The following is a 72,089-nucleotide window of genomic DNA, read 5'->3' as shown; positions in this document are numbered from 1 at the left end:
GGGGAGCTTAGTTTTTTTTTTTTTTTTTGGTTTTGATGGCCATGTGTGATTTTGGTAGTTTGGTTGATTGGTTATGATTGGGTTGTGTTTTGCTGGTTGAATGGCTTTATTTGTTTGCTTTCTATTGTAAAGATTTTTGCACTTTTAGTTGTTACTGTTGTTATTTATACTTTATTTCTGACAACTCTTTTTTGTTGATTGGTTGTTGCATGATTATTCTGCCTTAAAAAATCTCAGCCAAATGGGGAGCTTGTTGGAGATTTGTTGGTTAGCTATATGTATTTTCTAAGGCAGCTTGTGGTGGTTCTTGGTGTTGTCACAAATGAAGCCTTAACATTTGTTTCAGACAATACTATTTCCTGCAGAACATTTTTTTTCCTAATTTGGAAATTATATGTGAAATATTTTTCTTTCCTACTTTGAAAAATCTCAGAAGATGTATATTTCCTGATATTTTTCTTATTTATGGTGTAACTTATTTTGACTGAAGGGAAAATATTTTCCGAAAATTCTTTCCTTAATTGGCCATGATTTTTATTTAGGGTTGTCGCATTTGTTCATAGTGAGAGAGTCTTTATTCTTGGTGGCGAAATTGTGCAACATGGTGTTTTTTTTTTTATCTTTGCTCACTATATTGCATTGTGCAAATTCATTGCTTGAATAGTTGAAGAACTTGAAGACAACTTCTGTCTTAGGGGGAGCTTAAGGCATCACTGAAGAGACGTTATTCTCAGTCTTAGGGGCAGTATAAGACTTCATTCTCTAGAAGGATTCTCCATCTTAGAGAGGACCTAAAATTCGTAAGTGAACCATTCACTGAATTACAAGAAAGATAATCAAGCGAAGAGGAGTCCCACAGACTGTTAGAAGTAGAAGTGTTCAGCACTAATATTATCACACTTACGGGAGCCTAAGTGCAATCAAGGAGGAGACTCACATCTAAGGGGAGCCTGAGTGACTTATGAGTCATTGTAGTAATCGTTGAATTATGGATAAGGTGGATTTCACCGAACTAGGTTTGAGCTTTCTATTTAACATATGTGTTTTGAGTGACGAATCATCTTATAACTTTTTCACTTTCAATGTTCTGATTTGGTTTCTCCATAACACTGTAATAACTATTTTTCTGATTTATATTTGTGAATTTCTAGTTATTATTTGCCTGATCTTTAATCGTATGACCAATGCAACCACATTTGAAACAAGAAACTGGTAGTCTTTCGTAACGAATATTGATCCATCTACCATTCAGATTAGTAGCCGTCTGATAGGGACAACGACCCTCCAACTATCTCCACAATGGTATGATATTGTCCACTTTGGGCATAACTCTCATAGCTTTGCTTTTGGTACCACCCTAAAAAGCCTCATACCAATGGAGATAATCACCCTCACTTATATACCCATATTCGTCTCCTTATCTAACCAATGTGAGGCTTTGGTCGCATTCCTAACAACCCTCCCCTCGAACAAAAGACCGTCGAGCCTCCCCTTAAATAGTCATCCATCCATCGTCAATCTAGGCTAACTTCTACCACCTATCCAATAGAGTTCAACCACGGATCACACCATGACTACTTTCAGGGCTCCACTATACATCTTTGTTCAGCACCGAGGATTCTGTCGAGCACGGTTAAGTCAGGGGTAGGCTCTGATACCACTTGTGAAAGTTTAACCGAACTTATGAATGCCCAAGCTGAATGCACAATCAACCAACAGAATAAATCGAAAGCGATAAATCAGAATGAACACAATGATATATAATGGTTCGACCAATTTAGTCTACATCCACTTTGAGAACCAGCTTAAGATAATTTTTTTAAAAGCAATGAGGAATTACAAATTATAGAAAATCAACAAATAATCATCAATCTTTAATTTTGGTCACTAATCGTACTGCCGAACACCCACTGATACCAAGATAATCAAGTGTTGAACTAAGCCTCTGAAACCAAGACTCGCAATTCGAATGAAGTAGTCCCTGAAACCGGAACCAATCTGTCCAAAAACCTTCAAACCAGAAATCTACTCACCGAAAAACACCTCTTGTTAGGGTTGATACCCTAAATCTCATAAGGTCCTGTAGTTTGTAAACACCTGTATGAACAAACTCTTTGTGATGTAATAATATGAGATATTTTATTCACTACAGTCTATGAAATATAAGTTATTTTAGTTGCATTAACCACAAACCAATAAACTAAGATCCCTGGTCGTCGTTGTAACTTAAGTATATATATAGAGATATACAAGTGGATCGTGCTTTAAGTGATAACCTAAATGGTCTGTAGTATATGGATAAAGGAAGGAAACCTTAACTTGGTGACGCTACGAGTATGGCCTGCTTTCTAGATGTTACAACATTTGTAAAGTACTACAAATGATCTGATCCTGACCATTCATGTATTAGACATTTGAGCGGGGATGCTTTATACAAAGGAGTTTGTATAAGATCGAACCACGAAATGTTTAGTCTCGTCATATAACGTCATTCATGACAGAGACTTTCATTTCACTAGGATGACCACATGTAACATGACCTTAATCCTAAGTGAGTTATGAAGTCCTGCCTATGAGGGCGATCCTTTGATTTGCATGGGTGCGAGTAGCCAAATCACCAACTCAAACCTACCACTTTGGGGATTTTTCTGATTAGAGAGCTGAGAACTCAACTACACAAGATGGAATTCACTTCTTCCCTGAAGCAGGGGTAAGTAAATAAATTGCTCCCATAAGGGTTTATTCCAGGGCTTGAACAATGTGGCGCCATGCTGTCTCATGGCTTGAGAAGGGTTTACTCATAGTACGACTATGATGTATTATTCATTAGAGGAATCGGTGGTACTTAAGGAGTTAGATGTAATTACAGGAGCAAAATGGTAAATTGGCCCAATTGTACTTACGAGTGGTTATTGAAAGGTCTTCGTACTGTTGATTGGTTATATCCAATGGACACAGAAATATATCTGTAGTGCAAAGAGTGCAGTTGTCGGTCTTTAGTGGAGTGCTCGATAGTTAACGGATGGTGGATATCGTGATTAAAGAGGTTAGTTAGTTATTCACGTACCATTGGAGCTTCAAGCTACAGGTCCATAAGGTCCCCTTGGTAGCTCAATGGATTCATATTAAGAATCTATTTTTGGGTTAGTTTCAAGTGTTCAAATTAACAAGAGGGAATTTGATTATATATGATATAATTAAATTGCTTCAATTATATGTGATATAATTGATTTGATTTATTAGATACATTAGTTGGAGGAATTAATATTAAATGCCATAAAGGAGAAAAGAACTATGGTTTATATATTACTTGAGATGTGATATTAAAACTATAGGTTATGAATAATATTATTTATTTATAATTAAATCAATTATGGGATAATTGGTTTCGGTTTTTTCTCCTAATGACCATCTTAGTGGAAAATTGTGATCAGTTATGGTAACTGATGGACAAATGAAAATCGGTTTCATTTTTTCAGAATCGAACGATAATAGAATGCGCATTAACCAAAAAGCTATACAATAGCTTGATAGAGTAAACGATCGTGTATCAAGTTGTTCTATACCATAGTCGCTTATTTCTAAACGATCGAGTACCCAAGATAGAGTTCCATTTTCTCCCACTTACTCGATCATCTACATGATCATTTAATTCCTCTTTCTAGAGCCCACATAGAGCTCGTGGTTGTGGGTGTCCTATACAAAGGAGTTTATATAAGACCACAACTCCATATAGAGTCTACAACTCCTGGATTCTCACTCCAAGAATACCAAGGTAGCCTCGTGGTGGTGTCTTCTTGCTGTTCGAGGGTCAAGGGTTGAGTGTTACTCGTTGCTATTCGAGGACATTGCTGAGGTGTGCATTAGTGCTGTTGAGCATTCGTGCTCTTCAACATTTATGTTGTTTGATCGAGGGATACAAGAAGAAAAGTTCTTCAAGGGTATGTTCACTCGATCTTTAGTGTTATTTTTATGAAGCATACTATAATTTAAAGTTTATGTATAACTGGTGTTGTTTGATTGTAAATGTGTATGTTCTTTCACAGTGGGTTTGGAACGATCTTGCTTCCACTCACTGGTTCTCTTTGTTAAGAGTTCATTCACCTCTTACCGAATCGGGACCCACACTCCTAAGACACCTACACAAAACCATAAAAAAATGACTGAAAACTAGAACCACCTCATGTTGGAAACCCATGTTGCTGAAGCATTCTGATAAACGGACTGCACGCGTTGAACGAGCACCTACACAGCTGAGAACTCTCCCCGGTTTCGAGCTTACATCTTCCTTTTTGTGCCAGAAAATTTTCCCTCTCTAGTGGTGTGTTTTTGGCAAAAAACGGCAACTCTATCTCTTTTTATTTTTGGATGGTTCACAGTTGAACCCTAAAGAGGAGGAAGACAAGATTAATTACAAAAATGCCATTGGCTCATAATTACAAGTTTGTTATTGGGCCTTTAGTTCCACCAAAATCCTAGTAAAGCCCACTTAAATAACTTGTTATTTTCTACAAATCTCCCTCATAACAAGAATATTTAAGTGCCAAGTTGATTCTCCAATCTCCCTATCATCCAGATTTAATATTCAGCCCATCTAACAAGTATTTAAACCTATGAGCTGGAAGAACCTTAGTTAACATATCTGAGAATTTCTCGACTGTATGAACCTTGACCAGTTCAACATCTTTTTGAGCAACAACTTCTCTGATAAAATGAAATTTGACATCAATATACTTAGACTGTTCGTGATGAGATGGATTTTTTGCAAGATGAATAGCACTTTGGCTATCACAACGGACTATAGGGATAAACTCCTGCGACAACAACTCACCAACTATTCTTTTCAAATACACTGCATCTTTAATAGCTTCACCCACTAAAATATACTCTGACTCAGTAATAGACAAAGCAACAACTGAATGTAGAGCAACCTTCCAACTGACCACATTACCAAACAAACGAAAATTATGACCTGATAGAGACCTTCTTTTGTCAAGGTCTGCAGCATAATCTGCATCTGTGAAGCCTTCCAACAATTTTGATTTATCACAATCCCTACTAAAATACAGTGATACACTGGCACTACCTTTCAAATATCGAAGCACCCATTTAACTGCATTCCAATGCTTCTTCCCAAGATTTGACATAAATCTACCGTTCATACTCATAGTATATCCCAAGTCAGGCCTAGTACAAATCATCAAATATATAATAGTTTCAACAGCATTACAATAGGGAATATCTCTAACCTTTCTTGTTCAGTAATATGACACTGAGATGAAGAAAGCCTAAAATGAGTTGCTAAGGGTGTTAAAACTTCCTTACAACCAGAAATATTATACTTATCAAGCAGTTTATGCACATAATGTTGGAGATGTCCTAAAACTTGTAGTTCGTAATTCATGTTAAACATTTTATAAATTGTTATTGAGTATTTTATTCAATAAAGTTATTGATTTTGCATTCCATTCAGAAAATTCAATAAACATATCCTTGGCTATTATATGAATACCTTAACTTTATGTGGTGACATAAACAACATCAAGTTATAGTATATAGCTTAAATGGTCTATAAGTATATGGATGAAATTGGGTATCTCATCCTGGTAACACTATTGGATACAGCCTATTTTGTATAACTAATACAAATTATGTGATCCACTAATCATTCATGTAGAGACATGTGAGTAGAAGCATCCTATGCAATGAGTTTGCATAAGACTAGACCTCGAAATAGTCACTTTTCTTTATAACAACCGTTTATTGTTAAAACTGACTATTTCAACCTATATGACCTAAGGTAACTCGATCTTAATTCTGAGCTACCTCAGCACCACTTAATAAGCCTCTCATTTTGGGGATAAGACCGGATAGATATCTAGGGACATAGTTATGCAATATGAAATTCACTCCTACCCGACTTAGGATTAGCAGATAGGTTGTTCTCTTAAGTGTTGATGCTTAGTCTTGAAAACTGGGGCACTGCCTATTGGGGTTGATGCCCTAAACTCTAATAGGGTCCTGTAGTTTGTAAACACCTTTATGAACAAACGCTTGTGATGTAATAATATGAGATATTTTATTCACTATTGTCTATGAAACACGAGATATTTTATTTGCATTTACCACAAACCAATAAACTAAGATCCCTGGTTGTCGTTGTAACTTAAGCATGTATGTGGAGACATACAAGTGGATCAGGCCTTAAGTGATAACCAAAATAGTTTGTAGTATATGGATATGGGAGGGAAACCTTATCCGTTTGATACTACGGATGCGGCCCGCTTTGTAGATAGTTACAAGTTTTGTGACGTGCTACAGATGGACTAATCTTGATCATTCATGTGGAGAATGTGAGTAGGTGTCCTATACAAAGGAGTTTGTATAAGACCGTACCACGAAGTTTATAGTCTCGTTATATAACGTCGTTCATGACAGAGACTTCACTTCACTAGTGGGAGGTTTTATTCAGTTTCATAACTGAAGGATAAAATGAAAAACATTTTCATTTTGTTAAGAATTGCTTCATTAATACACTGCTAATCGTTTAGCTCATGAGAGAATACATGACAGCTTCAAGTGTTTGTCTAAACAATCATGTGCACGCTCCATTTTCTAAATGATAGTGTAGTTTTTTACTAAGCAATCTTGTGGCAAGCGATCTTCACTAAACGATCGTGTAAACGATCACACCTGATTTCCTAAATGATCATGTACCTACTGAAATTTTACTAAATGATCAAGCACAAAGTCTATACAATAGACACTATACTCTCCCACTTGCTTGGTCATTGAGTTCAATCATTGTTTCCTCTAAACCTCTACCAAATCCAACAGAGCCCACACTTCCTGGATTCTCACTCCGAGAATACCAAGGTTACTAAGTGGTGGTGTCCGAGAGGTTATTTGTTCATGACTACTGGATAGACGATCTCATAGAGACAACGAGAGGTTGTTGTTCTAGACTCCACGAAAGCGAAAGAAAGTTAGAAGAAAAGTTCTTCAAAGGTAAGTTTCTCGTTCCCTTTGTATTTATTTATGAAAGCATGTCGTAATTTGTTAGAAGATGCATAACTAGTTTGTATGTTTGTGAATGCTTGTAATTCTATCACAATGAATTTGGATCGATCGTGCTTCCGCTCATGGGTTCTCTTTGATAAGATTTCCTTCAAATCGTGTTAAAGCAAGGTTTTTATATTCCAAATCCATTGTTGTATAGAAAAGCATTTACATTATTGGTGGGTGAAAGCATGTCTACATTCTATTTAAGTGTTAAATATGTTTATGGATGTGGATTAATGGAGTTTTCTGGGATGATTGCCTCTTGATTGTTAAATTCTTTTACATTCAAAGTTAATTGTAAGGGTCTCTATGTTTTTGGGCATATTAACTTGCTATCGAGTTTGTAATTCAAAGTGTTTGAGTTAGTGTGAGTCGCTCGTGATGAAGCTTCAAGGCAAGGAGTTGCACTGTGCTTCGAGGAAGAAGAAGATCAAGTGTTGGTCAGATCGTGTAAACGATGGGGTGAGCGATCGTTGAGTATGGGATACTTGGTAGCAAGGTTAATGCGCGCGCACTGAATGATTTTGTAGCTCAACAAGTTCTATGATCGTCTAAATGATCGTGTTTCACAACAACGTAGTCATCTATACGATCGTTTAAACTTGCGTTGTTTTAATTGGTACGCTAAATGATTGAGTGGGCTCATGCTTCATCGCATTATAAATGGTACTCGATCATAGCTAAGTGATTGTGGTTACTCGCCCGATTCACTAAACGATCAGGGAAGACTTCGCACGGGCGGTTCAAGACTCAGTTTTCTTGTGAACCGATTTGCTCGATGGATTTATGTAATAGATAGAATGTAATTTCCGATTTTTTAGGCTAACCACCCTGGTCCATTAATTGTAATGAATGTACATGAGATGTATGCTTTATTATATGTCATATGGTATGCCATATAGTTGAAATCCCACCTTGGGTTATGCATTGGTCATGCATCATCTCTATATTGTAAACGTTATGATATAGCAGTTTGCATGATTTAAATTACTTTAAGAGCATGCTCATGCATCATATATATAAGAGTTATATTTATGTGTGCATTAAGCATATTCATGCATCATCTTTATATTTTAAGTGTTATAGTATAAGGGTGTATGGAAGCATATATGATTAGTTCATTACCAAGTATATAAGAGTTATATATAGTAATGAATGGACATTGGATGAAGCACGACACATAGGTTAAATTTATAAGAGTTATAAATACCTAATTATGCATAGCAATGTGGAATGGTTTTGGTGTTTATTTTATAAGTATAATAAGGGAAATTAGAAATAAAATAGATAAAAAAAAAAAAAAGACATGCATGCAAACTTAGGCTTGAATCATGGTTTTAAAAGAGTTTTAAAACTTGGTGGAGATAGACTTAGGATCACGGTTCTAATGAGATTAGCAACCTAAGGTTTAATCTTTTGATCAGTTTAATATGATTAAATTCACTAATAAAAGAATAAATATGTAGCAAATCTATCTATAAGGGACCTTTTGTCTAAGGGGGGTTCTGTCTAGGTTAAGGTACTTAAGTTGATGGAAATGGAACATCCCTACCTGGGAACCTACCTGGAAAGGTGAATTAGATAGATTTGATGCATGCATGCAAATTTTAGGATAGTCCATTAAAGAGTTTAATGGGACTTAACCTGAACTTGTTTAATTTCAAAGACAAGAGTTGTTTTTTTAGCAAATTAAACTAACTTAGATAAAATCAGTAGACGGATGGTCTAAGTTAATGAACCCCTAGGTAGAACATTCAGTGGGAGGTACTTGGGGTATATAATACTTCACTTAAACCTTTTCACGTTTCTCCCTTTATATTCACACCGTGAGATCTATCCTCAGCCTCGAGGCACCCTGGGAGTGTCCCCCTAAAGGATGGTGTTTGGGTAGGTCAATACCAAGGTGAATGGAGAGAATGTTCATAGTAAGTGGGAGCGGGACGTGTGACAACATATCCCTCTCTCTCATTAGGCTGGATAACGTTTCTGTACATCGCCTCGAGGCATCCTGGGAGTGTCCCCCTATAGGATGGTAGTTTTGCACGAATTTTTATTTGATCTTCTGTATAGGATAAGGTTGCTTTAGTCTCTTGTCCTAATATGCTTTTTCTCTACAGTGGGCACATTAGGGTGGGACTCTAAGGCCGAAAATGAGGGGTTACACTTACACATAATAGTTAAAGATTAATAGTTTTGGACCGAAAAATGGTGACTGTTAGTGTCAGCTACAAGAGTTGTTTCTGCTTAATGGTTGAGAATGTCTCATCCCACTGAAAGGGCATCTGATCACCCCACCCGTGACTTTTGTCCTACCTCGCTAGGGCATCATTGCTAAAACTAAAATTTGTATTAAAAGTGGTAATACATAGACTCATTAAGTTTGTTCGTTTTTCAGCAACGTTAGAATGGCTACTTCCACATTAGCTCTATTAATCGCCGATAAGTTGACTGCCGAGAATTACGTTAGTTGGAAACACATGATAACTACAATTTTGATCATCGATGATTTAAGTTTCGTCCTTATGAAGAAGTGTATTGTTCCGTCTCAGAATGCCACTCAAAATGTTTGAGAGGCTTATGAACGTTGGACACGGGCAAACGAGAAGGCCCGAGCTTACATCTTGGCCAGTCTGAATGATGTTTTGGCCAATAAGCATGAGCTTATGGTCTCGGCACGTGAAATCATGGAGTCCCTGCGGAGAATGTTCGGACAATCGTCTGGACAGCTTAAGCACGAAGCTTTCAAATGCATCTTCAACTCTAAAATGGATGAAGGCACATCTATTCATGAACATGTTCTGAACATGATGGTCCACTTCAATCTGGCAGAGATGAATGGGTCACGCATCGATGAAAGCAGCCAGGTTAGCATAATTCTGTTGGATTTTATGTCCTAAAACTCGTAGTTTGTAAATTAATAAACATATTATGTTTTGTTTTCTGATAAAGTTGTTATTGAAATTTTAATCTTGAATCCAATAAACTAAGGTCCTAGGGCTATTTAATGTAGTTTGAACTTTATGTAGTGACATAAATATGGATCAAGTTCAAATATATAGCCAAAATGGTCTATAGTATATGAATAAGGTTGGGCGCCTTATTCTGGGGACACTATGGATGCGGCCCACTTTGTAGTTACTACAAACGATGTGATCCTGAATCGTTCATATAGAGATATGTGAGTGGGGGCATCCTATGTAAAGAGTTTACATAAGACTGAACCATGAAATAGTTACTTTTTACGTTCTAAATGCCGTTTTATGTATAAAACTGACTATTTCGTTAATTGATGACCTAGGTAACTTAATCTTAATCCTGAGCTAACTATGAACTCCTATCCACTCGAAATTATCCTTAGATCTGCATAGGTGAGGGCAATTCAATATCGCTGGCCAAAAAAGCTTCCCATTTCAGGGGTAAGATCGGGTGGATAGCTGGGAACATAGGGTACAAGACGAAATTCACTCCTACCCATTATAGGGATAGTAGATAGATTGTTGCCTTTAGTACTGAATCCAGGTCTTTAACAAGGGGCCCCACCCTCTCCTTGGCCCGAGCGGGATTCGGTTTATAGGTTGGACCTTAAACCAATTGTTCATTAGAGGATCAGTGGAACTTAAGGTACAAGATGTAGTAAAACGGTTTTTATGACCCAACCGAGATTAGGAACAACCTGTGAAGGATTAGAATCATGGTTATATCAAATAGACACAAATATATCTATAGTGAGGGGAGTGCAACTACAGGACTATAGTTGAATGACCCGTTAGTTAACGAATGTTGATTAGCTTCGTCTAAAGAGTTTAGCCAGCTAATCTCGGATCGTTGGAGCCCATGATCTATAGGTCTATTAGGTTCCCCTACTAGCTCATATGGAACAAACTTAGAACAGTATGATAGAATAATTCGAATTATTCGAATTAGGTGAATAGAGAGAGTCCGATAAGTATATGTGATATAGTGGTAAGGTTTTTCAGTTTAGAGATACAACTATCAAGAATATGAATACGTTCATATTCGGAAGCTCGGAAATAATGGAAATGGTCAAAGATGTAAAAAGTCAAAGAGTTGACTTTTGACTTTGAAAAGTCAAACTTTGACCGACCTTATATTCGAATGTGATTTGAATTTTGAGAAAATGAATGTGGATTCATGCTCGGGAGGCCAAAATTAGTCAACACGGAAAAAATCATAAAAAGTCAAAATGTTGACTTTTTGGTCAAAGTTTAATTTTGACCAAATAACTATTTTGCCCTTTGGCTAAAGTTAGTGGGAAAATCCAAACTTTTGTTGGATAATTCCACAAACAAAATAGTGGACTAAGTGTTGGCTTATAGTGGAGACATTAAGCCCACTAAAATAGTGGATTATAGGTGTTGGGTTTTTATGGATTTGGTTCATGCAATTGTTGCATTGTTTTTTTCTATAAAATGGGCTTTCATTTTGAATGAAAAAAGGTTTTTCCATTTTGTCAAAAAATTTTTGTAAATTTGGGCTAGAAAAATCACATTTTTTTAGAGAAAAATTTAAAACCCAAACCTAATCCAAAATTCCATTTCTTTTTTCCATCTCTTTCTCTCTCGATTTTCTTCATGCACCGGGTCTCACAACCCGATTCTGAGTCCAGAGGATAGTAGGTCAACTCTAGTGGTTGTTCGAAAGAGTTCGGGTCGAGATTCAGCAATTAGAGTGTAATTAGGCTGTAATTTCTTGATTCCGGGAGAGAGAACAGCAGCTAATTGAAGAAAAATGCATCACAGACCCGAATTTGGCCACTAGGCCCAAGAGAAGGCTCCAAGACCTGACCCGACCCGGTTCGTCGCTTGGATTGCTCGCACGTGCGCCTGGCTTCGCACGCTTGCCCGACCGAATCCGACTCGAGTGCCCGCCACTCCGCTTCGCTCGCTCGCGACCCGCAACCCAATCCGGTCTGATCCGTCCGAAACTACCTCGCGTGCGTCGTTCGCCCGCGACTCGCTTTTCGTTCGCCCGATCCGCCCACACTTTCTTTGACGCGCCAGCAAACGTTGACCAGTCGGTCCAGATGGTCTGGAGCGGTTCGTTCGACTTGGTTGAGCCGGTTTGACCGATTCAACTTAGTTTTGGACTTTTTGGGCCAATTCGGGAGTTTTTGGGACGGTTCGGGAGTTTTTTGGCCGGTTTAATATGGTTCAAAGTTTTTGAAGCCGATTCCGGGAAGCTGGTTGCTGAATTTTGTAATAAATTAGTTATTTGTTTGTTTTTAATGCCAAAATCGATCCACTTTAGTGTAATTTACCTATTATATATGTGATGTATAATGTCTTTTGATTATGTGTGCATATAGTATGCCGTATAGTTTTAAAACCCCACCATAGGAAAAGCATGTGACATGCATTTGTTATATCTTATAAGTGTTATAAAATATATACTATGCATGCTTAGTTTTAATAATATAAGTGTTATATTAAAGCATGTTTGATTGAAGGAAGCATGTTATAGATGAATGCTCTAGGGTTATAATTGTTATAAAATAACCTAGACTTCTAAAATCTATAACAAAGATAAGATGCATGCTCATTTAGGGTTAACCATCGAGCAATCCCAATTTTCATAGAAAATAGGTCGATATATTGTAAAGCTGAAATTACAAGAAAACTCACCCGGCAAGATCTTGGCAAAAAGTCAGATAAGATGACTAAGGTTGAAGGTTTTTAAGTTGACGGTTCACGGAACACCTACTACCTAGAGATCGAGTTGGCATCTGAGTTAGGTTAAACTTGTTTTATGAGCATGCGTGATCGGTGTGAGGTAATAAAATTTGTTAATCACCTAGACATCGTAGGTTAAAAATCCAGTATAGAAGTTATACTTGGATGAATCACCTAGACTTAGGATATGTTTAGTTAGCCGAAATGTATCGCTAAGTATTTTATACCCTAACCGTCTAGAACACTTCAGTTGGAGAGAAGTAATGTACTTTTAGCTCTAGCATCCCTAAAAGTTCACACCGTGAGATTCATGCTTGGCTTTGGGCTGCCCTGGGAGCAGACTCCATTCAGAGAGTGTTTGCATGAGTCAATACCAAGGTGAATAGGGGAAGTTGTTCATAGTAAGTGGGAGAAGGAAGTGTGTCAACACATCCTACGGTTTCTTCCATTAGGTCACACCGTGAGATTCCTATAATGCGCCTGCATGTTTACCCTGGAGCAACCTTACCAATCGGAGGATTGTATTATAGGATTCGGAACTCCGCGAACTCTAGAAATTGATAGGGTCTCTCAGGTTCGTTTTCATTCTTGTCTTTCCAACTTCGGGAGCATAATGATTCCGATCTTTGAGGTCTGAAAATGGAGGGTCACACTTACGGGAATTACTAAGTGTTAGTAAATTCTTGACCAAAGTAGCGATAACTGAGTTACTATAGGAATAAGAGTTATTTTGGTGATAGTATCTAGTCAAGATAGTCTTGGTTCAACGGAGGAATAGTCGATCACCCCTCGGTGAAGGTTATTCTAAACTGTTGAAATATCGTTGCAAAATATAATAATGAAGGGTACATTATTAGTTTTTTTTTTTTTGTGCTAAACTTGAATGGATTTAAAAGATTAATGTTTTTTACTAAAAAGGATATGTTTTTCTTTTCAGCATGACTAGCTCTTTAGATCAACTCTTAGCTTCCGAGAAACTAAACGGCAATAATTACTCAACATGGAAAAACAATATGAATTGAACACTAGTAATAGATGGCTTGAGATTTGTCTTAACTGAGGAATGTCCTCAGGCCACTGCCTCGAAAGTAGCACAAGGTAAATATGATTTACTAGTTGCTGAAACATGTTTAGTGGAGTATGATACCTCAACCTGGATATTGGATTCAGGAGCCACTAATCATATTTGCTTCTCTTTTCAGGAAACTAGTTCCTGGAAAAAGTTTGAAGAAGGCGAGATCACCCTCAAGGTTGGAATAGGAGAGGTTGTCTCGGCCGAAGCAGTGGGAGACTTGAAGTTATTTTTCAATGATAGAGATATCACTTAAAGATGTTTTGTATGCACCTCTTATGAAGAGGAATTTAATATCTATTGCTTGTATTATGGAACAAATGTATATAATATCTTTTGAAGTTAATGAAGTGTTCATTTTCAGAAAAGGTATTCAAATTTGTTTTGCTATACTTGAAAACAACTTATATAAGTTAAGACCAACTAAAAAAAAAATTGTCTTAAATACTAAGATGTTTAGAACAGCCGAAACTCAGAATAAAAGGTAAAAAGCTTCTTCTAATGCCTATCTATGGCACTTAAGACTTGGTCACATAAATCTCAATAGGATTGAGAGATTAGAATGGACTTCTAAATCAGTTAGAAGACAATTCTTTACCTCTATGTGAGTCTTGTCTTGAAGGAAAAATGACTAAGAGATCTTTTACTGGAAAAGGTCTCAAAGCCACAATACCCTTAGAACTCGTACATTAGGACCTCTGTGGACCAATGAATGTCAAAGCTCGAGGTGGGTATGAATATTTCATCAGTTTTATTGATGATTATTCAAGGTATGGTCATATTTACCTAATGCATCACAAGTCTAATTCTTTTGAAAAGTTCAAGGAATATAAGCCTGAGGTTGAGAACCAGTTAGGTAAAACAATTAAGACACTACGATCAGATCGAGGTGGGGAGTACATAGGCTTAAGATTCCAGGACTATATAATAGAACATGGAATCAAGTCACAACTCCCTGCACCTAATATTCCTCAGCAAAACGGTGTATCTGAAAGAAGAAACAGAACCTTGTTGGACATGGTTCGCTCAATGATGAGCTTTGCTGAGTTACCTGATTCCTTTTGGGGACATGCATTAGAGACTGTTGTCTATATTTTGAATAATGTTCCCTCTAAAATTGTTTCAGAAACACCTTATGAGCTATGGAAAGTGCGTAAAGGAAGTTTACATCACTTTAGGATTTGGGCATACCCGACACACGTATTGGTGCAAAATCCTAAAAAATTGGAACGTCGTTCAAAACTATTCCTATTTGTAGGTTATCCAAAAGAAACAAAAGGTGGTCTATTTTACGATCCTCAAGAGAATAAGGTATTTATATCGACAAATGTAACATTCTTAGAGGAAGACCACATAAGAAGTCATCAACCTCGCAGTAGACTAGTATTGAATGAAATTTCCAAAAACGCTATAGATAGAGCTAGTTCATCTATTAAAGTAGTAGATAAAACTAGTACATCTGGTCAGTCACATCCTCTTCAAGAGTTGAGAATGCCTCGACATAGTAGGAGGGTTGTTCATCAGCCTGACTGTTACTTGGGTTTAACAGAAACACAAGTTATCATACCTGATGACGACATAGAGGATCTATCGACCTATAAACAGGGATAAAAGATGTGGACTGTGATCAGTGGGTCAAAGCCATGACCTCGAAATGGAGTCTATGTACTTCAATTCCATTTGGGAACTTGTAGATCAACATAATGATGTAAAACCAATTGGCTGTAAGTGGATCTACAAGAGAAAACGAGACCAAGCCGGTAAAGTACAGACTTTTAAGGCTCGACTTGTGGCAAAGGGTTATACCAAGAGACAAGGAGTGGACTATGAAGAAACTTTCTCTCTCGATTAGAATACTCTTATCCATTGCCATCTTTTATGACTATGAAATTTGGCAAATGGATGTCAAGACAGCCTTTCTAAACGACGATCTTGAGGAGAGTATCTATATGGATCAACCCGAGGGTTTATTGCATAGGGTCAAGAACAAAAGGTTTGTAAGCTTTAAAAATCCATTTATGGGTTGAAACAAGCTTCTAGATCTTGGAATATAAGATTTGATACTACGATCAAATCTTATGGCTTTGTACAGAATGTTGGATTTTATGTTCTAAAACTCATAGTTTGTAAATTAATAAACATATTATGTTTTGTTTTCTGATAAAGTCGTTATTGAAATTGTAATCTTGAATCCAATAAACTAAGGTCCTGGGGCTATTTAATGTAGTTTGAACTTTATGTAGTGACATAAATGTGGATCAAGTTCAAATATATAGCCAAAATGGTCTATAGTATATGAATAAGGTTGGGCGCCTTATTTTGGGGACACTATGGATGCGGCCCACTTTGTAGTTACTACAAATGATGTGATCCTGAATCATTCATATAGAGATATGTGAGTGGGGGCATCCTATGTAAAGAGTTTACATAAGACTGAACCATGAAATAGTCACTTTTTACGTTCTAAATGTCGTTTTATATATAAAACTGACTATTTCATTAATCGATGACCTAGGTAACTTAATCTTAATCCTGAGCTAATTATGAACTCCTGTTCACTCAGAATTATCCTTAGATCTGCATAGGTGAGGGCAGTTCAATATCGCTGGCCCAATAAGCCTCCCATTTTATGGGTAAGATCGGGTGGATAGCTGGGAACATAGGGTACAAAACGGAATTCACTCCTACCTGTTATAGGGATAGTAGATAGGTTGTTCCCTTTAGTACTGAATCCAGGTCTTGAACAAAGGGCCCCACCCTCTCCTTGGCTCGAGAGGGATTCGGTTTATAGGTTGGACCTTAAACCAATTATTCATTAGAGGATCAGTGGAACTTAAGGAACAAGATGTAATCTTGGGGGTAAAACGATTTTTATGACCCAGCCAAGATTACGAACAACCTGTGAAGGATTAGCTTACTAATCAGGGTTATATCAAATGGTCACAAATATATGTATAGTGAGTGGAGTGCAACTACGGGACTGTAGTGGAATGACTCGTTAGTTAACGAATGTTGATTAGCTCCATCTAAAGAGTTTTGCCAGTTAATCTCGGATCGTTAGAGCCCATGATCGATAGATCCATTAGGTTCCCTTACTAGCTCATATGGAACAAACTTAGAACAATATGATAGAATGATTCGAATTGTTCGAATTAGGTGAAGAGAAAGAGACCGATAAGTATATGTGATATAGTGGTAAGGTTTTTCAGTTTAGAGATACAGCTTTAATATTTAAATGTGATTTAAATATCAACTGACCTTATATTCGAATGTGACTTGAATTTTGAGAAAATGAATGTGGATTCATGCTCGAGAGGTCAAAATTAGTCATTACGGAAAAAATAAAAAAAAGTCAAAATGTTGACTTTTTGGTCAAAGTTTGATTTTGACCAAATGACTATTTTGCCCTTTGACTAAAGTTAGTGGGAAAATCCAAACTTTTGTTGGATAATTACACTAACAAAATAGTGGGCTAGGTGTTGGCTTATAGTGGAGACATTAAGCCCACTAAGATAGTGGATTATAGATGTTGGGTTTTTATGGATTTGGTTCATGCAATTATTGTATGGTTTTTTCATAAAATGGGCTTTCATTTTGAATGAAAAAAGGTTTTGCCATTTTTCCAAAATTGTTTTGTAAATTTGGGCTAGAAAAATCACATTTTTTTGGAGAAAAATTTAAAACCCAAACCTAATCCAAAATTCCATTTTTTTTTCCATCTCTTTCTCTCTTTCGGTTTTCTTCATCCACCAGGTCCCACAACTCGGTTCTGAGTCCAGAGGATAGTAGGTCAACTCTAGTGGTGATCCGAAAGATTTCAAGTCGAGATTCAGCAAGGAAAAGCGGTTTTCGGGAGCTTCAAAGGTAAGTTAATTACTGTTTTTTTCCCTTCAAATTGCATGTTTTTTCCTTTAAATTAAAAGCAATTAGAGTGTAATTAGGTCTTTTTTCCGCTGCGTATGTCTTGAGTTCCATCAAATTCTACACTCATTGCCAGATAGCTTCCTGCATTTTGTTGGTAACGCTATACTGAACAAAGTTGACTATACCCTTACAACTCTCCTCAACGAGTTGCAGACATTCCAATCCTTGCTGAAAAGTAAGGAGAAGATGGTAGATAAGGCAAATGTTGCTTCATCTTCGAAGAAGTTCCATCGAGGTTCGACCTGAGAGACTAAATTTGCACCTTCTACTTCGAACACTACCAAGTGGAAGAGGAAGAAGGGTGGTAAGGGGAAGGGAAAGGCACCTGCTAACCCACAGCCTGTCGCCCAACGGGATAGGCGACCAGTGTCAGTTGACAAAGGAAAGCGTTTCCATTGCAACCATGATGGGCACTGGAAGCGGAATTACTCTCACTAGATAAAGGAGAAGAAGAAGGCTAAGGTCAAAGCAAAACAGGGTAAATATGATTTACTAGTTTTGGAAACTTGTTTAGTGGAGAATAATGATTCTTCCTGGATTATTGACTATGGGGCCACTAATAATATTTGTTCTTCTTTTCAGGGGATTAGATCCTAGATGCAACTTGAGGCTAGAGAGATGACGATGCGAGTAGGCACCGGACACATCTCTCAGCTGTGGCAGTGGGAGGACTTCAGTTGACTTTACAGAAGAAGTCTATCATTTTGAATTATGTTTATGTAGTTTCCGAGTTAAAGCAGAATTTAATTTCTGTAAAGTGTCTGATTCAATGTAAATATACTCTTCACTTTAATTTGAATAAAGTGTTTAATGAAAAATATGGTGTTGAGATTTGTTCAGCAAAACTAGAAAATAATTTGTATGTGCTAAGGCCGTTAGCAACAAGTTCCCCCCATAATGTAGAGTTGTTTAAAACTACCCTAAGTTTATGTGGTTTATCCAAGTATAACGCTTATAAATTAATTTTAAACCTACGATATCTAAGTGGTAAATCGTTTTATTACCTCACAACGCTCACGTATGCTTATAAAACTAGTTAACAATGCTCAATTATTCGGCTATAATCCCCAGGTGGGAGGTGTTTCGTAGACCGTCAACTTAAGTACCCCCATCCTTAGATAGGATTATCTATCGGTTAAGTTTGTAACCAAGTTTTACAAGATGTCAACCTATTTTAACTTATTAAGGTGATTAATTTACGTGAGCATGTAGCTTATCTTTGTTATGGATTTTAATGTCTAACTCAATTCTATAACAACTTATAAAACTAGACATGCTCTTACATCCACAACATGCATCAAAAGCATTCAAATTTAATATAGCAGTTATATTAAATGACAGAAACCCTAAACATGCATTCTATACATTATAACAGATTATAACATATACATAATGCATGTAACATGTTTCCTATGATGGGTGTTCAAATCTAAATGGCATACAATATGCACAAACATGATTAAATTTAAATACAACATACATCACATGCATAATTATTTAAATAATACAGATATGTTCAGTTTTGGAATCGAAGGCAAGCATAATAACTAAATTATTACAAAATCGATCCAGAATCAGCTTAAAAAAGGTGTAGAATAGCTCAAATCGACCCAAAACAGACCCAAATCGCTTGAACCGGACCTTCAAGACATCAAAATGGGTGGACCCGGTCTAAAGATGGTTGAATTGGACCAAAACTGAAGAAAATCGGTCAAACCAGCCTTCCTCGGTCATCCTCGCTCAATGGGTCAAACTCATCAAACCGGTTCAAGATCTCGCTGCTGAACCAAAATCTCGTTGGTTGAATAGGCTCTCGCTCGAAGCTTGAAATCTCGCTGGAACTCGATATCTCACTTGTAAAGGAAATCTCGCTCGAAGCTTGAACAAAATCTCGCTCATGGTGGAAATCCCACTTAATCTTTAATCAAAATCTCGCTTGGAAAAATCTCACTCTCGCTCGAATTTGGTCAAATCTCCCTCACTCAAAATCTGAAAAACAAGATTTGAGCAGAAGCTGAAGAAATTCTTCCTGCTGCTCGACCTTCTTCACTTCTTTCTTCAATTACAACTTAATTTCAACTCAAATGATTCCAAATAAATTACAGACTCTTGAGCACACATATAAGCTCATCAAAGAAGAGCCAATTACAATTTTAATTTGGAAATCAAAGAGAAATCTAATGCCAAATTTGAATAACATCTATATCAGTCCATAAACATGCAATATAAGAAATTCACCCACCAAAACTCAAATTAACATTAATTGAGTGCTGAAATCACGCTCTGATACCAATTGATGAAATATGCAAGTATGCAACGGAAGCAAACAGACTCAATAATCACTCTAATTACATTTAATTTGAGTTCTAAAGCATGTTATTTCATAAATTCAAAAGAGGGTTTCAAGAAGAACATACCTTTGATGATTTCTCCCAAATCCAAGCTGTTCTTGACTTCAAATCGACAATGAACCACCAAGAGATCTTCTCTACTATTCTTAACCTTGAATTTGAGTGATGGAACTCGAATTTGAGGGAATTTGGTGAAGGATATTAAGGGTTCTTGTGAAGAAGAAGATGAAATAGCAGAAACTATTTTCAGCTGAAGCTACACACTGATCTTCTCTAAAACTAAGAGTTTTATATTACTTCAGCATGCAAGCATTCCTCAACCATCAAATGGCCAACACCTACTTCTCAATTCAAGTTGGATTTGTGTATGCTTGTAGAAAGAACACCTCCTACTCAAGGTGTTTTGTGGTTGAAACCCATATTATCCGGTTTTTCCAATTTTTTCATTTTAATAATCAATTAATTCAAAATTAATCAAAAATTGATTTAAGTAATTCATAATTAATTAGATATCAATATTCAATTTCTTAAATTTAATTTAAAAATTGGAAATTAATTTAAATTTTAATTAATTAAACATATTTAATTAATTAATTAATTTAATATAAAAAATATCAAATTAATCACACATTAAATTTAAACATGAATCTAATTCATGTAAATGATATTTAAATCAATATTAAATATCATAAACTCTCCAATTTTGTTTAATTTCAATAAATTAAACATTAAATAATTATATTTGTACAAACCCTAATTTCAATTTGAGCATTTCAAATTGATATCATTCCAAATTCACTCAATTTAATAACTCAAGGTGTTCATGTTTTACGAGCTAGTAGAGGGACCTTATGGACCTACAGACCATGAGTTCCAATGATTAAGATTAATTGGCTAAAACTCTTTAGACCAAATTAATCAATATTCGTTAACTATCAAGTCACACCACTATAGCTCGATAGTTGAACTCTTCTCACTGTAGATATATTTGTATCCATATGATTTAACCAAAACTAGTAAGTCGACCTTTCACAGATTGTTCGTGATAACGGCTGGGTTAATATGTTGTTTTACCCCCGATATTACGTCTTGTTCCTTAAGTTTCTACTGATCCTCTAATGAACAATTGGTTTGTGATCTAGTACTAAACCAGATCCCTTTCAGCCCAGTGAGAGGGTGAGGCCCCTTGTTCAAGACTTGGATTCAATACTTAAGAGAACAACCTTTCTTCTATCCTTAAATCGGGTAGGCGTGACTTCCATCTTGCACTCTATGTCTCCAACTATCTACCTGGTCTTACCCCTAAAATGGGAAGTTTATTGAGTCGGCGTCGTTGAGCCAACCCTCACCTATGCAAATCTAAGGATAATCCCGAATAAATAAGAGTTCATAGTTAGCTCAGGATTGAGATCGAGTTACCTAGGTCATCTAAGTGAAATAATCAGTCTTATACAGTAAACAACGTTATAAAGTAAGATTGACTTATTTCTTGGTCCAATCTTATGCAAACTCATTGCATAGGACGCCCCCACTCCTTATGTCACTTCATGAACGAATCTGGATCACTTCATTTGTAGTATCTTTACAACAACTTGTAACAGTTACAGAGTAGGCCGCATCCAATAGTGTTACCCGAATAAAGCACCCAACCTTTATCATGTACTATAGACCTTTTTGGCTTTTTACTCGAACTTGATCCATCTCTATGTCTATTCATAAAGTTCAAGTATTCATATGATAGCCATGGATCTTAGTTTATTGGATTTAGACTTTATGAATGAAATTAATAGATTCAATACCTTTATTGAAGAAATGTTGAATGACATCTTTATTGATAATAGAATATGTTTAATTTTTATAAACTGCGAGTTTTAGGACAAAAGAACCCATCAATACTCCCACTTGGACTAAAACTCTAGTGGATCAATATACACAAATATATAAAATGTTGAGTTTACACGAAGAGAACAAAAAATATAAATACAATAAACTAGGGCATTAGATACCCATAAATTCTCCCACTTGCCATAGTGATAAATATCTCGTAGACCTAGTCCTACTAGGTAAACCTCGAACACTTTAGCCAAGACAGCCTTTGTAAATGGATCAATTAAGTTATCTTTTGAGGCTATCTGCGTGACAATCACGTCTCCTCTGTGTACAATCTCCTTGATGAGATGGTACTTCCAGTCGATGTGCTTTCCTGGTTTATGGCTTCGAGGTTCCTTTGAATTGGCAACTACTCCACTGTTGTCACAATAGAGGGTGATAGGCAGGTACATATTAGGAACTACTTCTAGTTCAGTCAGGAACTTTCTAAGCCATACTGTTTCTTTTGCTGCTTCACTTACAGCTACATACTCAGCTTCCATTGTGGAGTCTACAATATAACTTTGATTGATGCTTCTCCACACAACTGCTCCTTCACACAGAGTGAATACTGACCCCGAAGTCGATTTCCTAGAATCAATATCGGTTTGGAAGTCAGAATTAGTGTATCCATTAAGGATCGGATCCTTAGTACTAATCACGAGCATATAATCTCTTGTTCTCTAAAGATACTTGAGAATGTTCTTAACGGCAGTCCAATGATCATATCCAGGATTGGACTGAAATCTACTGACTACTCCAATGAATAGCATATATCGGGACGAGTGCACAACATTGTATACATTAAACTCCCTACTGCTGATGCATATGGAATTCATTCCATATCCTCAACCTCTCGAGGTGTCTTAGGACCTTGTTCCTTAGACATATGAATTCCATGTCTGAAAGGCAACGTTCCTTTCTTAGAATTTTGTATTTTATATCTAGACAACATCTTGTCTATATAAGATGCTTGAGATAATGCTAATGTTCTGTTCTTACGATTCCGAACTATTTGGATCCCAATAACATATTGTGCTTCTCCCAAATATTTCATTTGAAATTACATAGCCAGTCAGCTCTTAACGTCGGCTAGAAATTCTACTTCATTTCCTATGAGTAGAATATCATCAATATACAACACCAGAAAGGTGACAGTTTTGTTAACGAATTTCTTGTAAACACAAGGTTTGTCAACATTTTGTTCAAAGTCATAAGATTTGATTGCAGTGTCAAATACATATTCCAGGATCTAGATGAAGGAAATCGGAATCGAGATTTCCATGAGCAGCAGAACAAGACTATTCTAAATTACAATCATGAATCAACAAATCATTTATAGTCGACTTGAATACAAATGGTTATACAATTAGAATGCAGAAATTACAGCATGTACAATATAAGTGCATAGAAAGAAAACTCTACGCACATAGGCAGAAGCGTCTCCATGCTCCGTTGTACGACTCTGATCAAACAACAGCAACCACGAGCGCTCGATCTACACGACCGCAACACCACATGAACACAGCATGAACACTTCGCGCTCGTCCTCAACGATCTCCTCGGTCACAAACTCCTCCGCAACACGAACGACCTCCATAAAGCCTCGACGGTGTGGAGTTGAGTCTGACACCACCAACAAGACGACCTTGGTATTCTTGGTGTGAGAATCCAGAGGGTGGGCTCTGTTCTGACTTGGTATGAGGCAGACGAACAGAGGAAATACGATCGCGTACACGACTGGGCAAATGGGAGATGGCTAAGACCTATCGTATAGGTCGATGCCCAATCTTTTAGATAAAGCTATGCGATCGTAGCTCTATCGTTTAGTTTGGTATGTCGCGTACAGACTCTACACGATCGTTTACCTTGAGCCAACGATCTTTTAGTAAACACTGCATGATCGTTTAGCTCGCCCAGTCGTCGTTTAGTAAATCTTTATTTACTTGACGACTACGTGAATTTTTTTTCGCGGAGAGAAAACTTAAAAATCCTTTTAAAACTTTGGTAAAACCCTATTTTCAAAGGGAAACCACTTTCCTTTTAAACTCACAGTTACCATGATCCAATAACCACCCACTACTTTGGTTATTTAAAAAAAATATATTAATTATCTAATAATTAATATTATTATAAACATAAATGATAATCAACTTATCATACTATGTTTATAACCTATAGTTTTAATATTTCATCTCATGAAACATATAAACTATATTTCTTTTTCTATTTCATGGTACTTAATGTAAATCTCATTTACATCAATCCTCCACTAGATGTATCTTATACATCATACCGATTATGTCATATATAATGAAAATACCTCATGTCAATTTGAACATTTCAAATCAACACCAAGAACTGATCTTCAACAGGATCCAAGCTACTAAGGGGACCTCATGGACCTGTAGATCCGAAGCTCCAACGGTACGTGAATAACTTACTAAACTCTTTAGTCACGGGATCCACCATCCGTTAACTGCTAGGCACCCCACTAAAGATCGACAACTGGACTCTTCTCACTACAGATATATTATGTGTCCACCTTAATCAATCAGCAGTGCGACAACCCTTCACAGATCGCTCGTAAGTACAGCTGGGCCAATAACCATTATGCCCTTGTAGTTACATATGTCTCTTTAAGTACCAGTGATCCCTCTAATGAACATAAGTCATAGTACTACTATGACTGAGTCTTCTCTTCCAAAGAGAAGTTGTGGCCACTATGTTCAAACCCCGGAATCAGCCCTTAAGGGAGCAATCTCTCTACTTATCCCTGCTTCAGCAAAGGAATGAATTCCATCTTGTGGATTGAGTTCCCAGCTCCTAGATCAGACAAGTCCCCAAAAAGGTAGGCATGTTGAGTTGGCAATCTGGCCACTCTCACCCATACTAATCAAAGAACTGCCCTCAAAGGTAGAAGTTCACAAAACACTCAAGATTGAGGTCGTGTCACCTATGGTCGTTCAGGTGAGATGCAAGTCTCTAGTATCAATGGCATTATATATTGAGTCTAGTCATCTCGTGGTCCAGGTCTCTTGTATCAATGTAGCTATGGATAAGAGTATTCTAATTGACTCTATCATGGCAATAGGAGAGAAGGTTTATTCATAATTACCCCTTTTCTTTGGGTAAACCCTTTTGCCATAAGTCTTACTTTGTAGGTCTGTACCTTACCAGCTTGTTCTCTTTTTCTCTTATAGATCCATTTGCAATCGATGGGTTTTACCCCTTCAGATTGATCTATAAGATCACAGACAAAATTGAAATAAATAGATTATATTTCAAGGTCCATGACTTTAATCCATTGGTCTTTATCCACATCATCCATTGCTTGTTTGAAAGTCAATGGATCCTCTAAGCCATCATCTGGTATGATGACTTGAGTTTCAATTGAACCCATGTACTAGTCAGGCTGTTGCACAACCCTCCCAATACAACGAGGCATTCTCAACTCTTGAGAAGGATGTGAAGTACCAATTTCATCAATAATTCTTGTTGATGGACCTGCTCTGTCAACAACTCTTGTTGATGCATTTGTCGTTTCTTTGGACATTTTCTCTATTACTAGCTTACTACGAGGTTGATGATTCTTCATGTGGTCTTCCTCCAAGAAGGTTGCATTTGTCGATACAAATATCTTGTCTTCCTGAGGATCGTCAAAGGAACCACCTTTCGTTCTTTTGGGTAGCCTACAAATAGGCATACTTTTGAACGATATTCCAACTTTTTAGGACTTTGCACCAACACATGTGCTGGGCAACCCCAAATTCTGAAGTGACATAAATTTTCTTTACATCCTCTCTAGAGCTCATAAGGAGTTTTAGAAAAACTTTTCGAAGGAACCATGTTCAAAATATACACAGCAGTTCCAACTACGTGTCCCCAGAAAGAATTTGATAACTGAGCATAACTCATCATGGAACGAACCATGTCCAACAAGGTTCTGTTTCTTCTTTCTGCCACACCGTTTTATTGAGGTGTGTCAGGGGCTGTGAGTTGAGACTAGATTCCTTGTTCTACCAAATAGTTCTGGAATTCTAAATCCATATACTAAGCACCTCGATCTGATCAAAGTGTTTTAATCTTTTTACCTAATTGGTTTTCAACCTCAACCTTATATTCTTTGAACTTTTCAAAGGTTTCAGACTTTTGGTGCATCAGTTAAATATGGCCATACTTAGAATATTCATCAACGAAGCTGATGAAATATTCAGACTCTCCTCTAGCTCTAATATTCATAGGACGATAAAGGTCTGAGTGTACGAGTTCTAAGGTTTCTTTGGCTCTGAGACCTTTTTCAGAAAAAGATCTATAGGTCATTTTACCCTTAAGACAAGATTCACAAGGTTGTAATGAATTGTCTTCTAACTTATTTAGATGATCGTTCTTAACCAGTCTCTCAATCCTTTTGAGATTTACGTGACCCAGTCTCAAGTGTCAAAGATAGGCATTTGGAGAAACTTACCTTTTCTTATGAATCTTAGCAGTTTTAAACATCTCTATGTTCAAAATGACTCTAACCTGGGTCGGTTTTAACAAATACAAGTTATTTTCTAATTTTGCAGAAAAAATTTGGTTATTTCTTGTATTGATGAAAACTTCATTTTCGAAAGAAACTTTATAATTTTGTTCTAGCAAACAAGAGATATATATTAGAGTCCTTTTCATATAAGGAATGTAATAAGCATTTTTTAGATAAATGTACTTATCTCCTATAAATAACTTTATATCTCCCACTGCTTTAGCTGAAACAACCTCTCTGGTCCCTACCTTAAAAATTGTTTCGCTTTCTATCAACTATCTCCAGAAACTTGTTTCCTGTGAGAAAGTACAAATATGATTAGCGGCACCTGAATCAATTATCCAGGTTTTATCGTTTTCTACTAAACATGCTTCGATAACAAGTAAATTATATTTATCTTGTTATTCAAATTTTGCATTCTCATCTATATTATTCAAAATTTTATATGAGTTCAGAGATAGAGGAAAATACTCTGTTAAAACTCTTTTGGTGTTATCAACTGCTGGTAATTTATTTGTTGATTCGATTTTTCCGTTAACTAATTCGGAAGTGGGAATTCTAGAAGAATTCGACATGCTAAAAAATTTAAACAAATTCTAATTAGCAAATTGCAACTAATCAAAAATCAAGTTTTTAGCAAAACAAGTAATAATATCTATAACCATTATTTATTTGCAACGATACTATAGTGAGTCAGAATACGTGCTACCAAGGGGTAGTTAGATACTCATTCACTAAAGCAAACAATTTTTACCAAACACTATCTCCAGAATAACTCTTATTCCTATAATCGTTTAGTTACCGTTTTTGGTCAGAAATTACTAACACTTTAGTAATTCTGTAAGTGTAACTCTCTGTTTTCAGACATCAAAGGTCAGCCCCAACTATGCTACCGAAATGGAGAGTCAAGGTTAGGAATGGATCTAATAAATCCTATCCATTTCTAGAGTTTGAGTTGTTCCGAATCCTATGTTACAACCCTCCCTGGGGATAGTCGTCATTAACTGACTAATAGGGGCCACCTAATGCAAACCAGTAGGCGCAACATAGGAATCTCACGGTCCAAACTAACAAAAGAGACCGCGGGATATGTTGACACATATCCTTCACCCACTTATTATGAACTACTTCCCCCATTCACCTTGTTATTGAATCATACAAACACTTTCCGAATGGAGGTCACTTCCAAGGTGACACGAAGCATCATATGAATCTCATAGTATGAACTATGTGGAGATGTGGAAGTTAAAATCTATGTATCATATATTTGATTTGTGTTCGAACGACTTCCCCTTATTCACTAGAATCTTGATTTATGTAAATACTTTCGGAATGGAGATCACTTCCAGGGTGACATGAAGCAACGCTTAAATCTTGTGAATTTTTAGGGACATGAGAGCTAAAAATAATGTATCGTATATGTTATTAATCTCCCACTGAAGTGTTCTAGTAACTTTATCATACAAGTTATTAAACTCCCACTGAAGTGCTCTACTATTTGGGTAAATTTATACTTAGGGTTCATTTCGGCTAAGTAAACTACTCTAAGTCTATGTGGTTTGTCCAAGTATAACGATTATAAATGGATTTTAAACCTATGATATCTAGGTGATAAATTGTTTTATTACCCCGCGTATGCTTATAAAACCGATTAACAATGCTGAATTATTAGGCCATAATCCCCAGGTAAGAGGTGTTTCATAGACCATTTTAACTTATTAAAACGGGTGATTAACTTACGTGAGCATGCAACTTATCTTTGTTATGGATTTTAATGTCTAACTCGATCTTATAACAACTTATACAATTGGACATGCTCTTACATCTACAACTTGCATCAAAAGCATTCAAATTTAATATAGCAGTTATATTAAATGACAGAAACCCTAAACATGCATTCTATACATTATAATAGATTATAACATATACATAATGCATGTAACATGTTTCCTATGATGGGTGTTCAAATCTAAATGGCATACAATATGCACAAACATGATTAAATTTAAATACAACATACATCACATGCATAATTATTTAAATAATACAGATATGTTCAGTTTTTGCATTGAAGGCAAGCATAATAACTAAATTATTACAAAACCGGTCCAGAATCAGCTTCAAAAAGGTGTAGAATAGCTCGAACCGACCCAAAATGGACCCGAATCGCTTGAATCGGATCTCCAAGACATCAAAATAGGTGGAATCGATCTAAAGATGGTTGAACCTTTTGGGATTGGTGTTCTAATTCTCCCGGAGTCTCGTTATTTGTAAAGATACACATTGTTCAATGAATAAAATAAGTGTTATTTAATTATGGCATTTACTTATATCCAATAAAAAAGCTCCTTGGTTATCTTATGTGAACTTAAGCATGTATATGTGATATACAAATGGATCATGCCTTAAGTGATAATCTAAATCGGTCTGTAGTATAAAGATTAAAGTGGGATACCTGATCCTGGTGACACTACGGATACGACCGCTTTATAGAGGTTTACAAGTGTTGTAAACTACTACAGATGGTAGATCCTGACCATTCATATGGAGACGTGGAGCAGGGGTGTCCTATACAAAGAGTTTGTATAAGACCTGGACCACGAGATGACTAAACTCTATATATAAAACCGTTGATACTAGAGACTTGCATCTCACCTAAACGACCGTAGATGACACGACCTCAATCCTGAGTGTTTTGGGAACTCCTGCCTTTGAGGGCAGCTCTTTGATTAGTATGGGTGAGAGTGGCCAGATTGCCAACTCAACATGCCTATCTTTTTGGGGACTTGTCTGATCTAGGAGCTGGAAACTCAATCCACAAGATGGAATTCACTCCTTTCCCAAAGCAGTGATAAGTAGAGAGATCGCTCCCTTAAGGGCTGATTCCGGGGCTTGAACATAGTGATCACAGCTTCTCTTTGGAAGAGAAGACTGAGTCATAGTAGGACTATGACTTATGTTCATTAGAGGGATCAGTGGTACTTAAGGAGACAGGTGTAACTACAGGGTCATAACGGTTATTGCCCCAGCTGTACTTACAAGCGATCTGTGAATGGTTGTTGCACTACTGATTGGTTAAGATGGACACATAATATATCTGGGGTAAGGAGAGTTCAGCTGTCAGTCTTTAGTGGAATGCCTAACAGTTAACGGATGGTGGATCCCGTGACTAAAGAGTTTAGTCAGTTATTCACGTAACGTTGGAGCTTCAGAGCTATAGGTCCATGAAGTCCCCTTGGTAGGTTAGAATTTTTTAGGATCAGTTCTTGGTGTTGATTTGAAATGTTCAAATAGACAAGAGGTATTTTGATTATATATGATATAATCGGTATGATGTATAAGATACATCTAGTGGAGGATTGATGTAAATGAGATTTACATTAAGTACCATGGAATAGAAAAAGAACTATGGTTTATAAGTTTCATGAGATGAAATATTAAAACTATAGGTTATAAATATAGTATGATAAGTTGGTTATCATTTATATTTATAATAATATTAATTATTGGATAATTAATTCTTTTTCTTTTAAATAACCAAAGTAATGGATCATGGTAACCGTGAGTTTAAAAGAAAAGTGGTTTCCTATTTTGAAAAGAAGTTTTTACAAACATTTAAAAAGGTTTTTGAGTTTTCTCTCTCGGAAAAAGAAACTCACAAAGTCGTCAAGTAAATAAAGATTTACTAAACGACGGCTGGGCAAGCTAAATGATCGTGCAGGTGCGAGCTAAACCATCGTACAGTATTTACTAAACGATCGGATAGCTTTGCTAGACGATTGCTGGCCCAAGGTAAATGATCATGTAGTGTCTATAAGTGACAGATTGAGCTAAACGATAGGCTAAAAGATCGCATAGGTTTATCTAAACGATTGGGCATTGACCTATACGATAGGTCTTCGCCATCTCCCACTTGCCCAGTCGTGTACGCAATCGTTATTTCCTCCATTCGTCTGCCTCATACCAAGTCGGAACAGAGCCCACCCTCTGGATTCTCACACCGAGAATACCAAGGTCGCCTTGTTGGTGGTGTCAGACTCAACTCTACACCATCAAGATTTTCTAGAGGCCGTTTGTGGTGCTGTGGAGGCCGTTCGCTGTTGTGGAGGAGTTCGTGACCGAGGAGATTGTTGAGGACGAGCACGAACTGTTCGTGTTATTTTCGTGCAATGTTGCGGTCGTGTAGGTCGAGCGTTCGTGGTTGTTGTTGTTCGATCAGAGTCGCGCATCGGAGCGTGTAGACACTTCTGCATTTGTGCGTTAAGTTTTTCTCATTGTTCATTTGAGATTTTCATGCTGTAATTTTTGCATTGTAATTGTATAACCGTTTATATTCAAGTCGACTGTAAATGATATGTTCATTCATGATTGTAATTTGGAATAGTCTTGTTCCGTTGCTCATGGAAATCTCGAGTTTTGATTTTCTTTAGAACTGAACTGAAATAGGGCTAAACCGAACTAGAACTGAAGAAAATCGGCCCTCCTCGATCGTCCTCGCTCAGTCAACGGGTCAAACTTGTCAAATCGATTCAAGATCTCGCTGTTGGACCAAAATCTCGCTAGGTTGAACAAGATCTCGCTCAAACTTGAAATCTCGCTGGAACTCGATATCTCGCTTGTAAGGGAAATCTCATTCCAATCTTGAACAAAATCTCGCTCATGGTGGAAATCTCGCTTGATCTTTATTCAGAATCTCGATCGAAACAAAATCTCGCATGGAAAAATCTCGCTCTCGCTCGAAATCTGAATACAAGATTTGAGCAGAATCTGAAGAAATTGTTCCTGCTGCTCGACCTTCTTCACTTCTTTCTTCAATTACAACTTAATTTTCAACTCTAATGATTCCAAATAAATTACAGACTCTTGAACACACATATAAGCTCATCAAAGAAGAGCCAATTACAAATTTAATTTGGAAATCAAAAAGAAATCTAATGTCAAAGTTGAATAATATCCATATCAGTCCATAAACATGCAATATAAGAAATTCACCCACTAAAACTCAAATTAACGTTAATTGAGTACTTAAATCACACTCTGATACCAATTGATGGAATACACAAGTATGCAACAGAAGCAAACAGAATCAATAATAACTCTAATTACATTCAATTTGAGTTCTAAAGCATGCTATTTCATAAATTCAAAAGAGGGTTTCAAGAAGAACATACCTTTGATGATTTCTCCCAAATCTAAGTTGCTCTTCACTCCAAATCAGCTCCAAATCGACAGTGAACTACCAAGAGATCTTCTCTACTATTTTCAGCCTTAAATTTGAGTGGTAGACCTCGAATTTGAGTGAATTTGGTGAAGAATATTAAAGGTTCTTGTGAGGAAGAAGATGAAGTAGCAAAAACTATTTTCAGCTGAAGCACCACACCGATCTTCTCTAAAATTGAGAGTTTTATATTACTTCAATATGCAAGTATTCCTCAACCATCAAATGGCCAACACCTATTTATCAATTTAAGTGGGATTTGTGTATGCTTGTGGGAAGAACACCTCCTACTTAAGGTATTTTGTGAGCAAAACCCATATTATCCAGTTTTTTCAATTTTTTCATTTCAATAATCAATTAATTCAAAATTAATCAAAAATTGATTTAAGTAATTCATAATTAATCAAATATCAATATTCAATTTCTTAAATTGAATTTAAAAATTGGAAATTAATTTGAATTTTAATTAATTAAACATATTTACTTAATTTATGTATTTATTATAAAAAAAATATCAAATTAATCACACATTAAATTTAAACATGAATCTAATCCATGTAATTGATATTTAAATCAATATTTAAATATCATAAAGTCTCCAACTTTGTTTAATTTCTATAAATTAAACGTTAAATAATTATATTTATACAAACCCTAATTTCAATTTGAGCATTTTAAATTGATATCATTCCAAATTCACTCAATTTTATAATTCAAGGTGTTCATGTTTTACGAGCTAGTAGAGGGACCTTATGGACCTACAGATCATGAGCTCCAACAATTAAGATTAATTGGCTAAAACTCTTTAGATCAAATTAATCAGTATTCGTTAACTATCAAGTCACACCACTATAGCTCATAGTTGTACCCTCCTCGCTGTAGATATATTTGTGTCCACATGATTTAACCATAACTTGTAAGTTGACTCTTCACAGGTTGTTTGTGATAACGGTTGGGTCAATATGCTATTTTACCCCCGATATTACATCTTGTTCCTTAAGTTCCTACTGATCCTCTAATGAATAAATTGTTTATGATCTAGTCACTAAACCAGATCCTTCTCAGCCCAGTGAGAGGGTGGGGCCCCTTGTTCAAGACTTGGATTCAGTACTTAAGAGAACAACCTTTCTTCTATCCCTAAATCGGATAGGTGTGAATTCCATCTTGCACCCTATGTCTCCAACTATCTACCCGATCTTACCTCTGAAATAGGAGGTTTATTGAGCCAGCGTTATTGAGCCAACCCTCACCTATGAAAATATAAGGATAATCTCGAATAAATAAGAGTTCATAGTTAGCTCAGGATTAAGATCGAGTTACCTAGGTCATCTAAGTGAAATAGTCAGTCTTATACAGTAAATAGCGTTATAAAGTAAGAGTGACTTATTTCTTGGTCCGATCTTATGGAAGCTCATTGCATAGGACGCCCCCACCCCTCATGTCACTACATGAACGAATCTGGATCACTTCGTTTGTAGTATCTTTACAACAACTTGTAACACCTACAAAGTAGGCCGTATCCAATAGTGTTATCAGAATAAAGCACCTGATCTTAATCATGTACTATAGATCATTTTGGCTTTTTACTCAAACTTGATCTATCTATATGTCTCTACATAAAGTTCAAGTATTCATATAATAGCCATGGATCTTAGTTTATTGGATTTACACTTTATGAATGCAATTAATAGATTCAATACATTTACTGAAGAAATGTTGAATATCATCTTGATTGATAATAGAATATGTTTAATCTTAGTTTATTGGTTTGTGGTTAATGCAACTAAAATATCTCATATTTTATAGACTGAAGTGAATAAAATGTCTTATATTATAAATCACCAAATGTTTGTTCATACACGTGTTTACAAATTACAGGACTCTACGAGATTTAGGGCATCAACCCCAACAACATCCACACCTTCCTTGAAAAATCGTCGATGATCGACATGAAGTATCTTGAACCTCCCATAGAAGGTACCTTTGTAGGAACCCACAAATTTGAATGAACAAAATCCAAAATTCCTTTGGTAGAATGCTTCCCTTTCCTAAACTTCACTCTGGTAGACTTTTCCATTTTGCAATGTTCACAAAATGGGAGTTCAATGTTTTTAACTCCTCCAAGCAAACTTTGTTGTGAAAGAGCTTGAAGACCTTTTTCACTCACATGAGCCAATCTTTTATGCCATAACATAGACGTGTCTGTCTCTTTGCTCGATGCAACAGCAGCACTACCTGAAACTATAGTACCCTCCAACACATAAAGGTCATTCCTCAAGGTCCCTTTCAGCTTAACCAAAGAACCCTTGATAACCTTCAGAACTCCATTCTCATATTTATAGGAATAACCTACTCTATCTAATTTGCCCAGAGAAATTAGATTTCGTTTGAGTTTCAGAGCATACCTTACGTTTGTAAGAATTCTGATCATTCCATCATGTGTTACAATTCAAACTGGCCAAATTTCTTTTGCATCACAAGCACTATTATCACCAAGCAAAACTGACCCCATCATTTTTCAAAAATCAATCAAGAAATCTTGATTAGGAGTCATGTAAAACGTGCACCCTGAATCCATGATCCAAGCATCCTGAATATCCCTGTTGGATACCATCAAGACCTCTGTTCAATCATACCCATCAGTAACATTTGCTGCACTAGATCCCCTGAATACTTGTTACTTGATGCTTCCTTGCTCTTATTCAAAGGGCAATTTTTCTTAAAGTATCCTTCTTTATGACATAGGAAACACTTTCTGACTTTCCCCTTTGATTTTGACCTGGATCTTGACTCTTTTCCTTTTCCATTCTTTTTCTTACTTCCGCCTCTCACCATGAGTAACTCTCCATCCTTGAGTTCCTTTTTAATCTCTAGGTTTCTAGTTCTCAAGGCATCCAACACTATATCCATGGACAATGAATCTTGTCCATATTTAATAGTTGCTTTAACTTCTCGATACGATTCAGGTAATGAATCCCAAAGAATAACAACTTTATTTTCATCCGACATCTTCTCACCGATGTTATTAAGATCAACTATAATCTTTTGGAATTCATCCAAGTTCTCTTCTAAGCCTTTACTAGAGTCTATCTTATATAAAAAAAAAAAAAAAAAAAAACTCTTTTAGATATAATTTATTTGGCAAGGACTTAGTCAAATAAAGGCTTTCTAATTTTTTTCATAACTCCGTTATAGTAGTAGCCTCATCTACTAGCCTAAGCACTCCATCTGAAAGATACAGAATTATCGTGGAATAGGTCATCTCATCCATATCCCTTTTCTCAGCTTCTGTAATTGTTGGCGGGAGGTCATTTTCGTCTAAGATTTTGGCAACTTTTTGTTGTACCAAAATAGCTCTAATATTTTTTCTCCATAACTCGAAATCACCCTTCCCATCAAATTTAACAACTTTGAACCGTGTAGGCAATGAAGTCATCTATCAAATTAATCCCAACAAAAAAAGTTCTGAACAGATAATATGTCAACACACTACCACACACCCTCTTTGGATCGAAAGGGGCTCTTATACCACTTGATAGGGAAAATGACCCTCCAACTATCTCCACAATTATTTTCCATCACGACACTTGATAGTTGAGAATACGACCAAAGCCCCACATTGGTTAGATAAGGGGGGATCAGGGTATATAAGTGATGATGATTATCTCCACTGTAGAGATAGTTGGAGGGTCGTTGTCCCGATCACCATACTTATTTTGATGCCACACCTAAGAGGTTTTGAAATGTCTAAAACTACACGAAGTCTCATATTTTCTTCCCAACAGAATCTTTCTTGAACAGAGTCGACATCAATGAACTCTCCAATTATATTCCCCAACTTTTTTGCCATTACCGATGTCAATCTTTGGAACTTCCATAGCTAATAGTTGTTTGTCAAAAATTCAAGGGCCAGATCTGAAAACCCAATCCCTATCTTTGGTTGAATGATATCTTGAAAAGAAAAAAGTTCTTGCCCATGACTTCAACAGAAAAAACCCATCTTTACTTTCCACGTATTGGACATTGCACTCCTAATCATGTTTGCATGTATCAACCTCCCTGGAAAGACCTTCCCAATTAGATAAAATTCCAAATCAATGTTGATTTTCCGAAATGCATCATTGTCAAGATTTTTATTTGGAGTATTTTCCTCATTTGTTAATTTCATTTTTTTCCAGTTGTTTAACATGTCTTCAGTCTCTATCTTGGTGACACCTTCACCAAAATCCTATACCTCTCTAAAACAGGACAATCTAAAGATGTCCGATGAAGCTTCACCCAAGGAAGGATCTTCAAGGGAAATTAAAAAAATTTCTCACTCTATGTCTGTTAAACCTCATATCTAATGCACCACTTAATATTAGATAATTATGAATTTAATTTAATAAATTCTATTTGAGTACCTCTCAAAGTTTTATTCTTGTCAAACTATTTTCAATATTTGTTTCGTTTTAATATCAAACTTTTGAAAGGTTCATTTTAATCCTTTTTAATACAACAATGGTAGGAATTAGAAATCTAAACTCATTTTAATCACTTCAGTCATTGAACTTCCAAAAAATAACTATTTAGTCCTTAATTTTATTATAATTTTAGTTAACTAATTAGGTAACTTTGAGTATGTGTATTGTTGAGTTAAAAAAATAAGGATGTTAAGTTAAATAAGCTAGAGACAAACATTGGATAAAACGGATTTAAGGTAGAAAGGTAACTCAACAAGGGATTAAAATGATTGTCGATATCTAACTAAATAAAACATCAATTTCCATCTTAAAGACCAACGGTTTAATCTTCTACCCTTGCAAGTGTTCAAATAAAATGACCAATTTTTTTTTTTTTTTTTTTTTTTTGAAGTTTCAATACTAGAATAAATATTTTGAAAGTTTCTTAACTAAATAGGACAAACCTGAAACTTCAAAAACCAAGACAAACATTCCGCTATTGCCACATCATTTTTTCTAATGGTCAAATGTAGCTCAAAGGACCCATTTAAACTATTTTCTGGACTTTCAAAAGTTTCAATAATGTGCTTAAACTTTTTTAAAAAATTAAAAAAATATCCTTATCTTTAGTTCTGAATGGAGCTCATTTGTATTTCCTAAACTTTTAAGAATTTAAAAAATAAATCAAAATTTAAAAAAAAAAATAAATTAAAGAAAAAAACATGCTTATCTAGATAAACATAAGTTTGATAAAGGATTTAAAAAAAGGAATGAGTTCAATTAATTGTAGCAACATACCTATCATTTAAGGGGTTGTTTGGAGTGCTGAGTTAAGATAGAATATCTGGAGTTCATATGTTTGTCGAGTTCATATGTCTGTGTTTGGGGTGCAGAATATCTGTGTTTGGGTACAGAATTGAGTTTCATATGTTTGGGATATCTGATGTAGTTTTTTGAACTCTAAATAATATGCTTTTACTATTTTTGTTTTGTAACTTTTTAATTCATAATTCTACCTATCTTGTTTGAATAAAATATGGATTGCAATTTTTTTTCTTTTAATTGTTAAAACTTTTCTTTCTTTCTTTCTTTCTTTCTTTCTTTCTTTCTTTCTTTCTTTCTTTCCTTTTCTTTTCTTTCTTTTTTTTCCTTTCTTTCTTTTTTACCCATTACATTTCTTGTAGAAATATGGTTAAATAAAATGAGAAACCAAAGAGAAATCGAAATTTTTCTCCATGAATTTTGTTATCATCTTTTTATTTTTTTTTCTTCTTCCTATTGTTGCTCAATATTTTTACTATGTAATGATTTTTTTTAATTAAATCTCTCCCATCATCTTAGCAGCCAAAGGAATGTCACCACATTTCTTCAACAATTTCACTTTCAATTCATCTAAATTTGGAGGATTATCAAAGAACAAATCTCTATTTTTCACTAATTCTTGCTGGAAAATATTCCAGGAAAAAAAAATTCATTTTATGTTTTCTTTTATATGCTACATACTTTTCAACTGCATACTTACTTTTCATCTAAATATTCTTAACACTCATTTGAAATGTAAACTCATTGAAATAAAAATATTTTTTACAATTTTTTACGTATAAATATTGCATTTAATGTAGACAAAATAATTTTTTTATACAATCAACAACCCCATAACATATTTTAACGATCATCAGTCTTATAATAGTCGAAAGTGGTTGTCAACGTTGATCATCGAAGATACTTTCGTTAGAGTTTGTAGCCGGAGGTGGCTGTCTGAGCCTGAAGTTGGTCGCATGAAAGGTGGTATTGGAATTGGTTGTTGAAGTTTTCATCGAAGGTGGTTTTCAAATTCCAGAGTTGGTTGGGCAAAGTGGTCGTCAAAGTTGACCATGAAGATGATTTTTACTGGAGATTGTAGTCAGAGGTGGCTATCGGAGCTCGAGTGTTAATCACATGAAGGTAGTATTAGAATTGGTTTTCGGGGTTTGTCGTCAGAGGTGGTTGTCAAAGCCCTGAGTTGGTCTCCGAAGTTGTTCGCTCAAAGGTGGTCATTGAAGGTATTTTTCATCGGAGTTTGTAGTCGAAGGTGGTTGTCAGAGCCTACGAAGGTGGTTATCGGATTTTGTTGTCGGAGCTTGCAATTGATCATCGGAGTTGGTAGCACGAAGGTGGTCGTCGGAGTTGAGTCACCGGAGGTGGTTGTTAGAGCGCAGAATTGGTTGTCGAGGTGGTTGTTGGGGCCTGGATTTGGTCGTTGGAGTTGTTATCGAAAGTGGTTATCGGAGCCCAAAGTTAGTTTCCAGAGTGTGACAGTGGCCGATGGGTGAAGTCATTAAAAACATTGGAAGAAAGAGAGTTAGGGTGAGTTGATAAAATATACCAACTCAAAAGTTGGTGGGCCAAACAATGAGTTAATATATTATACCAACTCAACTCATCATGTTGGTTAGCCAAACACCCCCCAATATCCTATAAGTTTCCTTAACACTCAAATGTATTGTAGGGTCAGGTAAGTTGTCAAGATTAGTTGAGGTGTGCCTAAACTGACTTGGGCACTCACAAATATATAAAAAGTATATATATTTAAGTCATAACGTTCCTTGATGATTCAATTATTCTTTTCTTTTTATTCTTGCTACATTCTATATACCTTCATTTAAAGTCTTTAAATTAAGGTAGATCAATGAAAAAGTTTTTTTTCTTCTTAAATTTGAGAATATTAATATAACTTTTATAAGTTCATACGTATATTTGAAATGAGTTATTGATGTTTTTTTAAGAAATATTAATGATTTTCCTTCAAAACTTATTGTACAAGTTTTTTTTTTTACCACCTTGTGAAAGTATTGACGATTTTTTGAAGGGAAATTTTAAAAATAAAAAAATAAGGAAAACTATTTACACAAAACAGCAAAATTTAATCTTATTTGATAGAGGCTAATGAAAGTCAATCAGTGTCTATCAATGATAGAAATCGATAGAAGTCTATCATATATATTATGTATAGACACGGATAGAAGTCTATCAATATTTTTTTTTATTATTTCTGTAAATAGTTTTGATATATTTCTATTAGTGAAAATTTCACATTTTTAAATTTATATTTTGTAGGAGCAATAAGGAAAAGGCTTCCACAATTTTTGTTTCTTTGTATAAAAACCCTCAACTAGGGAACCTGGACTTTAGCGCCCTTTAGTTATAGATAAGAAAAAAAATAAAAAAAAATCTGCATGATGTACGCTGCTAGATATTTTCGTTTAATCTTTAATTAACATATTGATTAAGCTACAATTTAAAATTAAAAAAACCTTAAGTCAAGGGTTAGAGAGATGCTTTTTCAATTTTAAATAATTTTTTGGTAGTTGTAATGTAATTAACAATCGTCACTTGTTTAATAAATCCTTTCTTGCTTTGTACCTTTTTTAATTTCTTTTATTAAAAAAATTTGGCTTTTGCTTTTCTACTTGATAGGTCGTTTTCCAAATTAATTTTCATATTGGAATCGACTCTACATTATGACTTAGCTGTTGATTTAAAAAGTATGACTCATTATTTTTTTAAAAAAAAAATATTTTGTTTTGAAAAGAAAGTACTGGCATTTAGTAAATTCTAAAGTGTAAAAATATTAAAGAGACGTTTGGGGTAAAGAATTGGTTATCATAGTCTTAGGTTATTAAAGTTAGGTTATAATAGTTTGTGTTTGAGGTGTAGACTATTTTAGTTTAGTTATAATAGTATGTGTTTGAGGTGTAAACTATTTTAGTTTGAGAAAGAAATAATAAACATTATAGTAAAGAATAAAAAAATGATGAATGTAAAATAGTAAAAACAGTCGTAGCAAATTAGGGTTTTATAATAGTGTTAGCCCTAACTAATTGAAATAGTAATTATTATAATAAGAGGTGATTATTATAGTATTAGGATAATCTTAAGACTATAATAAAAATAAATTGTAACATTATAATTATTTATTGGATCCAACAGTTTTTCTTATATTAAAATACATGGGAAGCTGGATTGTCTCTATTTTTTTTATCAAGGCTAGACTGGACCTGTCAACTTGTACGGTGTGGGTGTGCTCTCTTCAATAATTATTCATGAATATTAAGATGCTCAAGTTAATTAATTAATTATTTATTTTTAAGTTCAAGTAAAGTCAATTAAATTAAGTCCTAAATTCCAGTACCATTTTCAACTCTTCATCATAGGAAATAAATATATATTGTAATACAAATCAAACATGGATGGTTGTGGAGATATTATTGAAACAAAAATTTAAGATTAAATGTTCAATCTATACATTCAACGGGTCAGAAAGAGGAGAGCCGCCAAGTTGAGCTGATTTACGTCATTTTCTTCGAGGTTGTAGGTTTGTTTAAATGTTCATTTTTCTTTTTCTTTTTTCTATCTTTTTATTTTTTATTTTTCAAATTAAACTTATTAACACTACTTTTATTTAGACATTTTAAATAAAATGAAAAAAAAATTTAACACAAATTTAAAAGTTTCCTTATGATAAATATTTGGTTCCTTATTTTAATTAGTTTTTGAAAATCAAGTTTATAAACATTACTTGTACTCATAAGTTTATTTGTTTTGTTATCTAACTTTCAACTAGGTATCTAAGAATCAAACCAAAATTTAAAAACTAAGGTTCCGTTTAGCAACTATTTGATTTTTTGTTTTAGTTTTTTAAAATTAAGCATATTTTATCCCCATTTTTTTATCTTGATATGCATATTTATTAAGTATAATTGTTGAATTCTTAGCCAAATTTCAAAAATAAAAACAAATTTTTGAAAGCTACTTTTTTAATTCTCAAAATTTGGCTTGGTTTTTAAAACATTGACGAAAAATAGATAACAAATGAAGAAATTTGGAGATAAATGTAGCATCTATAGACTTAATTTTAAAAAACAAAAACAAAAAATAAAACAGATACCAAAAGGGACCTAAGATTTTTTTGGATAACAATTTCATTTTAATCATTTTGTTTTGAGATTAAGGTTTTTTTCCCCATAATTTTCGTACTATTCATATTTCTTAAGAGAGTCACTTGAATTTTTATTTAAATTCTAAAAATAAAAAGTTGACCACTACTTTTAAACTAATATAAATAAATGGTTAAATTATCAAGAATACTCATGAATTATGAAGTTGGTTTCAATTATACCCTCAAACTTTTAATTTTTTTCATTTTTAACCCAAGTTTGAAGTATGTTTTAGGCTATCCCTAAACTTTGTACTTTGTGTCAAAAAATACCTTTAAACTTCTATAATGAGTTTTAAAAAATATTCTTGCTGTTAGTTTTGGATGAAAAACATTAGTGTCTGGTGTAAGAAACCGTTAGTTTTGGATGAAAATCATTTAGTGTTTGGTGTAAAAAAAATACCCCTGAACTTTTAAAAGTTTCAAAAATATTCTTCAACTAAAAAAAAAAAAAAATCCAAAAATACCCTTAATTTTATATGAACAAAAACCATTAATATCATCTTATTTCTCTATTAGCTTTGTCTTTTCTCCCCTCTCTTATTTAATACCCTTTTACTCCCTATTTGGTCAATTGTTTGACATTTTTATTTACAAAGATATAAATAAGTAAAACTACACACTTCATTTAAGGTACATGGATTATAATAAGAATAAAATGAATAATATTAATGGAAGCACTAAGAGATTTTTTATTTTTAGGACTTTAATATTTTAACAAAGTAGTACATTAGTTTAAGTTTCTGTTAATAGTTAAATACATTTTTGTGTTAATAGCCAAATGCATTTTTTTTATCTAAATATTTATCATTTTGGTATGTTTTAAGGAGAGATTTTGATTTTGGAAATTTGTTAGATTTTATGTTTTAATTTATTTTTGTGCTAATAATATTGATGTAAGAATTGGAAAAATAGGAGAAAACTGAGAATATCTATGGAAAAAAACTGATAGATATCTATATAATTTGTTTTAAAGTGAGTTCTTTTCTAATTCAATAAATCTTCAAACAAATTTATCATCATACTAACGATAGTGCATTTTAAAACCTTTTTAATATTTTTAACCCTTCTTTTTATGTTTTTGGGTATTTTGAAATGTTTGAAAGTTTATGAGTATTTTTTAAACAAAACCTTAACAGTTTCCATCTAAAACCAATGAAATAATGATGTTTTTTGAACTATTTTTGAAAGTTCAAGGTATTTTTTAAACAAACCTTTAATGGTTTCCATCCAAAACTGATTGTAAGGGTATTTTTTAAACATTTTTTAAAGTTTAAATGTATTTTTAAACTTTGGAAAGTTTAAAGTTATTTTTTACCCAAACTACAAAGTTGGGTGACATTTGTTATAATTTATTCTATGTTTTATAACATAAATAGTATAAATATTATTTTGAATAAAAGTACATATATTATATTGTGTTGTAAATTTGAGGAGTACAATGGCGTACAACGAGAACACGGATATGGAGAAAACATAATATAGTAATAAATATAATAAAATGTAAATAAAATAACAAAGAATGGATTTTTCCACTTTATCCCATCTTTTTGGATTGGTCACCAATATGTGTGTCTTTCAAAACCCACCAAATATCACTATTTATAACAATTTGACAAGTAGGAGGTGGATTACATGGACACTAATAGTGTGTAATCTTGAGACACATGGACAACACATGAGGTAATAGATAACTAACACATGGCCAATAGATATTGATAATGGGTATCTACATCACACATAATTTAACATATTTATAATACTTCTCCTTAGATGCTCATTATATATGAAATATACCTCATTAAAACTTTATTATGAAAAAATCCACTTGGAAAAAAGTCTTAGTGAGTCGTCGCGTTCCATTGTTGTGCACAAGTTTTTCAGAGGTTGTGGTAGGTAATACTTTTGTAAATAAGTCTGTCAAGTTATCTTTCGAACAAACTTGTTGTACAGTGATGTCGTCATTTTCTTCAAGATCATGAGTGTAGAAGCTTCGGTGAAATATGTTGTTCTATCTCATTTAATATATCTTCCTTTGATTTGGGATATACATGTTGTGTTGTGTTGTCTTCGTATAATATCGTTGGAAGATTTTTACTAAAAGATAAACCACATGTTCCACGAATGTGTTGAATCATTGATCTTAATCATACACATTCTCGACTAGCCTCGTGAATTGTAAGGATTTGTGCATGATTTGAGGAAGTGATTGTTATAGTCTATTTCATCGATCACTATGATACAATAGTTCCTCCACATGTGAACAGATAATCTATTTGAGATCTAGGTTTATGTAGATCAGATAAATATCTAGAATATGTATAACCAACTAGATCAAAATTTGACTTATTTGAATAAAACAAACACATGTCAATCGTTCCTCGGAGATAACCATTCTAATGTATTTTTGTTGGAGAATAACTATATCTTGCTAATAAATTTACTGAAAATGCAATATCTGGTCTTGTATTATTAGTAAAATACATTAGTGCACCAATTGTATTAAGATATGGTATTTCAGGACCAAAAAGTTCTTCATTATCATCTCGAGGTTGAAATATATCTTTTTTTCACATCTAGTGAACGAACTTCCATTGGAATGTTCAATGGATGTGCTTTGTCTATATAAAATCTTTTCAAAATTTTTCTTGTATAAGTTGACTGATGAACAAATATCTCATCTGCTAAATGCTCAATTTGCAAGCCAAGGAAAAATTTTATTTTTCCAAGATCTTTCATTTCAAATTCTTTCTTAAGATATTCTATTCCCTTTGAAAGATCTTCAGGAGTCCCAATTATATTTAAGTCATCAACATATACAGTTATAATAGCAAATCCTAACTGTGATTTCTTTATAAATACACATGGACATACAGATTGTTTTGATATCATTCTTTCAACAAATATCCACTCTGACGATTATACCACATTCGTCCTGATTTTTTTAATCCATATAGCGACCTCTGTAATTTTATTGAATACAATTCCTGGGAATTTGATTTATATGTTTCAGATACCTTAAATCCTTATGGGATTCTCATATGAATGTCATTGTCAAGAGATCCATATAAATATGTTGTGACTACATCCATAAGATGCATATCCAGACTTGCATATATAGTCAGACCAATTAAATATCTTAGTGTAATTGCATCCACCACCGGAGAATACATCTCCTCGTAATCAATACTAGGTATTTGTGAAAAACCTGCGCAATTAGTCTTGCTTTATATCTTGTGACCTCATTATTTTCATTTCTTTTTCCTCACAAATATCCATTTTACGTTTTGAAAGTAGGTTTAATTCTGCCTCGATTGCTTCTTTCCACTAAAGCCAGTCTTATCTATGTCAACATTCTTCAACAGACTTTGGTTCAGAATACTCATTTTCAGATATAATATCAAGAACAACATTATATGCAAAAATGCTATCAATAACTACATGAGTCTCGTTCCATATTTTTCCTATCATGACATAGTTTATTGAAATTTCATTATTATTTTTAGGTATTACACCTTCCTCATTTATCATGTCAAGGATTTCTTCATGGGTATTTACATCTTCAACCAAGTCATTTTTTACTATGAATCATTTTTCATTTTTAAGAATTTTTATCTTTGGAGCCCACTGGTCTACCACGCTTTTGGCGTGTTCCAGACTCATTAGTGACAACTTACTGTATTAGGATATCAATTTTTTTATAGAACATTTGCAGGTGGTATATATGACTTAGTTACTTTCTTTGCATCTATAAATGCATCTGGTAACTAATTTGCTATATTATGCAAATGAATTATCTTCTGAACTTCAAGTTCATATTGATCTCTATGGAGATCTAAATGAGACAATAATGATGCATTCCATGTAATTTTTTTCCAACTTCTTAATTCCTCCCCCTAATGTTGAAAATTTTGTCTCATTAAAATGACAATCAGCAAATCGTGTAGTAAATACATCATCCGTTAGGGGTTCAAGATATTTAATAATTGATGAGCAATCATATCCAACATATATTCCTAACCTCCTTTGAGAACTCGTCTTAGTATGTTGTGGGGAAGTAATTGGAACATATACTGCACATCCAAAAGTTCACAAATGAGAAATATCTAACTTATGACCATAAGTTAATTGTAATGGCGATTACTTATGATAAGCTACTGGCCTAATATGTACAAGTGACACTGCACACAAACTAGCATGTCCTCATACAGATGTAGGAATGTTAGCTCTCAATAAGTAATAGTCTAGTAATTAACTGCAAACATTCTATGAATGATTCTGCCAAACCATTCTGTGTATGAACATAAGTTATAGGATGTTCAACACTTATCCCAATTGACTTACAATAATTATTAAAAGCTTGGGATGTAAATTCACTAGCATTATCAAGGTGAATGGTCTTGAGTGTATAATCAGGAAATTGTGCTCTTAACTTAATTATTTGAGCAAGTAATTTTGCAAATGCAAGATTTCTACTTGATAATAAGCCCACGTGTGACCATCTACTAGATGCGTCTATTAATACCATAAAAGATTTAAATGGTCCATTTGGTGGATTAATAGGTCCACATTATCACCTTGAATTTGTTCTAAAAATCCAAATGATTCAATTCCCACTTTGGCTAGTGTTAACTTGTCTTGAGAGCAAGCATCATATGATAAATCATTAGATTGAAGAATCTTCTCGCACTTCAACGGATGTCTGTTTGAATTCTCAATAACTTTTTTCATCATTATAGACCTTGGATGACCTAATTTGTCATGCCAAATTATAAATATATCTAGATTCATGAACTTTAGGTTCATTGGTGCCTATGCTTCAATTACTCGTATATGAATACAATATAATCCAGAAGATTAACAAGTAACTCTTCCAGTATACATTTTTCGTATGAGATAGTAGATATGATATAAAGATACTCCATATTTTTCTTTCTATTAGTCTCAATATGATAAACATTGCAACTTATATCTTTAAGACTAAGTAGATTTCTTTTTGATTGACTAGAGAACCATTGTCAATTGTAAATTTTGTTTCTCTTAACAAAATAATATTTTTTTTTCCAAACCCTTCAATTGGTTTGCAGAATCTGATATTTTGTATTAACTTTTGTTTTCAGCATTGTCAGTTTGGAAAAATATTTTCTACTTGTAATTATTGTATGTATAGTTGTACTATCTGTTAGACATGGATCTTCTTTACTCATTTTTTTTTATCACCCAACATATGAAAATGATTCAGGTTTCTTCAATTAAAGAATAATTACAATAAGAAAAATAACACTTGGAATATACAAAGGTTTAACATCTACTAAAAGGAAAAGAAACAAACATGGAGATGGATAAAAAAAATAACATTAAGCCTATATATTTTCAAAGTCAAAGGAAACACTTGATGTTCCATCAATTTTGCTGATTTTCTCTTCAGAAGATTCAAAGAAGTTTACAACATCCAAATTTTTCGTATAGGATGGGTCATATATGTCATTATCCTAGTATGCCGAATTTGCTTCCACATTTTTCTCTTTTTCCTTTAGGGATGCTTGATAGAGATCAATTAATGTTTTGACGTACAACATGTATGTGACTAATGCCCAGTCATTCCGCATCGGAAATATTTATTTTCCACACTTTTTGAACTCTTATCTTATGGAGTTTTTTCTTTGTGATAATCATTTTGTGTTGTTCTTTTGAAATTTGAATGATTAGAATGACCACCATGAAAATAATAATTATTTCTTCCTCTATCATGGTCACGACCTCAACCTTGACCACAATTATTATTAAAATTCACAGCATTCACTTCAGGGAATGGTGTCGTTCCGGTTGGTCGAGATTTCTGATTTTTCATTAATAATTTGTTATTTTGTTAGACCACGAGAAGACATGAAATTAGTTCAGAATATTGTTTAAAACCTTTCTTTCAATATTACTGTTGTGGGAGCATATTCGAGATATGAGATGTAGAAATATCTTCTCTAACATATCAACATCAGTAGTTTTTTCTCTGCATAACAACAATTTCGAACTGATTTTAAATAATGTGGAATTGTAATCACTTACTGAGTTGAAATCTTGTAGCCTCATGTGCATCCACTCATAATGAGCTTTAGGAAGAATAACTATTTTTTTTTAAGATCAGACCTCTCTTTCAAATTTTTCCACAAGATACAAGGATATTTTATTGTAAGATACTCTATTTTCAATCCCTCGTGGAGGTGATGACGAAGGAAAATCATAGCTTTTTCTTTGTCCTGATTGGATGTCGTATTTTCTTTTTTAATAGTCTCTCCAAGAAACATAGCATCCAGGTGGATTTCGACATTATGTATCCATGACAAAACCGTTAATATCAAGGGTGGCAAATTCTAATTTTGTGAGATTTATCATTGCAGCACTATCATAAAATATTGTATTTATATTGAAAATTTAATAGTTATTAAATATGCGAAATAACATTAAATTTATTATTTATAACAAAGAGGGAAAAACCGACATACTTTTAGGACCTACCTTTAGCGAGGAAAATGATAGAAGTTCGTGTTGATAATGTGATGAATTTGATGAGCACAACGATGCACAACGAGAATACAAATATGGAGAAAATATAATATAATAATAATATATAATAAAATAAAAAATTATATTAATATGAAAAATTATAATAAACAAATATATAAAGTAAATAAAATAACAAAGAATGAATTTCTCCACTTTCTCCAATCATTTTGGATTGATCACCAATATATATGTATCTTTCAAAACCCACCAAATGCCCCTATGTATAGGCAATTTGGCAAATAAGAGTTAGATTACATGGATAGGAATAGTATGTAATCTTGAGACACATGGAGAACACATGGAGTAATGAATAAGTAACACATGACCAATGAACATCTACATTACATCTAATTTAACATATTTATAATATATTGATCATTTTGAAGTTCTTCCTACTAAAATAGCATGAGTATATGATATTTTATTTTTAACTTTGATTATTTATATTTTGTAACTTTATTATTTAAAAAAATTAGGTTAAATTTAGTTAAAGTTATTTTGAAAAAATTTAAATTAAGGAAAATTTTCACAAATAGAAAAAATATCAAACTATTTACAGAAATAACAAAAAAAAATGCTGAAAACACTGATAGACTTCTATCATTGTCTCTATCAAAGTTGATTAAAATTTTGTTATTTTGGATAAACAGATTCTTTTATTTTTTATTTTTAAAAATCCTTTAAATTAAAGCATATTATTGAAAATGGCCTCAATCTCTCCCCTTTTTTTTCTCTTATTTCCAAATTTACCCACTTTAAACTAAAACTTCAAAAATAAGAATCAATTCAAGATACTATTCATAAGTGATAACGTCAATTCTATTTTTTTTTTTTAATTCTGTCAAATTTGCTTACAATTACGTCAATTATATTTTTTTAATTCTGTCAAATTTGCTTACAATTACATCAATTATATTTTTTTTATTCTGTCAAATTTGCTTACAATTATTAGAAGATGATTAAATTAAAACATATTATTGAAAATTATCTCAACATATTATTAATAAACACATTTTTCCCTTTCATTTCACAATTTACCAAATATAATTCACATTTTAAAGCTAACAAAAGAAAATTAACTCAATACATATTAATAAACTCTAAATGGCAACTTAACAACAAAATTTTTAAAATGAAAAAGAAGTATAACTTAGACCCATTTGGTAATCATTTGGGTTTTTTTTGTTTTTTATTTTTTAAAATTAAGTCTATTTCATCCAAATTTTTTTCAATGATTTGCTACATCTTTCTTAAGTACAATGATTGAATTCTTAGTCAAATTCCAAAAACAAAATAACTTTTTGAAAACTGTCGTTTTTTGCTCGATTTTTTAAACCATTGTTAAAAAATATATAACAAATAAAGAAATTTAGAGGTAGAAGTAATGTTCATAGATTTAATTTTTAAAAATAGAAATATAAAAACAAAATTATTACTAAAAGGCCTTAATTTCTCAATTTCAAGATTAATTGTACAAATTAGAATTTGAAAAAAAAAAACAAATCATTGGAATGTAACTTTAATTTTATAGCACAACGAAAAAATGTGAGAAAAAGTAACAGACAACATACCACTTCTTGACTAAATAACCATGCACCCCATAAATTTTAGACTCAAACTAAACTACACTTTACTTCAAAAAAGCCCCCAAAATTAAAATGAAAATTTTCAAAATTTAGAATAATAATTAAAACCAACGTCACACTTCAAGAGTAATTTTGAAAATTTAACAAATATATAAAAAAGAACCAGGACAATTATGCGATTCCATTATCATAATCATTAATTTGCAAAATCCAAAAATGAAAAATTAAATAGAAATAAAATGGGACTTTAGAGGCTAGTGATTTCACCTTTTTTTTTTCCCTTGTCTATCAACAAATATTTGGGTAGATTTTAAGATGTAATTTATTGTGCATCCACTCTAACTACACTCAAACTAAAAATTCAAAAATATTTTAAGTAATACATTTAATTATGCAAACACTGTTATTTTCAATACACATTCCGATTAATTTAAACGGAAATCGTTATATGAACATATTTCACAGCACAAACTAAGGGAAGGAAAAAATCCAAAAATCTACCATCTTAAACAATGACACTTGGCTTATACAGTTCCCCACGGAAGCTAAAACACCAACAACGAATTAGTAGTGTCGTAGTTCATCTTCTCCAAATTGGGTTGCACTGCAAACTTAATCATCGGCGGAGGTCCACAAGCCAATGCCAACGTTTCCGGCGAAGCTTCTGGGAGATGCTCCCTCATGATACTCTCCGTCACCATTCCCACACTGTATTTCCACCCTTCCCTTACACTCTCATTCACAACGTACCACACTTTGAACCTCTTATCGCTCTTAGTCCACTCATCCAACTCTTCCTTTAACAGAATATCATCTTCTGTCCTGTTCGCATACACCAAAAACATCTCTGTTTCATCCTCAGGATCCTTCAGAATCGCCTGAGCCACCTGATATATCGGCGTTATCCCCGTTCCGCCGGCTAACATGGCTAGCTTCTTCGCCTTCTTTACTTTACCGTCCACCAGAAAATTGCCGCGCCCGGTGTATTCGATGTGGCCTAATGGGCCTTTTATTTCTAGTTCGGAACCAATTGGCAAGGACTCCAAATGCTGCGACATGAGTCCGCCATTGGGGAATTTTGGGTGCACGTTTTTTAAATAGATTTTAACCACTAAGTCGAAATGGCCCACTTGATGGATGCCGCTCGTTGGTGTGTAGGCCCTCATACAGAGTTTACCGTCTATGTTTGCACACAGGAATATGTGTTTCCCAACTGGTAATCCAAGGATTTGATCTTCTAAAGGTAACGCGAATCTGAACCGTATGACGTCGTGTGAGATTGACGTTTTGGAGATTAGTTTGCAGGGGATTTTCTCACGCGCGATTAGAGCCACGCGCCTTGTTTCTGTTATTGGAGCCAAATGAGGGAGGAGATTAAGATTATGGTTAGAAGGCCCATGGATGGAGTTGTTAGGCGATGAATCCGAGGTGTAACCGGTGGTGATCAACTCGCCAATTCTGTATTCCTCTAGCATTTTTTTGGCTTTGTCGGAGTGGATGGCGTCGAATTCTTCGGTGCAGTCGGTACCGGCATTGATGAGAATGCTGTCAGTGCCGCCGGGATGGTCTTTGAGGAAGTGGGTGCAGTCGTAAACATGGCCGTGGACGACGATCCAGGCGGATTGATCTGAGTTGTGTTTTTTGACATCAGACATGGAGTATGTCTTTGAGGCGGTGTTGATGAAGGGAGACGACAAACTCTTCTTCATGGTTTGATTGGTTTCTGTTGATATCTCAAGATGCTTCTCTTTAGCCATCCACCCGCCGGATTGGTTGCCGGGGACAGTTGGGTGTTCGAAAACGATTCCGATCTCTCCTTTGTGTGGCTTGCACATGTTGGATTTCACCCGAAACCAGCAATTGTTCATCATTCCCTGTTGTATCCATCGAATTAAGTAAATAACTATGTAGATGAAGATGACCTGTGATAGTAAAAATGCATCGACTCTATAATATAATGTTACCATGAGATTCCAGATGAGCTTTTCAGGTTGAGTGTTGAAGGTTTCATCCCAGGCGCGGACTGCAATTTCCTTAGCAGCAAGCAAATCAAGAACCTCAACCTCCAGTGACCAGAAACACCAACACCAATACTTGCCGTATTTTGTAGCCTTTTCAGGACGGTTCAAATCGCACAGTTGCCACGATTCGCCGCCATCCAGAGTCACCTCCACCCGTGTCACTTTCTTTCCTCCTCCTAATTAATTAATTATAAAGTTACTTCAATTCCCCTCATTAATAAATACCCAACTACCTTATATTATTCTTCCATATATATCACACCGATTCCTAAATAAAGAACTACTACTCACCGGAATATGCATATCCCCGCAACGTGTACGGCCGCTGTGTCGTCCATGAATTTATTGGCAAGATTTCCTCGTGACATGGCGTCGTTATCACCGAGTTTATGTTCAACTCACTAATAATACACTCCGGCTTGTACCACCAAGCTACAAATTAATTCACAATACATCATATTATGTTCTTATTGCATCAAAATTAAAATGGGTTTGGTATTAGATTTGTGGGTTTTGATTAATTTAATACCTTCCGCGTTTGCCAATTCTGCGTCGACATGGGAAGGGAGGACTTTGTTATCTCTATAATGGTAATAGCTATCTGATTCTTGTGTGGTTACGATAATGCGTTTCAGCCATTTCACCATCCGTCCACCGATGAAGCCGGGAGTGATGACCCGAACCGGAAAGCCGTGGTCCGGTGTCAGTACGTCGCCGTTTTGCATATAGGCTAAAATAATATCTCTAGCTGGGTCCATGACTATTTCCTTTCTGACGCTAGTACCGTACTTGGACCCACCGCCGCCGGGCAGACATTCAGCTCCTTCAAAGCACACATTGAGAGCTCCTTTTTTACTGCTGAAGATGCCACAGCGCCTCAGAACGTCTCGTAGTGGGATCCCTCGCCAGACCGACGTGGAGGTCCCACCGGCACCCCAATTGAATCCAATGGTTTTCTTAACCATATTCTGCTCCTTACGGCGGTTACCGGCGCAGACGAGTGTGACTGGAAACTCACGGCTGCGGAAATCGTTAACGAGTTGGTCCATTGTGAACCGGGTTGGTTTTTTCACTAAACCGCAAACCTCAACGGTCCAATCCTCCCATTTAGCCTTGGGTACCGGACCGTGGTTACGAACGTAATGGAGCGGGACCGGAGTGATAAACCCGTGGTGCATCAAACGAGATAACGGAGGCTCCGAGTTGAAGGGATGTTTACCCGTAAGACGAACCATGGACTCATTTCGGTGAATCCAACAATCCGCCGTCCCGAAATCTCTGGGGTCTAAAACTGAAGGTTCCAATTCGCTAATCCCTTTTCGAATCAAATGGGTGAAATCAGATTCGTTGTCGTCGTCACTGGAGAATTCTCCATCATCGTCCATTTCCACATGATTGTTGGGTATAGTAAAACCTGGACTGGAGGGGAAGTTGCAACCACGAACTGAAGAATCAGAGCGGAGGTTAGAAAAAGTATCTAAATGAGGAAATTGGGGATTGTGAACTGAGGCGGCCATGTGAAGATGGAGCGAGAAAGAGGGAGTGGTTTATGGAATCTGTGTTCTCCAGTTTCCAGTTCTTTTATGGGTGAAAGAAACAGAAGAGTAGAGGTTCTGAGGGAGATAAATGGAGGGGCAGACGCTTTATATAGGGAACTGCCTTGAAGAAGACAAAATAAAAAAAAAATAAATAAAAGAAAAGGCAAAAATGAAGTTGCCCATTAGGACTAAAACAAATTATTATTTATTATTATTATTATTTATATTCACCATAATTTGTTGAGACAGAGAGAGTCGGTTAGGCTGGGAGATAGAGCACATATTTAAGCCGGTGGCTCCTGGGGACTTTATCCTTCTTTGTGAAGCTTCACTTAGCTTTAATATTGCAGGTTCTATTGTAACAAAAAGTTTCTTTTAAAAATTTGACAGGAAATTGAGTGATGAAATCTAGAACTAATATATATGAGGTATACATTTATTATTTATATTCACCATAATTTGTTGAGACAGAGAGAGTCGGTTAGGCTTGGAGATAGAGCACATATTTAAGCCGGTGGCTCCTGGGGACTTTATCCTTCTTTGTGAAGCTTCACTTTATATTACAAAGCTTTAATATTGCAGCTTCTATTGTAACAAAAAGTTTCTTTTGAAAATTTGACAGGGAATTGAGTTATGAAATCTAAAACTAATATATATGAGGTATAGAGTTGTATGATATATTTTTTCGATAAATGTGTAAACTAGAGAAAGAGAAAAAGATGAAGCTTTTATGTAAACTTAAAAATGTTGGGTAAGAATACAATCAAATTCTCATGACGATTAAATAAGAAGACGATGATGGAATTATTTGTTAGAGATAAGGAACCTCCGGTTGACATTTTATTTTTGGGTAAAGAAAGGTAGAATATAAAGTTACAGTGTTGCTTATGGTGTTAGGTTCCAAGTAATGATTTGTAGAATGAAGGGAGAGTGGTAAAGTGGTAATAAATAATAGGTGAGTGAGTAGTAAAGGAGGAAAGAGATGGGGAGGTGAAAAGAGGCAAAAAGAGGAAGTGGGGGATGGAGGATTGAATGGTCAAATGAAAAGAAAAAAGGAGGAAAAAATAGAATAGAAAAGGAAGGAAAGGTGAATTCAAATAGAGTAGGCAAGGACAATGAAGAAATAAAAAGATGGGAAAAGGGGCATGTGTAGTAGATGGGAAAGAAGGGGGAAATGATGATCATGTTGTAAACCAAAAAAACCAAAACGTAATAATCTAGAAAGGGGCATAGCTCGTAACTGGGGGCGGGCTATTGCGAACAAGAGAGCCAGAGATCGGGAGGATAAAACTGGCCTTTGGAGGAGCTTAAGGTCAAGTATTCAATTCAATTTTTCATTCTATAGCCATCTAATTTTATATATATATATATATATATATATATATATCCAAGTATCCAAATACCATGGACCAAGGATTGACTATAAGGGCTCTGGATTCGGTGGGCCATATAACCAGGACATGGACATGGGGAGGCCCCTCTTAATTGCTGCTTTCAAGACAACTCTCCCTCTTCCCCCCTACACGGACTATGTAAATTAAATTTACCCAATTAAAAATCAAAAACTTTTACTTTTCCACACAATATATATTGCTTTTAACAATTACATTATAAGCATAACAAAAAAAAGAAAAACAATTGTCTGTTTATTCTTGTGAACCAAACTTAGGAAGCATATGGTATGGTGCGCATGTTCAATGTCTTAGGTAGCTTGAGTTTTAAAAAAGAGTGATTAGAGTGCAAGTATAGGAATCTTGGGATGTTTAAAGTACTAAGTTGGTTATTATAGTCCGTGTTATAATAGTTTGTATTTAACGTTCAAATTATTTTAGTATATATTTAGAGTGCGTACTATTTTAGCCTTTAATAAGAACGAGATTGATGGGTAGGAGACATCAACTATAATTATATTATAGTTAATTGTGAGTTATAATAGCTGAAAACATCAATTATTATAATTGAGCTATAATAGTCTACCCATTGGATTGAAATTGAAGGGTAAATAACTTTTTTAAGTTTTAAAGCACTATTTAAAATGCAAGTTTATTGATAAATAAAGTACACATTTCTTTTCTTTTTTTTTTTTAATGAGTGCACTTTTGTTTACATAAAGTCTCATATAATAGTTTCAAATTAGAATTTTCAAATTACATCAAATAAAAAAGATGTGGGGTGAAAAATCTATGACAACGGGCAAGGTATCCTATCCACCCAAACTTGTGCTCACATCGGCCTCATTAAAAGACGCTTTAATTTCCTTTTTCCCTATTATAATATTTCTTAAAATTCTCTCTTAAACATATTGTTTGTTTTTAAATTCTGGGATTTGTTTAAAGTATATCCCTTAGAGATGCTTCACTTTTATTCTCAAATTAAAAATCATTTCAAAAATATATATTTAATCGGTCCTAAGATAGTTAAAATTAAGTAAATCATTCAAAAGATGCCATATGAATTATATTATAAATGATGTGTCACATATACCACCACAATTTTTTACCTTAGTTGTCACGTTATTATTCATATTTTTAAGAAAATAACTCTCCTAATGTAGTTTTCTAAACAAATTTTAAAGTATAAAATATAATTAAAATCTAATCCAAAATTAAAAGTGGCATTTTGAATAATTTAACCATTCAATTGTATATTTCAAATTGTTGATATAATTAACCTCACAACTTTTTTAGTGTCATTTCTCTCCATTAATAATAAAATAAATTTCTACTCATTAGGTATATAAATTTCAAAATTTCTACTATATTTGTAAATTAATATCTATTATATATGCTACTTATTTAAATGCATTCGTAGAACTTTATTACAAAATACATTATGTTTCATACAATATCTATATTTAAAAAACGGTGAAAAGAAGAGGGGGAAAAAAAAAAAACAAAGTCGGCAACAAAAGTTATACTTGAATCCATGAAAATCATTATAAATTTAAATAACAATAATAATAACAAAGAAAATTTAGTCGTTTCATGCGCTTGGTCCATTGGCCCATACAAATTAGTTTTCCAATTATTACAAGGTAGAATTTGTTAATTTGATATTGTCCAACATAGGGATTATTTGTGCAACCTTTTCTCCAATCCATTACATGCATTAATGTAAATTAAAGTGAATTAAATAATCTCCACTAAAGAATAGGCCATATAATTGAAGCAGATTTGATTTTTTTTTTCAAGAAAAATAAAATCTCAACAAAACATTAATAAAAAAAAAAGTAAAAATAAAAAATAAATTCTCCAATATGCTCTCAGTGGCAGTGGAGGAGGCTGCAACAAGTCAGAAACATATAAAGTTATAAACAAATACAAATTATTATGATTATTTAATTTATTTAAGATACGTTGTTAAGGCCCTAGTTAAGAATTTGTTGGGCTAATGAGTAGAATATTAGGATGCGCATATTAGTAAATAATTAATAAGTTAGTTAGATATTTTTACTATAAATAGAAGGGGAAGGGTTGGAGGAAGGTATGAAGAATTTTGTGAGAATTTCCTTGGAAGAATTGAAGGAGAGAGTAGCCCTTTCCAAAGGTTATGATATATTGTAGTTTCATATTGATATTGCAAGATAAATCTATCTTCTACAATTCTGATTTGTTTTTGTATTCTTAAGAATTTTCTTATTAGGTGGTACCCTAACAAATTGATATTAGAGCTTGCTCGTTCTGGGAATACTGCTATGGGTTCAGATGCAAGATGTGATAGGCTTAAAAAATGTTAAAGATCTTGGAATCAATGTAACAAACATTAAAGAATTACTTGGAAGGATGTGCAAACAAAGATAAAGAAGGAAAAGAAAGAAGACTAGTAGATATCAAAGCAAAGAAAAATGAATCAGCAAAGAAAAGGTTAGAAAAACAAGAAACGATTGTTGCTGGAGTTAAACTTGAAATTCCTATCAACTAGGACAGAAATAAAGCATTGGGTCGAGCTATTCGTAGAAGCGGTATAGTGAACTTACAGTGGAATGCTTATTTGTGGAAGGATTTTCCCAAATATTGAAAGGCATCGATGAAGACGAGAGAGTGTCTGTTCCAGCATGCTCCGTTCAGAGGAAATCGACACCAGAGATAGACGAAGGAGAAGGTAAATCCAATGGAACTCTCGGGAATGATGAGGAGATGTCACTAATGGAAGCAAAAGAAAATAATGGAAGTAATGGCAGGTTCCATGGTAGTGGAAACACAGAGAAAAATAACAATTATTTGAAGATGGAGAGATCCAAGGAGAATGGTCATGAAGATGATGGAGAGAAGCGATACCTGATCGTCTATGTCCATCATTTGTAGCGAAAGATGAGATGGGCAGAGACAAGGAGTCGGGGAAAGTGGAAACACCGATCAAATGGAGCAGAAGCAAGATAGGCAAAGTGATGAGCGAGGGAAAAGTAATCAAACAAAGAAAGAAAAAGTTGGAGAGAAAAGGAATGTAAGGAAGAGAAAAATATTGGTTGAAAAGGTGATGATGGATGGACGACAACTGGATGGAAGAAGAAGAGGAATGTGTTGAAAGTCGTGGGCAAGAAAATATGGCTTCTAAAAGTTACAGAAGACGTTTAGCCACCATGGAAAGAGAATACACCGACAGTTCATTGGTTGAGATGGCAAAGAGACCGACGGATGGAGAAACCATGGCGGCTGAAAACACTGGTGGGTGAAGACGGTGGAACGACTAGGAGGTTGGACGTGCTAAAAATGGTGGAGGGAGGCACGCGATAGTGGACGGAGAAGAAGACTTATAACCGAGGAGATCGTTGGTTGGAAGGGAAAGTGGAGATAATGTGCAACGACGTTGGACAATCATGTTGGGAATGTCCTAAAACTCGCAGTTCTTAATTTTGTGTTAAACATTCTATTTATCAATAAAATATTGTTGAGTATCTTATTCAATAAAGTTGTTGATTTTGCATTCTATCATGAAAATCCAATAAACATATCCATAGCTATAGTATGAATACTTTAAGTTTATATGGTGCATAAACAGGATCAAGTTAATAGTATATAGCCTAAATGGTCTATAAGTATATGGATGAAATTGGGTATCTCATCATGATAACACTATTGGATATGGCCCATTTTGTATAGGTAATACAAATGATGTGATCCACAGATCATTTATGTAGAGACATGTGAGTGAAGACATCCTATACAATGAGTTTGTATATAGACAAGACCACGAAATAGTCACTTTTCTTTATAATGACCGTTTACGGTTAAAACTGACTGTTTCATACTTAAGTAACCTTGGATAACTCGATCTTAATCCTGAGCTAGCTATGAATTCATGTTTATTGGGGATTATCCTTTGATCTGCATGGGTGAGAGTAGTCTAACAGCACTTCTCAATAAGCCTTCCATTTGGGGATAAGACCGGATGAATAGCTGGGGACATAGCCCTGTAAGATGGAATTCACTCCTACCCATTTTAGGGTTAGCATATAGGTTGTTCTCTTAAGTGCTGATTCCAGGTCTTGAACAATTGAGGCACCGCTTTCTCATGATAGAGAAGGACATGATTCATGAGTAGTATTATGAATCAAATTTTTCATTAAAGGGTCAGTGGGAACTTAAGGAACAAGATGTATTTACAGGGATAAAACAATAATTTTGATCTAGCTGTAATTACGAATAACCTGTGAAGGATTGACTTACTGATTATGGTTTATATGGACAAAAATATATCTACAGTGAGGAGAGTGCAACTATCGGGCTATAGTGGTGTGTCTTGATAGTTAACAAATAGTAATTAATTCGATTAATACAACTCATGATCTGTAGGTTCATTAGGTCCCTCTACTAGCTCATAAAATTGGAATAACAAATAGAGTATTGATGTATGAAATTAGGGTTATGAATTTGAAATGTTCAAAATCATTTTTAGGGTTTTCAATTGATTGTATATGATACAATTAAAAACGTTTAGTTTAATTGAAATTAAACGAAATTGGAAAATCAATTAATATTTAAATTATGACTTAAATATAAAATTGATTTATTGGTGAATTTGATACTTTATTAATTTAATATTTAGATATTAAATTAATATTATTTTAATTAAAATGTTTAATTAAAAATTAATTAAAATTAGTTTTATTTAAATTAATTATTTTGAATTAATTTTATAAAACTAATTTAAATAATTAAATAAAATGATTTTTGAAATCATATGAAGTTAATGGGTTTTTCCAATTTTTGTGAAAAAACCTACTAACTACATTTGATGGAATATTACCAAAATCCAATTAAATTTGTGATAATCTTCAAGGAGGAGCTGCCTTCCATGCAACCCCGTATATTTACATGAATTCTGCCTATATATAGAAGCTCCATGCATGAAGAACAAAAAGCATTCTGAGTTTTACTTGCTGAAGAAAAAACCTGAAAACCCTACACATCCCTCACTTGTTCTTCATCAATTCAACTTGATTTAAGTGTTTCCACCACACTTCTAGCTTGAGCATAGTAGAGAAGATCTCGGTGACAGTCTTTTTGAAGTTTCAAGCTCTATCTTGGTGGATTTCAGTTGAATTTGTGAAGGAAATCTTCAAAAGTAATATGTGTTTCAAACTCTCTTCTAAATATCATATAAACAACATGCTTAAAACTCAAATTAAATGTTGTTTAAGTGCTTATTGATTTCGAAGTCTTCCGTTGCATATTTTATCATTCCTACAGTTGGTACCAGAGCATGATTTAAGCGCTTAACTGTTGTTAATTTGAGATTGTTGGGTGTTTTTTCATGAACTGCATGAAATAGTATACTGATATGGTTTTTCCAATGTTTTGGCATTTGAATCCTTTCAATTATGTTGTTTCTCTTGTAATTGACTCTTGTTTGATGGGCCTTAATGTATGTTTAAGAGTCTGTAATTCATATGAAGTCATTAGAAGTTGAAATTAGGATATAATTGAAGAAAGAAGTGAAGAAGGCCGAGCTGCAGATTTCCAGTTCTTCAGCTATTGTTTCAATTTCCAGCGAGATTGGACCAAGTTCGAGCGAGATCTCAAGTTCAAGTGAGATTTTGAATCAAGTTTGAGCGAAATTTCTAGTTTGAGCGAGATTCTGTTGGAATTTCGAGCGTGATTTCAAGTTCAAACAAGATTTTGAATCAAATTTGAGCGAGATTTTTATGGAATACCTAGCGAGATTTCAAGTTCGAATGAGATTTTGGATCAAGTTCGAGCGAGATTTCAAGCCAGGAGCGATATTTCAATGAGCCAGTGAGAGATCAAGTTTTGAGCGAGATTTCAACCAGCAGCGAGAGATCAAGTTTGAGCAAGATTTCAACATAGAGTGAGATCCCGCTCAAACCAAGCGAGATCTTGGTCCATTAGCGAGATCCGGTTTATCCAAGTAAAATTCTTGAACCGATTTATCAAGGATTGACTGGTTTGACCGGTTTTCTTCAAACTTGACCCAGTTCACTTTCAAAAGGGTTTGATTGGTCTGGTTCAGGTGGTTCACATCCGGTTCAAGTCTTTTTGGGCCCGGTTTGGAGCTGTTCGAGCAGTCTAGAAGCTATTTGGAGTTGTTACCTATTTTATTTAGGCTTTTGTTTTAATTCTTAGGCTTTTATTTACTTAATGAATGTCAAAACTAAAAATTATATCAGTATGTGTTTAATTGTTTATGCATGTGATGTATGTTACAATTAAACAAATCTTGTATATGCATACAATATGCCATGTAGATTTAAAATCCCACCATATGAAGTATGTTACATGCATTGAAAGTATATTATAAATGGTTATAATATATAGTATGCATGTATAGGGTTTCTTTTAATATAAATATTATATTAAATGTCTTTGATGAATATTGTGGATGTTTAACATGTCTAATTTTTGTAAATTTTTATAAAAAGAAATTAAGAATTTAAAATCTATAAAAAAGATACATAGCATGCTGATGCGTTATTTTATGATGTGGAAATGTGGATGAAATGCGATGGTGAAATTGCGTTGAGCACTCAAGTTTCCTCAGCGGAATCCAAGTGTAAACTCCACTGAGTTTCCTGGTAAGTCCAAGGTTGAACTCAGGGACTTGTGAAAACAGGTTGCGACGATAATTTTTAGAAAACTTTGCGGTAACCGATAACTCAATTAATTGTTAGTGGTTGTTGATTGCGGTAATGAAAAATAAACAAATGCAGTGGATTTGAGAAAAGTCGGATTGCGTGATAGATGCACTGAGTATACGGATGAGCGGGTTGAGAAGGTCTTTAGCTAGCGTTAGTTGGGAATGCATCAAACTATGCGATCATGCTACAACCATGCACAACAAGTCATTTTCCAATACAAATGCGATGCTCCTAATTCTAGGACGCATGATGCATAAAGGCAAGGTGACCGCACACAATCATATCTTATCTCTAGGATACATGTGATGCATTAATAACAAACAGTGCTTATTCCTAAGCTCTTATCTCTTGATTATGCATTCTAATCTGACTCTTCTGAGCCTAGATTCTAACCTGACTTTCCCAAGCCTAGATCCTGTCCTTAGACTATCCTCTCGAGTATCTCTAATGGACAAATGAAGCATACATAATCAAGATAATTGTATAGAATGAAGATTCTTAGTTGTGCTAGCTAAATGCTTCTCAACCCATTCAACAGATTTAGTTACTCATGCATAAATAACAGAGAGTGAACAGATATAGAGAAGGAAATTCCATTTTTATAAATGAGTTTGGGTACAAAATAATAATGGAAGATAAAGGTAGAGAGTCTGATAGCAATTCCTTGCTGACCGAGGCTTTTACACTATCAATCTCTATTTGGTTCCAAAGATATTCCTGCTTCCACAGGAGTCAGCCCTCTCTCTGTTCTTGAAGTTTTCGGTGCTCTCCCAAGCTTATCGGAACGATCTGTCGGCACAACCTTCTTCTTTCGCGTCCGCCTTAAAGTAAAAAAAAATCTAAGAACAAGGCTAAACTATGAATAGAACTTGTGAGATGGTGAAACAGCTGAACCTTTTTTCTGAAGGATGCCTTTGGTATTTATAGAGCTTCGGGGTGAAGGTGGATTCTCTCTTATGATTGCTCAGATGGGATGGCTTTAATTCCCTGACTGATGCGTTGAATATTTGTCACCGAAAAGCTGAATGTACTAGTTATCGTTAGCAGTTGTCAGCTTAATTTGGATTCGACCGTCATCAGCTTTCTGTCCCATCGCGATTAATTATGCCTTTCACCCAGATGCGCCCACCAAGTTGCGACAATCCTTCTTGAGCAAATGTTTGCGAAGTCAATCACCGCAAAGTCTTGCGGTAATGCTGTGCTCGACCAATGATTTCCTATGATCACAATTTCTGCCTTGCGTCAACGCATATTTTGCATAAAAACACAAAAATCAACTGTTTCTATGCGATGAATGCATACGACCGCAATATTATGAAATTGATGCTTTTTAGATGCAATCTAACATCTTTTATCAACGCAAGCCACTATTGTTTAAGAACATAGCACTATGATAACGTGCATTTCTGCTCGTTATCACACCCTTAAATTTAAACAATGCTTGTCCTCAAGCATAAGCTAAAGATTTCCTTTAGCAAGTCGACCGCAATGTTCTTTTCCTAGATTTTTGAGGGATACTTCGTTCAAATCCTATATACCAAAGTTTCCTTAAGTCTTGTTCAAGTATCCTCTTAAAATATTTCTAAGACCTAGGGACCGCAAGCTTAACCTTCAAAAAGACTTTACTAACTTCCGGGACATCGCATGATTTATTTCAAAAAGAAAATTTTTCTACCGGGGTGTCAAATGATTTTATCCTTGCATAATTCTTTACATTGTTATTTTTTATTTTTTAATTTTTCTGACCTTGTGCTGATCCAAGTGCCTTGCCTTCGTTTTGGCCTTCCCCCACATGTGTCATGCGGACATTCAACTACGAGCAATGCGCTCTTCCTTAGACTAAACTCATACCTACTTGGCAGCGGAGTTGCGGTCATTTATTTATGCGTTTATCCTAGTGACTTACTTTCGTTTTGGCTTGCCCCCATGTGTGTCATGCGGACATCCAACTACGGGTAAGTGCCCTTCACAACTTAACTCTTATCAACATGGGTTTCCCATTGCGTTGACAGTGGAGTTGTTATTCTCAAATTTTTTTTTTTCAAAATAGCAAGGTCGAAAATAAATACCTCACTCCCAAATTTAAAATGCGGCAATGTCCTCATTACCAAAAGATTGAAATAAGTCATGCGATGTTCTTAGAAAGCTTCATAAAGAGAGTTTGAAAGAAAGCTAGCAAATCCCTAACTTCTAGAAATATTTCATGAGGTAACTATCTTAAAGTTAAGTTGACTCTAGTATATATGAAATAAATAGAAGCATATTTTTCATCATTGAAATCATAATTAGCAAAGAGACAGTATGCGGTAACTTACTAAATTTATCCATGTCAAATGATTGCGGTAATAAAAGAGGATGCAGTGATAAAGCTTTTAAAGCTAAAATACGATGTGATAGCTCAAAATTTGAAATAAAGTGAAGGAAGAATACAACCCCCAAATTTGCGTTGTTGCTCGCATTATGTATTAATGCATCCTTCTTTGCGGCGATCTATCTTCTTTGGATTGCAGTGATGGAATAAGATAAGTTGCTTCTTCGTGAAACACCTCCACAATCCTGTGCCTTGATCGTTGCACTAAAAACAGTGAGAGGGTCAAATAATTTTAAACAAAACAACACTTTTTTTTTTATAGACTAAGAATGATGTTGGTAAAAAAAAAGGTAATTGCGATAATAAATAACGAGATGATAAAAGTTCATGAAGTATTTGATGCAGGAAAAGGATATTCAAAAGGATTGCGTCCCTGATGAGGTTGAGTTATATAATAACTCAAGGACTGCTTATTCTAGGTTGGTCTTTTCATATTCATGGTGGCTTTTCTCTCTTTTCTTTGTCTTTTGGGATCTTTACTGCCTTAATCCGGAGTTTTTTCCCATGAATGTTCATTACAATTTCCCCCTTGCGCACATCAATTAGAGCGCGACCGGTCGAAAGGAATGGTCGTCCTAATATGATGGGCGCATCTTCGTTTGCTTTATAATCCAAAATGAGGAAGTCTACCGGCAGGATGAATTTATCGATTGAGATTGCGACATTTTTCAACTCTCTTTCAGGGTGTATTCGAGATCTGTTCACGAGCAGGAGAGTTTCCTTTGTAGGCGTGAGTGTGCAGGCATTCAATTGTTTTAAGATTGATAGCGACATTATGTTTATACTTGCCCCAAGATCACATAGTGCTTGGCCATTGTAGGTCCCTCCGATGGAGCATGGTATCGTAAAGATTCCTGGGTCACCCATTTTCGGTGGGATCATAACATTTTTGCGTTGCGGCCACTATTGCGATCTGTTCTTCATCATTTTGTTCCTCTTTCAATCTTTGTGGAGCTTCTGGTGGTTGGACTTCTTCTGTCTCAAAATCTAGAGACTTAAGAGTGGACACAACTTCAGGGTCTATTTTCTCGGGCTTCTCCGAAATATAGGTCAATGGGTCTTCGGTTGTCACCGCATTCAATTTGGTTGCAATGGGCTCCTCCCTTACTTCCGCAGTCGTGTTGTCGCTTAGCAAGGAGACTGCTAAGCATTGTTCCTTCCCGATACCCCCAGCATTGCGAGGGAGCTCAGTTGAGCTCGGCAACGTTTCTTGCAGTCTATTTTCCAGCTCGCCCGCAATTGTCCCATTTGAATTTCAAGATTTCTAATGGATGTAGCTTGATTCTGAAGCACTGATTCCTTTTTCTCAATGTATTGCTTCAACAAGCTTTCTAAGGACGAAGATTGCGATGTTTGTGAGCTGTTAGCTTGGCTATGCGCTAGACCGTTTGTTTTCGGGAAAATTTTAGGTGGCCCTTCTTTTTGTGCAACAGGTTGAAAGCTTTGTTGTTGATTTTTCCACGCAAAATTTGGGTGGTTTTGCCACCCGGGGTTATATGTATTGAAATAGGGATTATTTCTCATGAAGCATACCGACTGCGGGTTTTTTGGGCATTATTCTATCGAGTGAGCATCTCCGCAAATGACACAACTTGCGGTCGTTTGAGAAATTGCATTGACCTGCCCTTTCTTCGCTCCCGTGTTATTAATTGCAATTCCTTGTATCAAACTCATTATCCCAGTCATTTGATTTTACAGGGATGCGATGGCCCCATTGTTTTCGTCATTATCTTTTATCCTTAATCTCTGATCGCTTTCCCTCCAATCCTCGTGATTTTTGGAAATGCGATCAAGTATACTCTTTGCCTCCTCATATGTTTTGTCGAGCAGACCACCAGCGGCTACCGCATTGGCAGCGGTATGCGAAGAGGGATTCAGTCCTTGGTAAAAGATCTCTATCTGCAGGCAGTCTGGTAAGCCATTATGTGGACAATCTCTTACCATCCGCTTGAACCTCATCCAGGCATCGGTGAGCGATTCGTCATCTTCTTGTTTAAATTTTTTAATTAATTTTCGTCTCCTAGCATTCTCGGTTGGTGGAAAATATTTCTTCATAAACTTTTCTACCACCTGTTCCCACGAAGTTATCTCCCCCAGTTTGAGAGAATATGCCCATTTTCTTGCTTGATTGCATAAGGAAAATGGGAACAGAGTGAGTCGAACTTCTTCGGTAGAGATGTTCGGGAACACAAAAGTATTGCAGATTTTAATAAAGCTTCAGAGGTGGGCGTGCGGGTCCTCGCCACGTCGTCCTCTGAATTGTCCTGCAGTCTGGATCATCTGTAACATCACCGGTTTCATTTTGAATCTGCTTCCATCGAGGGTAGGCCTCATGATTCCTGGAGAGAAATTATAGAAGTTTGGTGATGCATAGTCCCTAATGGGTCTACTGCGATCGTTAGCCAGAAGCATTGGATTCGCCATGACGTTGTTTTCGTTTGGTTCTCCGTTTCCAGGCTACTCCGCCATCTCTTCTTTATCTGACTGTTGTTGTTGGCGATCTCTTAATCTTCTTCTAAATGTCCTCTCAATCTTTGGGTCGTAATTCGCCAGAGATTGAGAGTCTACAAAGAAATCAGAAAAATTACCGTTAGCACACTATTTTGCCGTAGTCCCCGGCAACGACGCCAAAAACTTGATGTGTTATTTTATGATGTGGAAATGTGGATGAAATGCGATGGTGAAATTGCGTTGAGCACTCAAGTTTCCTCAGCAGAATCCAAGTATAAACTCCACTGAGTTTCTTGGTAAGTCCAAGGTCGAACTCAGGGACTTGTGAAAACAGGTTGCGATGGTAATTTTTAGAAAACTTTGCGGTAACCGGTAACTCAATTAATTTTTGGTTGTTGTTGATTGCGGTAATGAAAAATAAACAAATGTGGCAGATTTGAGAAAAGTTTGATTTCGTGATAGATGCACTGAGTATGCGGATGAATGGGTTGAGAAGGTCTTTAGCTAGCGTTACTTAGGAATGCGTCAAACTATGCGATCATGCTACAACCATGCACAACAAGTCATTTTCCAATGCAAATGCGATGCTTCTAAGTCTAGGATGCATGTGTTGAATGCAAAAGTGTCCATAAAGCTTATTCTTAAGTCTCTACTCTTGTCTTATGCGATGATGCAAGATGCATAAAGGCAAGGTGACCGCACACAATCATATCCTATCTCTAGGATGCATGCGATGTGTTAATAGCAAACAATGCTTATTCCTAAGCTTCTATCTCTTGATTATGCATTCTAATCTGACTCTCCCGAGCCTAGATTCTAACCTGACTTTCCCAAGCCTAGATCTTGTCCTTAGACTACCCTCCCGAGTATCTCTAATGGACGAATGAAGCATACATAATACAAGATAATCGCATAGAATGAAGATTCCTAGTTGTGCTAGCTAAATGCTTCTCAACCCATTCAACAGATTTAGCTACTCATGCGTAAATAACAGAGAGTGAACAAATATAGAGAAGGAAATTCCATTTTTATAAATGAGTTTGAGTACAAAATAACAATGGAAGATAAAGGTAGAGAGCCTAGTAGCAATTCCTTGCTGACCGAAGCTTTTACACTGTCAATCTCTATTCGGTTCCAAAGATATTCCTGCTTCTGCAGGAGTCGTCCATCTCTCTGTTCTTGAAGTTTCTAGTGCTCTCCCAAGCTTACCGAAACGATATGTCGAGACAACCTTCTTCTCTCGCGTCCGCCTTAAAGTAAAATAAAATCTAAGAACAAGGCTAAACTATGAATAGAACTTGTGAGATGGTGAAACAGTTGAACCCCTTTTTTGAAGGATGCCTTTGGTATTTATAGAGCTTCGGGGTGAAGGTGGCTTCTCTCTTATGATTGCTCAGATGGGATGGCTTTAATTCCCTGACTGATACGCCGAATATTTGTCACCGAAAAGCTGAGTGTACTAGTTATCGTTAGTGGCTATCAGTTTAATTTGGATTCGACCGTCATCAGCTTTCTGTCCCATCACGATTGATTATGCCTTTCACCCAGATGCGCCCACCGAGTTGCGGCAATCCTTCTTGAGCAAATGTTTTCGAACTCATCACTGCAAAGTCTTACGGTAATGCTGCGCTCAACCAATGATTTCCTATGATCGCAATTTCCACCTTGCGTCAACGCATATTCTGCATGAAAACACAAAAATCAATTGTTTCTATGCGATGAACGCATGCGACCGTAATATTATGAAATTGATGCTTTTTGGACGCAATCTAACATCTTTTATCAATGCAAGCCAGCATCGTTTAAGAACTTAGCACTATGATAACATGCATTTCTGCCCGTTATCACATGCTCACTTAGGTAAACAACTAAGTTTTAAACCGTTAAAATAGATTGTTACCTTATAAAATTTGGTTACAAACTCAAATCGATTCATAAACCTGTCTAAGGCTAGGGATACTTAAGTTGATGGTTTACGTAACACCTCCTACCTGAGGATTATTATTGAAAGATTGAGTGTTGTTAATTGATTTTATGAGTTTGGGTGACCGGTTTGAGGTTTAAAACTAGTTTAAGCACTTAGACATCATAGGGTTATATCCAAATATAAATGTTATACTTGGATAAAAATGATATAGACTTGGGTTGTGAAAAAGCTAGCTGTTTTTTAACTTAAGTAAATAGATACCCAAACATTTAGAACACTTCAGTGGGAGATTAACAATATAATTGATATATAGTTATTAGCTCTCACGTCCTCAAGAGTTCACACCGTGAGATCTATTCTCGGCTTTGTGTGGCTTTTACCGCGACTACTCCATTCGGAAAGTATTTGTATGGGTCAATAACAAGGTGAATGAGGGAAGTAGTTCATAGTAAGTGGGTGAAGGGAATGTGTGAACATTATCCTATGGTCACTTCCATTAGTTTGAACCGTGAGATTTCTATGTTGCACCTACTGTCGTTTTTAGGCGACACTAGTTAGTCATTAACTACGGCAATCCCCAACGGAATGTTGTAACATAGGATTCGAAACAACCCAAGCTTCAGTAATGAATAAGGTCTTATAGTTCCATCTTGGGTATTCTCTTCCATATCGGGCGCATATTCATACCGCTCTATAAAATTTGAAACTGGCGGGTCAAACTTACAAGAATTAATAATTGTTAGTAAAGATCTTGACCAAAAATGATAACCAAAAGAACTATAGGAGTAAAGAGTTATTCTGATATAGTATTTGGTCAAGAATTATCCTGCTTCAGTGAAGGAATTATTGACTGTCCCACGATAGCAACTGTTCTAAATCATTAAAGTATCGTTGCAAATAAATAAAGAGTTTTTGGTACTTTATTATTTTTGCTAAATTTGGATTTAGATGCATAAAGTTTAATAGAATTTGTTTAAATTTTTCAGCAATGTTGAATTCAATTATACAACTGTTCGCTTCAGATAAGTTTAACGGTGAAGAATATTCTAACTAGAAATCCAACATCAATACGATATTAGTTTTGGATGATTTAAGGTTTGTGTTGATGGAGGAATGTCCTCCAGTTCCCAGTACAACAGCGAACCGAAATGTTTGGGACATCTATGATCGGTGGGTTAGGGCTAACGAAAAAGCTCAGGCCTACATCTTAGCAAGTATATCCGATGTACTGAATAAGAAACATGAGGTAATGCCCATCGCGCATGAGATAATGGCGTCGCATCAGGAAATGTTCGGGCAACCGTCATCCTCTGTTCGACATGAAGCCATTAAGTATGTTTATAGTACTCGCATGAAAGATGGGTCCAACATTAGAGAACATGTTCTCGATATGATGGTCCGTTTTAATATTGTTGAGGCTCATGGGGCAATGATAGATGAGATAAGTCGAGTAAGTATAATATTGGAATCTCTCCTGGAGAGTTATCTACCTTTCAGAACCAATGCTGTTATGAACAAAATAACTTATAATTTGACTACGTTGTTGAACGAGTTACAGACATATCAGTCTATGATGAAACTTAAGGAAAAAGAAGTAAATGTTATTTCTCAATCTAAGAAGTTTTTTAAGGGGTCAACGTTTGGAACAAGACCTACTGATAACAAGAAGTCTGCTTCTTCTTCTTCAAAAGACAAATCTGTACAAATGAAGAAGAAGAGTAAAGGGAATGAGCAAACCACTGCTAAGAAAAACAAAAAACAAAAACAAGACTCCCAAAGAAAAATGTTTCCATTGCGGAGAGGATGAACATGGAAGCGTAACTACCTAAAATATTTGGTGGAAAAGGCAAAACAAGGTAAATCAGATTTACTAGTAGTTGAAACATGTCTAGTGAAGAATACTCACCTAACCTAAATATTAGAGTTAGGTGCCACTAATCATGTTTGCACTTTTCTACAGGAAACTAGTTCTTGGAGAGAACTTTCTGAACAGGAAATGACTTTCAAGGTGTGAATGGGTGAAGTCATTTCAGCTCATGCAGTGGGAGATGTCAAGCTATTTTCTGGAGAGTCTTTCATCTCACTTAGAAATCTGTATTATGTACCTAAGATGAAAAGAAACTTAATCTCCATTTCCTGTCTGCTAGAAAATATGTACAAAATATCTTTTAAATCTAACGAAGTGTTTATTTTTTCAAGAGGTGTTCGTATTTGTTCAGCAAGACTCGAAAATAACTTGTACATATTAAAACCAATTCATGCAAAGGCCATTCTAAATATAGAGATGTTTAAAACGGCTGAGACTCAAAATAAAAAACGAAAAATTTCTCCTAACGCCTATCTTTGGCACCTCAGACTTGGTCATATTAATCTTAACAAGATTAAGAGATTGGTAAAATACGGTCATCTAAGTCAGTTAGAAAATAGTTATTTACCTTCATGTGAATCATGTCTTGAAGGGAAAATGACAAAAGGATATTTTTTTGACAAAGGTTTTTGTGCCAAAGAGCCTCTCGAACTTATACATTCAAACCTATGTGGTCCGATGAGTATAAAAACACGAGGAGACTATCGGTATTTTGTCAGTTTAATTGATGATTACTTGAGATATGGCTACATTTACTTAATCAGACACAAGTCTGAAACTCTTGAAAAGTTCAAAGAATTTAAGACCAAGACAGAAAATTTGTTAAGTAAAAGGATTAAAACACTTTGATATGATTGAGGTTGTGAGTATGTGGATTTAGAATTCCAGAACTATCTAGTAGATCATGGAATTCAATCCCAGCTCACAGCACCTAGAACACCACAATAAAACGATGTTGCAGAAACGAGAAATTGAACCTTGTTACATATGGTCCGATCAATGATGAGTTATGTTCAATTACCTCAATCCTTTTGGGGGTATGCAGTACATACTGTTGTATATATTCTAAACGTTGTTCCTTCAAAAAGTGTTTCAGAAACACCATATGAATTATGGAAAGTGTTGGGGATGATGCCCTAAAGTCTCGTGTCCTGTAGTTTATAAACACAGTTTGTATGAACGCTTATGATATATAATATATGATATTTTCTTCACTACATGACTTTGCATATTTGATGGTTTATTTGCTTTACCACAAACCAATAAACTAAAATCCTTGATTGTCATTATGTAACTTAAGCATATATGTGATGACATACAAGTGGATCATGTCTTAAGTGATAACCAAAATGGTCTATAGTATATGGATATAGGAGGGAAACCTTATCCTGGTAAGGCTACGGATGTGGCCCGCTTTGTGGAATAGTTACAAATGTTGTAACTTGCTACAGACGGTCTGATCCTGATCATCCGTGTGGGGACACGCGAGCGGGGGCATCCTATACAAAGAGTTTGTATAAGGCCTGACCACGAAGTGTTAATGTCTCATTATATAATGTCATTCATGATAGAGACTTCACTTCATTAGGATGACCATAGGTAACATGACCTCAATCCTGAGTGAGTTGGGAACTTCTGCCATTGAAGACGGCCCTTTGATTTTCATGGGTGCTAGTAGCCAGATCGCTGACTCAAACCTACCGCTTTGAGGATTTGTCTGATTTGGGAGCTGGGAATTCAGCTGCACAAGATGGAATTCACTCCTTCCCCGAAGTAGGGGTAAGTAGATAGATTGCTCCCTTAAGGGTAGATCCCGAGACTTGAACGATGTGGCACCACACACCTTCTCATGGCTCGAGAGGTGACCACACATAGTAGGACTATGTTGTATTGTTCATTAGAGGATCAATGGTACTTAAGAAGTTAGATATAACTACAAGGGTAAAACGGTAAATTAGCCCAGTTGTACTTACGAGCATCTATAAAGGGTTATCATACTATTGATTGGTTATATCCCATGGACACAGAAATATATCTGTGGTAAGAAGAGTTCAACAGTCAGTCTTGTTGGGGTCAACAGTCAGTCTTGTTGGGGTTGATGCCCTAAAGACTCGTGTTCTATAGTTTGTAAACAGTATGTATGAACGCTTGTGTTGTTAATATATGAAATTTATTTCACATCTTGTATTATTGCTCATTTACTTGTTTTATTTTCTTTACTACAAACCAAAAAACATAAAATCCCTGATTATCTGTATGTGACTCAAGCATGTATGTGGTAACATACAAGTGGATCATGTCTTGAGAGAGAACCAAAATGGTCTGTAGTATATGGATATAGGAGGGAAACCTTATCCTGGTGACGCTGCGGATGCGGACCGCTTTGTGGAATGGTCACAAGTGTTGTGACTTATCACAGATGGTCTGATCCTGATCATTCATGTTGGGGACATGCGAGCGGGGGCGTCCTATACAAAGAGTTTGTATAAGACCTGACCACGAAGTGTCGACGTCTCGTTATATAACACCGTTCATGACAGAGAC

General features: G+C 35.1%; 1 protein-coding gene across 1 annotated transcript; it reads right to left on the bottom strand.

Annotated features, from left to right (window-relative positions):
* Nucleotides 1-49,635: 49,635 nt before the first annotated feature.
* On the bottom strand, nt 49,636-52,930 carry LOC120085245 (nitrate reductase [NADH]-like). Its single transcript, XM_039041148.2, has 4 exons — nt 51,826-52,930; nt 51,588-51,728; nt 51,240-51,472; nt 49,636-51,149 (listed from the first exon to the last, which is right to left on the bottom strand). The coding sequence occupies exons 1-4, from the start codon at nt 52,811-52,813 to the stop codon at nt 49,821-49,823; spliced, it is 2,691 nt and encodes an 896-aa protein (XP_038897076.1). The 5' UTR covers nt 52,814-52,930; the 3' UTR covers nt 49,636-49,820.
* Nucleotides 52,931-72,089: the final 19,159 nt, after the last annotated feature.

Source organism: Benincasa hispida, chromosome 9 (genome assembly GCF_027475165.1).
Source record: "Benincasa hispida cultivar pf3 chromosome 9, pf3_genome.v1.1, whole genome shotgun sequence".
In the NCBI taxonomy this organism is placed as follows: Eukaryota; Viridiplantae; Streptophyta; class Magnoliopsida; order Cucurbitales; family Cucurbitaceae; genus Benincasa; species Benincasa hispida.
This window is presented reverse-complemented; position numbering and strand designations above follow the sequence as displayed.

What these genes read in the sequence shown, in the direction of transcription:
- LOC120085245 (XM_039041148.2), bottom strand. Translation starts at nt 52,813, where the DNA reads ATGGCCGCCTCAGTTCACAATCCCCAATTTCCTCATTTAGATACTTTT. An exon ending in GCGGGGATATGCATATTCCG is followed by an intron (nt 51,473 to 51,587) that starts GTGAGTAGTAGT and finishes TTAATTAATTAG; the next exon opens with GAGGAGGAAAGAAAGTGACA. An exon ending in AGCTCATCTGGAATCTCATG is followed by an intron (nt 51,150 to 51,239) that starts GTAACATTATAT and finishes TGGATACAACAG; the next exon opens with GGAATGATGAACAATTGCTG.